Genomic DNA, 70,139 nt, shown 5'->3' with positions numbered 1-70,139 from the left:
CTGGCTACATCTTGATCTGAATGCAACCAGAAGTGGGCTGTGACACTGCACAAAACTTAAGCAAGAGACCTCAAAGCCTGCACAGTGACACACTTCTTCAACAAGATCACATCTACTTCAACAAGGCCACACCTCCCAATAGTGCCATTCCCTATGAGTTTATGGGGGCCAAGTACATTCAAACTATCACAATACTCTTTATTGTAGGCTAAATCATGCTCTCTCAAAACTCATAGGATGAAACCTTAACTCACAGAACCTCAAAATATGACTAAAAAGTGATTAGGTTAAAAACAGGTAATGACAGCCGGGCAATGGTAGCCCATACCTCTAGTCCCAACATTCAGGAGGCAGAGGCAGGCAGATCTCTGTGAGTTCGAGGCCAGCCTGGTCTACAGAGCTAGCTCCAGGACAGGTTCCAAATCAATACAGAGAAACCCTATCTCAAAAAACAAACAAAAAATAGGTGATGACGATATGACACAACCTGACAGTTGGACACACAGACACCTGTCACATGCACACACAGAGGAAAGATAGAAGTTGACCATTTGAAAGCCAAAGAGAGACCTCAGAAGAAATTAAAACCCTGCTAGCACCGTGATCTTGGACTTCTAGGTTCTAGAGTTGTGAAGGAATAACTTTATGTCATGCTGTCTTGTCTGTGTTTTACATCCTGAAAGCCCAATCTAACCTCTAAGCAAACTCCAGCTTCATTGTATTGAAGTTGTTTGTTGCTTGGACCAGTGCTATACGCTATCCCCTTACACCCTAGTTTCCCAAATGACTCCCTTCCATATCAATATCACATCTCTGGTATGAGTATGTTGAAGTTTGGTGTTGGTAAGAATGGGAAGAAAATCTCCATTCTTTACTTCTTCATCCCAAGAATATTCATTATTTTTTCTTTTATGTCATTAAGAATAGAATTGTAGGGCTGGAGAGATGGCTCAGTGGGTGCTCTTCCAGAGGTCCTGAGTTCAATTCCCAGCACCTACATGGTAGCTCACAGCCATCTGTTATAGGATCTGATGCCCTCTTCTGGAGTGCAGTTAGAACACTCATATACATAAAATACATGCATAAAATTTAAAAAGAATTATAGGAAGCTCCCAAGAAAGTAGGTTGCTGGGCTCGGTAAATACAGGCGCTCAGAACTCCAGGGACTTTCTGAGTATCATTAATCTGAGTGTGCCATGTTTTTTCTGCAATAAAGGTGTCAACCTTGTCAGTCAAAGGGATTTAATGCTGCCTGGTTTCCATCTGCCCTTGCCATTCCGCTGTGTCTAGACCAGTGTTTCTTTCTGAGACTTCTAAAAAACCAAAGAAGCCTGTGACCTCCAGAGGTTCCACATAGTGGTGCTGACCTTCCTTCACCTCAGAACATTAGCTCACAAGACAGGATCTGATAACTCCCACCTCAGCTGGATAAACAGAAGGTAAATCAGGGAATCCTTAAATGTCCATGGCAAAAGGAAGGATGGGGGAGGGGGCTCTGTTTCACCTAACAGACTAATTTTTTTCTCTAGTTTTTTAAAAATGGAAAATAGCCCCCCCATATGTTCTGATCATGATTTTCTTTCCCCTATATATTCTCTGGGGGAGGGGGAGAAATGAAAACAAAAGCTAAACCAAACTACCTCATGTATCTATTATCTAAGCTGGATAGATCACTGTTATCAAAATAGAGAAACAACAACAAAAAACAAAATCCAAGACACCAAAGAAGATAGTAACAGTCATTATTCATTGTCAACCTGGCAGGATCCAGACTCATCGGAGAAGCCCGGGTGTGTTTCTAGTTTGTGTTAAGTGAGGTGGGAAGAGCCCCACTGAATGTCAGCGGCATACTCTGCGGTCTGAGCAGAGAGGGGAGGCCGATGGAACACTAGCGTACTTCACCTTGCTTTCTGACCGCATACTCAGTGTGGCCTCACCCACTTGCTGCAACGCCTTCCTTGAACCGAAGACTGTGCCTTCGGGAACCTTTCCTCCACACATTAACTCTTATTGGGTAGTTAGTCACAGCCGAGAGAAAAGTAAGGAATACAGTAGGCATACCTGTTGGTCACACTTGTAATCTCAGTGCACTCAAGTGCTCCTGCCAAGTCCTAGCTGTTTTCCCAGATCTAGGGAAAAAGAAAAGGAAGGGTAAGGAAGCAAGTGAGGTACCTGTACTCCCAGCACTTGCCAAGTGCAGCCAAGGATCAGGAATTCGAGCCCAGCTTCATCTCCATAGTGCATTCTGGGCCACCCTGAGGTACATGGGACCCTAGATAAAGAGAGTGGGCCTGGAGGAGTGAGATCAAACAGAAGAAATTAATAAAAACAAGCATCAAAATCAAGGAAAGAAAGCAAAACCATATTTTTTAAAATGTATTTTATGTGCATAGGTGTTTTGCCTGCATGTATGTCTTATGTGTGTATACCATGGACATGTCTGGCACTCTTGGAGGCCAGGAAAGGGTGACAGATCCCTAGGAGCTGAAGTTGCAGATGATTGTGAACTCATGTGGGTGCTGGGAATTAAACCCAGGTCCTCTTGAAGAGCAACCAGGGCTCTTAACCACTGAGCCGGCTCTCCAGCACCAAACAACAAATTTAACAAGACTAATGGCTCAGGGTTAGGAAGGAAGCGTAGTTAGGGGGCATCTCTACCCATCGAGGCCCGTTGTTTCCAGCATGAGAGGCCCTACTTCCCATGTGCACTTAGAGAGGAATTGTTACACCTCAGGAATCTGGAAGTTTTTACCACAGGATGACCTGTATTTGGTCCCCTAGGACAGTCATTTCCCAGAACCAGCCCATACCAGATGTGTTCCCGCTACCACACATCAGTGCTGGGGCTGTCCAAGGTCATGAGAGATGGATCAGAGAAACAGATTTCTCACACCAAGACCTGTGGTGTGAGACATGTTTGGATAACATGAAGCTGATATGGATATCTGGAATAAGGCAGCTAAAACAAGCAGACAATGGATATCTGGGGGGCTATAAAGCAATACAAAACAGGGTGTCTGGGGAACCTCAAGTACTCAGAGTAAGCAATGATGCACTGAGTTATATAACTATTATAATGGTGTGCCCCCTTAGCATGGTTGCTATGATAAAACACTATGACCAAAAGCAACTTGGGAAGGAGAGGGTTTATTTTATTTGTAGCTTGTAATCAGTTATCCAGGGAAGTCAGGGCAGGAACTCAGGGCCGGGACCTGTGGGCAGAAAATAGAGCTCATGAAGGGTGTTGCTTACTGGCTTTCTCCTCATGGCTTCCTCAGCCTGCCTTCTGATAGCATCCAGGCTATCCAGCCAGGGGTAGCCTTTCCCACAGTGATTTTCATCAATGATGAAAATGCTTCAAGTCAGTATAGTGTCACACATCTTTGATCCCAGCACTCAGGAGGCAGAGGCAGGCAGATCTCTGTGAGTTTGAGGCCAGCCTATTCAACATAGAGAATTCTAGGATTACAAGACTACATAGAGACCCTGCCTCCAAAATAAATACATAAATAAATAAATAAAAAATAAAATAAAAATCTCCACAGGCACAGGCCGTACAGGCCTCCCACAGACCAATCTTGTGGGAGCATTTTCTCAACTGAAGCTGCTCTTCCTAAGTAACTTTAGTGTGGTGGTTTGAGTAAGAATGGTCCCATAGGCTCATGTATGCAAATGCTTAGTCATCAGGGAGTGACATTATTTGAAAAGGATCAGGAGGTGTGGCCTTGTTGGAGGAAGTGTGTCACTGGGTTTGAACTCTGAGGTTTCATTCAAAAGGTCATGCCAAGCCCTGAGTCTTTTCCTGCTGCATGGAGATCTGGATGTAGAATTCTCAGCTCCTTTTCCAGAACCATGTGGGCCTTTGTGTCATCATGCTCCCTACTGTGATGATAATAGACTAAACCTCTGAAACCATAAGCAAGCTCTTATTAAATGCTTTCTCTTATAAGGATGTCTGGGGGAGGCTCAGAGATTAAGAGCACTGGCTGCTCTTTCAGAGGCCCTGAGTTCAAGTCCTAGGAACTACAAATTGGCTCACAACTGTCTGTAATGAGATCTGGTGCCCTCTCCTGGCCCACAGGCAGAATACTGTATACATAATAAATAATCTTGAAGAAGAGGAGGAGAAGGAAGAGGAGGAGAACCCGGGTATTGGTAGCACATGCTTTTAGTCCCAGCACTCAGGAGGCAGAGGCAGGTGCATCTCTGTGAGTTTGAGGCCAGCCTGGTTTACAGAGTTAGTTCCAGGACAGTCTCAGAGCAATCCTGCCTCAAAAAAAAAAAAAAAAAAAAAAAAAAAAAAGAGTTGAAGAGTTGATAGGCATTCTTGACTACATAGTGGTGTAGTGGTGTTGAATCCAGCCTGACCAAATCAGACCCTGTCAAACAAACAAACCCCAAGCCACCACCAACAAAACAAACCAGTAAAATTCATACTCAGTATACTGAAAAAGTAAATGATTTTATTTCTATGAGCAGAATACAATAAAACTTGACCCCCAAAATTGCAGAAAAATCCTTCAGCTGCTTGGACCCTCGTTATCTGTTGCCTACATTTCTCGCTCAGCAGAGGTAACCCCAGAGCAGAGAATAACCCTGTTCTTTTTTTGGGGGGGGTGCTGGTGATGGAAGCCAGGCACCTTTGTGTGCAGGTACTCAGTTACTGAGCTACATCACAGCCCGTGCACCGTTTCTTTTTGTCTTAACTCTGTTCTGATAGCTTAGGCTTTCTAATTTTTCCAGTGCCTTCCTTTCTCTGTAAGAACTGACAACGTGAGATCATTGGTAACAAGAGCCCTAAAGCCTTAGACAATCTCATCTAAGTGCACAGGAACCAGCTGGTAGGGGGGGTCGTCCTTCTTTGGGCGTTCACAGGCCACAATGAAGAGTCTGTGCCTCACGATGCTACTGTAGCGACAGTTGGGATAGGTTTCTCTGGTGTGCGCGCAGTCAGTCATGCCCACAGGCCTGGCGCTCTCGTGGCAGTTCTTTCGGCCATTCTTGCAGGTGATGTTGGGAAAGCCACAGGTAGCGGCCACATTCTGAAAGGATTCATGCAGAAAGGTGTTTTTCTGTTTACAGTGCTGGGTGTAATTGTTGACACCACGCATTGCTGCGTTGCACTGCTGAGGACTTATCTGTATGTGCTGAATTTCAAACCAGCGAGCCTTAGTGAGACCCTTTGGCTGAGTGCCAAGTAGACACACTGGCGCCCACAACCCCAGCAGCAAGAGGAGAGGAAGGCATCTGCGAAGTCCTACCGCCATTTTTTTTTTTTTTTTTTTTCTGTATAGGAATAGAAGAAGCAAAAAGAACAAATATTTATCATGATCAGTTTGTTGGGTTTTTTTTTTTTTTCCTTCCTTTTAAGATTTCATAGGTCTTAAAAAAGAAAGCCAGCCTCACTAGGGAAATGTCCAGAGACCTACAAGGATGACCCCAACTAACAATCTAAGCAACAGTGGAGAGGCTACCTTAAATTCCCTTCCCTGATAATGAGATTGATGACTAACTTATATGCCATCCTAGAGCCTTCATCTAGTAACTGATGGAAGCAGAAGCATACACCCACAGCTAAACACTGAGCCAAACTCCTGGATTCCAGTTGTAGAGAGGGAAGAGTGATGAGCAAAGGGGCCAAGACCAGGCTGGATAAACCCACAGAGACAGCTAACCTGAGCAAGGGGAAGCTCATGGAACCCAGTCTGATAGTTGGGAAACCAGCATAGGACTGACCAAACTCCCTGAACTTGGATGTTAGATACAAGAACTGGGCAGTCTATGGGGCCTCTAGTAGTGGATCAGTATTATCCCTAGTATAGGAATGGATTTTGGGAGCCCATTCCACATAGAGGGATATTCTCTCAGCCTAGACACATGGAGGAGGACCTAGGCCCTGCTCCAAATGATATGACAGACTTTGAAGATCCCCCGTGGAAGACCTCACCTTCCATGGTGAGCAGAAAGGGGATAGGATGGGAGTTGGGAGGAGGATAGGGAAGGAGGGCAGGGTGAGGGAACTGGGATTGACATGTAAAAGAAGCTTGTTGCAAATTTAAATAATAATAATAATAATAAACAGAAAGCCAGGCTCATATTTCTGTGAAAATGCTGAAACCCAGTGAGGAAGACAGGACGTGAGCACACTGCCCTGACTGGAACATCTCATTCTCTTTGACCTGTGTCAAAGCATTGTGCATACTAACACAATGCTCCCCCTCCCCACCCATCCCTTCTAACATGTTTACCTTCCCTCTCCAGCCAGCACTTCCCAGCCAGCTCCACCAACCAGCAGGGCCTGGAAGCCCCTCTCTTACCAGGTGTGTTTGCTGGGGTCCTATTGAGAGCTCCTGCAGTCAATCAACCCCAGGTTCTGAATGTTTTGTAAGCTTTTGTCATGCAAGCCACAGCTGCTTGGGTGGGGCAGGGCAAGAAGTATTCTTAAACCTGTGAAAGAGAAACCTTAGATTTTACAGAAGTACCTCCAAGTAAGCACTTTCAAAGTCTCAATGTTAGTGAAGAGGAAGCCTAACTTCAACTTAAGAAGCAAGGCTCAAAGCTCAGTTTTAAGGACCTGATCTAAGAAGTTAGAACTTCCTTTTCAACTGGAGCTTCAGGGTTTTTGAAGCTCTTTGATTTCAGTTTCTTGACAAAAACTATACATATAAATATACAAAAATATACATATACAAATATATGCATATTTGTATAATAGCACATACTTGGCAATGTGAGTTCCTGCAAGCACACGTGAATAAATCACTTGTTAGTATGTATGTCTATGGGACCAGACACTAGGCTACTCATATTTAAGAGTTTACAGTGTTACAGTTTAATGAAAGAATGAAATAAATAAGCATGTTACGCATTAATAACTCTTATATATATGGTTGTGAGCCTAGCCTTTAACATCTGAGCTATCCCTCCAGCTAGCACTCACAGTGTGATTCACACTAAAGGGGACAAGTGTTACTGAAAGACACTGATCTAAGTTGAGCTGTGTTTTGAGGCATAATTAGATGGACAGACCTTTAACAGGAGAACTGTATGTTAAAAGACCTGAGAACATAAAGAAGAGAAAATGTAGGGTACCTGCTTTTGAATCTCTTTTCTGCTCACCACCAGTGTGAAAGACAGGATGGCTGCACTGTATCATCTCATGGAAGGTTTCCACTGGGCCTCCCTGCCTCTGGCCTTATTTCTTTCTGAGCAATCCTGCATGTTTTCCCAGTTTTGTACAGTTCCAATAGTACACTTTTATTCAAAGAGGTGCTTTTGTTTGTTTGTTTTTCAGATAATATCTTGATGTGTGCCCAGGCTTGCCTAGAACTCAGTATCAGCCTGCACCCTCCTTTTAAGTGCTGGGAGGCAGGCGTGTACCACCATGCTCACTTTGACTCACCACCACCGATCGGGGTGTTTCGATGTGATTTAACTACCGTGGTTTGAGTGTTTCCCCCATAGACATGAGTGTGAACACTTCAGCCCCAGCTGGTGGGACTATTTAGAGTTGTGGAGATTTGCTAGAGGAAGTGGGTCGCTGCCAGTGGGTCTTGAGGCTTCACACACAGTCCCACTTCTTGTTTGCTCTATGCCTCCTGACTGAGATAATTGTAACTAGCCTACTCCTGCCATTATATCTGATGTAAGTTGTGACAGACTTAAGCTTTGAGCTAAAGTAAACACTTCCTCTATTAAACTGATTCTTCCTGGGTTTTTAGTTCCAGAAACAAGGCAAGTAACTAATGATATCTGCAGTCGTGATTGCTCAAAGAAAACTTTTTTTTTTTTAAAAGTGCTTTAAAGAGACTGGGAAAATGCCTCAGTGGTCAGGAACGTGTATTGCTTTGCAAGGACCTGAGTTTGGTTCCTAATACCTGTATCAGATAGCTCACAACCTCCTGCAACTCCATCTCCAGGGAGAACCTGATGTTTTTGGCCTCTTTGGGCAATAACATTCATGTATCTCTCTGACCACACACACACATTTTAAAAAATCTTTAAAAATAGCTTTCAAAATTAGTTTCTTCTTTGACAATGACACACACACACACACACTCACACACACACACACACACACACACACACACACGTTAGGATAAAGCTTGAGGGGGACCTTGGTGTATTCCATGGTGGGTAAGGGTGACGGAGGTGAAGGGACAAACACACCAGGCAGACAGAGTTTAAGTGAGAAGTTTTATTAGAAAGGGAAGGGGAGAGAATGTGTCCCTCCTATCTCCTTTCCTATTGGCCAACAGTTCTTTATTCATTAACCAGTATGAGAAACATATACAGAATGACCTCTCCCATCACTTAGATGGGATGGACAGAGACTCTGGCACTCTGGAGCCATAATACTGAGTGTTATAGCTCAGATGGACAGGTATTCTGGCACTTGGGAGTCAATGAATACCACAGGTCACAGTGAGCATAGCAGCTTATAGCCCTGCTTCAGGGAAAGGCTTCTCCAGTGTTATCAGCTCTGCTCTGGCAGGAGAGTTCACAACCAGAGAGCCTCAAGCTGAACAGATGGGGTTTATATAGAAATTCTTAGGGGATGGAGTTTTCTTAGGAAGATTTCCTTAGGTGGGGATTGGTCAGATTTCAATCCTTGAGCTCAGACTGGCTAGACCTTGTGCTCAGGCACTGGGTGGTTTTCTGCACAGGTTTAGGGTCAGATTTCAGGGCCAAAGTGTGTTTCTTTCACTGGTCCTTTTTAGTCTTTGGGCTCTAATTTTAGGGCCAGGGTGTATTTCTTTCACTGGCTCTGATTCCAGGGACAAAGTGTGTGTTTTGGCACTGGTTTCAGGGTCAAGGTGCATTTCTTTGTTTCTGGTTGCAGGGTCAAATTGTGTTCCTTTGGCTCTATTCAGGGTGTGTTTCTTTGGTTGGCTCTTTTCCCTTACAGAAGGAATGAGAAAAGAGGTAAAGAGACACAGACAGAGATAGAGAGAAGACAGAAGAGAAGAGGGAGACAGGAAAAGTCCTTTCTGCCCCAGGGGAACAGTGAGAAATGGGCAGGAAGAGAACTGGAAAGGAGCAGAAAGGAGAGCAGAGAGAGACAAAAGCCAGAAAGAGCATAAATGGGCAGGGATCTGTCTTTTAAAAGGGTCCTTTGCACCTATGTGCAGACTAGTAGTCTTGGAACCCTGGGCTGACCAGAGTACTGCCTGAGTGCATTCTGCCAGGTGACAGGGGCAGGCCAGCATAATGCCTGAATCCTTACAACATGACATTCTGATCATGCTCATGCCTCTACCTTCTTTTTTTTTTTTAACTTATAATTTATTTATTTAGTGTGTGTTTTTACACACATGTGCGCTCTCTCTCTCTCTCTCTCTCTCTCTCTCTCTCACACACACACACACACACACACACACACACCAACTTGTGCCATGGTGCATTTGTGGAGATCAGAGGCCAATTTGCAAGAGTTGGTTTTCCTCTTCAGTTTTGTAGCACCCCGGGATGGATTCACTTAGATAGTCCAGCTTGATGGTAAGCGCCTTTATCTATGGAGTCATCTTTCTGGTCCCTCATCACTTGATCTTATTCTCCTCACCCTCCCACCAGTTTCCTCTTCCCACCAACAGGCATTTTCATGTGTTCAGTTTAAATTTGTTTTTGTTTGTACTTTGTAACCCACTGGGTTTTAACAGGCCTGCTCATGTGGGAGTGGGTATAAAATTATCTCCTGGAGTGTGAGTAACTCACAATGGCTACATCACTGAAGACAACGACTTCTCCAGCAAGCCATCAATTATGATTAGCTCCCTTGGAGGGGTCTTATGAGCCTCTCCCCTATCTATGCCTGAATGTTTATGGACTCAGTCTTGCACAGCCCCTAGCCAGCAGCCATGGATGTTGTGAGTTCAGGCATGCCATGGTCTACGTGTGTCTGTAAGACAGCAAGCATTACAAGGCTATCATCATCATCACCACCACCATCATCCAATTGTTAGAGTCTTCTCTCCCCACTTTTTCTTAATAGTTCCTGAGCCTCAGAGAGGATGATATGGGTGGCCCAGAACTTGATAACACCTAGACCAACCTTGAGCCTCCATTAATTGCCATTAAATGTGATTTTGTCTTTATAGCTACAGCTTCCAATATACTTTCTTTGTTGTATATATTCTGTGGTATAACCATGATACACTGACTCAGCCCTTCTTCATCCTGGTACCCTCTGTTTGATTGTCCTGCCTAACTTTATCCTGCCTTGCTATAGGCTAATTACCTTCTTGATTAACCACTGAGAGCAAGACATATTCACAGCATACAGAAGCATTGCTCTGCAGTGGCCCCCTTCAGGATGGAAGAGGACTAGAGCTGAGAGTCCTCTAATACTGGACTCTGAGTTGGATGTTCTATAGGCTGTTTCCCCAACTGGTCCTGTTTAGATACCCACCCCACCACTTTGAATCATCTTTCCTCACCATATCTTCTGGGAACAGGAAGCCATCGTGGCTGCGAGCCCGCTCTCACTTCCCCTGTCTACTTGAGGGACTATGAGTTAGATTCCCTGCTAGGCAGACAGAGAAGGAGAGGGGCCATGGCCAGATAATAAAGATGGTGAACTTCAAAGATGGCCGATTTCTTCCTCACCCTGCTGATGTGAGACAAAAGTCTGACAAGCCTAAAACAAAGGCCTGGAAGGCTTTCTCCCACCAGCAGGGCCCCCCATGGAGGGACTTGCCCTGAGAAGGGCCAACCAGGACATGTTGCCCCCAAAGTTGCATGCCTATCAGCTACCCTGTCTTTATTCAAACTGACCAAGTCCTAAGTTAGGGAAGGAAGGGCTCTCCAGACCCTTAAAGGCCCTAGTCTCTCAGGAGAGACTGAATCTTGAGATTCCTAAATCCTCTCTCTTCTTTGCAGTGGGTCTTTCCTCTCTGTGCCTGTTGTGTGTGCTCATCTGTGTTTCCTCGCCCCTAATAAAAGCCTTTCTTTACCCTGTGACTCTGTCTTCTCTATCTGATTCACTGCTCTCACCTGTTGCATGGCAATTTCCACCCCTGCTTTTTAATTCAGAGAAAATGAACCCAATCAAGACAGCAACATGCCTATGTTCCCCTAACTGTCTTTCATCCCCTTTGTTACAAAAAGATTTCCTGCCAGCCTGGTCCCAGAGACATGTCAGCCCCAAATAACACACAGAGACACTATATTAGATATAAAGCTGTTGGCCGGTTACTAGTGTTTCTTATTGGTTAGCCGTGTCTTAAATATTAACCTATTTCTATCAATCTAAGTGTTTCCATGTGGTATTATCTTACTGGAGAGAGGGTCCGGACCTCTTCCTCTCAAGTCTCTACATCTTGAATCTCCTCTACTACATCTCCTAGAATCCTCCTTGTCTCCTAGTCCCACCTATCTTGCTTTCCTATTGGCCAACAGGGATTTATTCTTTAACCAATAAAAGAAACATATTTACAGAATGACATCTCCCATCACTCCTTGAAGCTTTCTTTGACTTACTTAGTATTTTCTTTTCATAATCATTTCAGTTTGGGTTCTGTTCAGTATTTTTGTCTTCTTACTGAATTATAGTTTTATATCCCAAATTTGACTTCTTTATGTCATTCAGATTATCTGTGTTCCCTTAGAATTCACTCAGGAAGAAGGAGCATGTCCTTGCTGAGTAGAGCCAGTCCTCAGGTAGCCAGGAGGCTTGGACTTGCCTCCTCCTGTTGCTACCTGCTAGCACAATGTCACTGCTTGGCCAGCAGGCTGACCTGCAGCATGGCACTGTTGCTACTACTGCCACAGGGTTACTGTGTGGTCAGGGTGGCAAGTGCCAAGGGCAGGGTGGTGTACAGCAGCCTGAAGCTTTCTCAGTTCCTGCCCCTGGATGCACTGTTCAACCACAGGATCCTGATTCTGAGCAGCAACAAGGTATCCTAGATGCAGAATGGCTCGTTTTCTGGATAGTTTCCTCAGAAGACTGCCACAACCAGAGACCATGCTGATGTTCATGATCTGTGCTGCCACCAGAAACCACACTGATGTCCTTAATTTGTATTGCTGTTAGAAACCATGTTGATGTTTATGACCCATGCTGCCGCTGGCATCTATGGATAGAGAGGCATGGTTTGCATTGGTCTTGATGACTGCACACTCATAACTGAGAATGAGTGATATTGAAGGCTGCTGTGACAACCTACCACTCCCACCAAAGAGAAACAATCCAGACATGAAGCTGTTGAAGAGAGTCCTTAAAAACTGTGATAAAGAAACTGAAGAGTAGCTCTTCATAGTTAATGGATTCTGCACACATGCATATGTGCACACACACACACATGCACACACATACATACATATACACTTGCATACACACACCACACATGCACACACACACATACATACACACTTGCATACATACACCACACATGCACGCACAAACACACACACTAGCATACATATACCATACATGCACGCACACACACACATGCACACACACACATACATACACACTTGCATACATATACCACACATACACACACACACATACACACACACACTAGCATACACACACCATACATGCACACACACTGGAGGTGGGGGGTGCAACACTAAACTCTTTTTACGGGGCTGACTTTATGGAGTTTGATCATTTTCCAATGAATCAATGGACAACACAGATTGGACTTGGTTTTTCTTTTGGGGAGGAGCACAATTGTGGGAGGGTGAGCCTGGAAGGAATGGGAGTGTGAACATGGTGAATTGCATGAAATTCCAGAATAATTAATAAAAACATTGTGTTTGGAAAGAAAATAATTCAGTCAGGAGTTTGTGTCTTCTTTGAGCATATTTTGTTCTTTTGATTTGGTGGGGGGGGGCTGGGTTTTCATTTAAGTTCTTAGAGGTTCCTGACTGTTAGAAGATTTTAGAGGATGCCAGGCAGTGGTGGCACACATTTTTAATCCCAGCACTTAGGAGGCAGAGGCAGGCGGATCTCTGTGAGTTTGAGACCAGCCTGGTCTACAAAGCAAGTTCCAGGACAACCAGATCTGTTACACAGAAAAAGAAAAAAGAAAAAGAAAAAACAGAAAATTTTGGAGGAGACCCTGTTGTCATGGATTCTCATGTTAACTTGTCTTTCTCTCTGAACTCTTCCCATCTGGGGTAAATCGTTGGTTATATTTTTGTTGTTTTAGCTCAGTAAACTTCTTCCTTTCAGAGAAGGTGCTTCCAAGTCCAGCAGAGTCCAGGTTGTAGGAGTGTTGAGGTGACTGCTTCCTTTTAAGCTGGCGGTTAAGGCTCTTTCCCCAGGCCTTCCCAAGACTTGAGAGCTATTGCCAACAAAAATCACTACGCTGCAGGAAACCCACCTTAAAACCAGGGTAAGTGTTTATACAGTCTCTCCTTCAGTACCAAGTGTCCTCGGCAGGTAAGGAACATTAAATATTAGCCTTTTTGTCAAACATCGCAAAGCTTTTGTTTATGACAAGGAATTTAAATCTTTTGCTATCCCCTACCTGGTAAAACTACTGTTTATACAAAGGCTCTGCTGTATTCTCCAATCTTGAGATGCTTGCCCATGCTTGCTTTCCTTCGTTTCTTTTGTCCCAGCTCTTTTCAAACTAAGCAACCATGGAATACTGAGGTTGGAGTTCAGCCAGCAGGGAAGGACAAGGTTCTCTTGCAGTAAGATAAAAGCATGTGTGTTTCTTACTCTGCTTGTTTATTCTTCCACTTCTGTGAGCAGCTCACCTTGTGTAGGCTTTCATTGCATTGGTGGCGCTTTCTTTTGGACCCTAAGCTGACTTCAGTGTGGGCTAGTCTCTTTGTTACTGTGGATCTGTCCGGGGAAAATAAAGAACAGGCAGCCAGAAATCACTGTGGCATCAATGATTAGTATTAGGTTGTTAGATAGGATGTAGAAAAGGGGTATGTTCCTAAAGGAGGGGAAATGTTCCCGGCAAAAAGAAAAAAAAAAATAGTGAGGAAGATGTAGTTGAAGATAGGCCTTCAGATACTGTAGATCAGTGTCATCCCTCAGGAAGTTGAATCATAAAGGCCCCACGTGCCAGGAAAGGAAAGAGTTTGGGGTAAAGAGAAGGAAAAATGAGAACAACCAAAAAGAAAAGAAAACTAGAAAAGACACAAACCATATGACTGACTAGGGGCTGGACGGATCCTGTCAGACAGATAAGGAAAAGGGACAGACCACTGCTAGATAGCAGAGATGACAAGTGTCCAACTTCTTCCTCATTTCTCTGATCTGAGGCAAAGTCCCCGACAGCCTTTTCTCCCACAAGCTGGGACTTCTTGCAGATAGATGACTGGTTCAGGTTGGGTCAGAACCATTCAAGTGGGCCCTCAACATGTTCCTGAGGTTGTGGGCTGCAAAACTCTCCTTTCTTTGTTTAAACTGACTAATGAAAAAATTAGGAGAAAGTGTGGGACACACACACACCAGTAACAAAAGTAACAAAAGCCAAATCACACCTGAGAACTGAGAACGCAGTAGTTAGTCAGTCCTCAACATTCAGTGTCTCTCTGAGGATGGGAAAGGGCTAGGCACAGTCCACAGGCCGCGCAAGTCCCAGTCTGGTGCTGGAAGTTCAGAAGGTTCTGGGAGAGCAGCTGGTCCCTAGCCCTCTAGGCAAGCTTGGAAGTTCTGGTTCCTGCAGCAGTGAAGTAGTGAGAGGGTGAATTAACTCAGCCGGGCCAGCAGAGCCAGCAAGCATGAGCCAGCAAGCCAGGGGGAGGTGAGAGCTGCTTTCCCGTTTACCTGAGCTGCTATCAAAAGATGCCACCCACAATCCCGAAGAGATTCTAATTTGTGGCAACCATGATGGAGGACGATCCATCCAATGTCACCAAAACCACTTAAAAACCCCAGTCCTCCAGAGGGAAATGGGCCTGCCCCTCTCTGTTCTTCAGTGAGGTTTTCTTTCTGTGCCCTCCCTACCTTTTAATGAAGTTTGTTGTTGCCTATGGCTGCCCACTGTGTCTGAGATTTTTATGACAGCATGACACAAGCTAGAGTTATCCAAAAGGATGAAACCTTAATTGGAAAAAAAAAGCCTGCATAAGATCTGACTGTATGGTATTTTTTTTAATTAGTTATTGATGCAGGTGGTCCCATCCCTGGGCTATGGTCCTGGGTTCTATATGAAAGCAGGCTGAGCCAGCCATTGGGAGCAAGCCAGTAAGCAGCACCCCTCCATGGCCTCTGCATCAGCTCCTGCCTCCTCCAGGTTCCAGCCCTGCTTGAGTTCCTGTCCTGACTTCCTTCAGTGATGGACAGTGATGTGGAGGTGTAAGTCAAATGAACCCTTTCCTCCCCAACTTGCTTTTAATCATGGTGTTCACCACAACAATAGAAACCCTAACTAGGACAGAAAGTACCAGTATAATAGGTACAACTCAACCAGATGGGTTCCTTCTCCTCCCATCCCTCACACCCGTTTATTCCTGTCCATGCAAGACTGCTGGCCTGTACCCTGCCATTTATCAGGAAATCAGAGACACCCTGACCACAGGATACCTTCTCCTTTCCCTGAGCCCCTAAGAAAGCATCCCCACTTTGCCACATGAGCTTGAACTTTTCCCAGTGCTCCAGCCATACTGCTGTCTATCTGTGTGTCTGCCCATGGCATTAATAACTAACTCTTCTAATGGATCTCTTAGCAAATGTGCCCTAGGATCCCCTTTGAATTCCAAACCACAAGGTCCCAGGGATGCTTGGGCATCAGGAACTTCACCAAGTAACCCATCTCCCCAGGTCCTAAAGACAAATGTTCTAATGAGTGGATCAGTAAGTAAATGCTATCTGTTCATCTGTGGTTGATGGAAGAAAAAGTTTGTTTGTTTGTTTTATTTTTTAATGGGACTGGAGAGATGAGTCAGTGGTTAAGAGAACCTGCTGTTTTGGGGCAAGACCTGAGTGTGGTTCCCATCACCCACACTGAGTGGCTCACAACCACCAGTGACTCCGGCTTCTGGCAATTCAACACCTTCTGGCAGCCACAGGTACCCTCACACACATACAATAAAAATGTTAAGAATCATTAAAATTTATTATTATTATTGTGTGTGTCCGTGTGTGCATGGTGTGACAAGATGCATACAGAAGCCAGAGGACGATTTTTGTGTCGTCACTTCTCTCCTCCCACCTTTGGGGCAGTTTCCAGGGCCCAGTCAGGTCACTAGGCCTGTGGGCACTACCCCTTCCCTGTTGGATTAGTTACTCTTCTGTGGCTGCAATAAAAGACCATGTCAGAAGCAATTTAAAGAGGAAGGAGTTTATTATGGCTGTGATTCTAGAGAGAGAGCCCATAAAAGTGGAGAAGCGTGGCTGCAGGTAGCTGGAACAGGAAGCTGAGAGACCACAACTTCAACCACATTGGGAAAGCAGAGAGATCGAGCTAGAATTTGGATGAGGTTATAAGCTCCAGAAGACTGCTCCAATTGTGTGCTTCCTCCTACAAAGCTCCACAGTCTAAAGGTTCCACAGCCTCCCCAAGTAGTACCACCAACTGGGGACTAAATGTTCAAATACATGATCGTGTGGGGACATGGTCATCCAAACCCCCACATCCGCTGCTAAACCACGTTGACTTCTGTCCTAGTCAGGGTTACTATGGCTGTGTTGAAGCACCGCGTCCAAAAGCAACTTGGGGAGGGAAGGCTTTATTTGGCTTATACTTCCACATCATTTTTCATCATTATTGAAAGAAATCAGGACGGGTCCTCAAACGGGGCAGGAACCTGGAGGCAGGAGTTGATGCAGAGGTCAAAGGGCGGTGCTGCTTACTGGCTTGCTCAACTCGTTCTCTTACAGAACCCAAGACCATCAGCACCGGAGTGCCCTGACCCACAATGCACTAGGCTCTCCCACATCAATCCAATCACTAATTAAGAAAATTACCTAAAAGCTTGCGTGTGGCCTGATTTTATGTAGGCTTTTTCTCACTTGAGGTTCCCTCTTCTCTGACAACTCTAGCTTGTGTCAAGTGAACATAAAACTAGCCAGCACAACATCCCACGAAAGATTATTTTTGATCAGTCAGTGTCTATGGATTGCATGCAAGGCTCCACCTAATATCCGTCTTTTTTTTAAAGATTTATTTTTATTATTTTTTGACTATGTGTAGGTATGTGTCTGCATGTGTTACCTGCACACACGTGCATATGCCCTTGGAGTCCAAAGGTATTAGATGCCCCAGAATTAGAGTCATGGATGGTTGTAAACCCCCTTTTGTGGGTGCTGAGAACTGAGCTTTGGTGCTCTGGAAGAGCATCGAGTGCCTTTCTCTACTGAGCCATTTCCCTAGCACCCTAATGTTTGTTTTATGTTACAAATCTGCTACAACTAGGGAGAACAAATGATTGGAACATGTTTCATGTGTGCTTTATCAAAGTCAAAATTAAAATCCTAAGCCAAAGGATAAGAAAGGGAAAAAAACCAACAACAAATAAACAAACCCAAAACAAAACAAAATCCCTACAAACTTCTTGGGTCACCCGTTATGAACCAGAGACCTACCATATTATTTGACCCAATTTGTTATTTATCTATTTCCTTCTTTCTTCCCTGATATCCCATTTGGGAAGAGCTAAAGATGCCACTACTGTGTGTGTGTGTGTGTGTGTGTGTGTGTGTGGCGGGGGGGGGGGGTCGCATTCAAAGAGCAGCTTACAGCAGGCTGATTAGGGGCTTTGCTAAAAGTTCTCATCTGAGGGCCAAAAGAAAATAAACCAGGGGCTGGAGAGATGGCCCAGAGATTAAGAGCACTGACTGCTCTTCCAGAGGTCCTGGGCTCAATTCCCACCAACCACATGGTGGCTTACAACCATCTGCAAGGAGATCTGGTGCCTTCTTCTGGCCTGCACAGGCAGAGCACTGTATACATGATAAATACATCTTATAGAGGCTTCCCAAAACAGTTCTCTCTCAACTCTCCTCTAAAAGCTCTCTGCTCTTAAAGTTCTCCAAAGTTCTTTCCTTCTAAAAAACCTAAACCTAAGTCATGGCAAACCTAAGTCTTGCAAGTCAAAGGAAAAAAACTAAGGTTATGTAGTGTGAGATCCAGAGGCTGCAGCTCTTACTGCTGACCCAGTGAGAAGGAATTCCTTTCTCTGGGACCTATTTGAGAATACAAAGCACCCAGTATATATTCTACATACAGCCAAATTGGTAATAACAAATTTTCTGGAGTTGATACCTAGAATATTATAGAATATTACTTCTGTAATAAATGATAGTCTTGCACCACACTACAATCACTGTCCAAGTCAAGACTTGTCTTTACCTTATTAGCACATAGGTATATCCACATGCATGTAGGTGCATACGTAAAATGCCAAAGTGTAAGATACTCACATCTAGTCATACTTTAAATAACAAGTAACTACACTGCTCACACCAATACACAACACATGTATATGTATGACACACAGTGGAATAACAATTTATTTGTAGAAAGGAAGGTCATTCAGTTTGGATAGGCATAAAATGATGACATCAGAAAAAGAAAGAAGAGAGAGAGAGAGAGAGAGAGAGAGAGAGAGAGAGAGAGAGAGAGAGAGAGACAGACAGAGAGAGAACCCTGGATGAGTCAAGAGAAGATGCCGTGTGGTTTGGTTGTCCAATGACCTCCCACAGGCTCCCGTGTTGAAGGCTTACTCCACGACTGGGTCATGAAAGCTGTAACTTACTTTGGCAGTGGATTAATCCATTGATGAGTTCATAGCTGAGTGGGTCTGAGGGTCCAGTTGGAGGAGGTAGGCCACTGGAGCCACAATTGTCATATCTTGTCCCCATTCCCTTCGCCCTCTTTCTCTTTCTACTTCTCAGCCTCCAAGGAGAACAGAACCAGCAGATTGCAGACTGAAAGCCCAGAGACTAGGACCAATAAATCTCCTGAACGGTTTCTCTCAGATACTTTGCCCCAACAACAGAAGGTATGTGAGCCAAGTCATAAAAAATGTGAATGAAGGCAGGTAGACCAGGGAGGAGTGTTATTTTAGGCAGGGAACAACATAAACATCATCATAATGCCGAGAATCAACATGGTTGGGAAACACTGACGTGTAATTGCAAAGTGAAGTGGCAGCAGCTATTGTAAGCAGAGGCTGACATTTGAGAACTAATGGTTCTCCCAGAGCTTGCCAGCCAGTGAGACTTTCTAGGCGAAGATGGGCTCCAGAGGCTTCATGTCCTCTATGCTGTCGACATAGCCATCTGCGTTACAGTGAAACTGAACATAGTTGTAGCTCCTTCTCTCTGCATATTTACTTTTGAAATTCTCCCACTGGCACGTGAGCACTTTAATGGGAGTCTGGGCCCAAACATACGAATTTTTGTATCGATATTTCCAGTTGCCACTGATGCACATATGCTCAACTTTGTACCATGCTATATAAACAAATGAGTGTGAGATCTTGGGTTTCAGACCTTTGTCTGTCATGAGGGCATCACAGCTGTATGCACTGAATTCTTTGTGTGAACTCAGGTGATGTTGTTCCATGAACTCTCGCCTAGAAGTACTCTGTGCAAGCAAGCTGCACTGCAGGTACAGCAGGGACACAAGCAGATGCCAGGCCTTTAGAGAGGACGCCATAGAGCCGCCACATCCACCTAAGTGGGCACAGGAAAGAAAGGAGAACATGTTGACATACTAATCTGTAGGCTGAGCCCTACGCACTTTAAATGTCTTTTTTCTTTTCTTTTCTTTCTTTCTTTTTTTGTTTTTTTTCAAGACAGGGTTTTTCTGTGGAGCTCTGTAGACCAGGCTGGCCTCAAACTCACAGAGATTCTCCTTCCCCTGCCTCCCAAGTGCTGGGATTAAAGGCATGCACCACCACTGATGGCTTATAATTTAAATTCTTATTCCTGTATAATTTTATTTCCCAGAGATATCCTTCATTAGACAGTAAGATTAATAGCAAATTAAAAAATATATTGCAGACTGCATGAAGCAAGATTAAATTGCAAAAAGAAGACAGAATATATTTTGAAAACTCCAAGTTCCTCTTACATGCCCTCACTTCTGTGCAATGGAAGGATGCATTGCTCTCTCACCAGCTCTGGCCAATTCTTCAAGGCTCATCAGCTCATCTGTCCAAAAGACTTGTCTTGTCTTCAGGATCTAAAGACTCCCCCATTGAGGGGAACAGAGTAACTGCTCGGGAGATTTTGCCAAGCAGGAAGGCTTCGGTTCCCTGCAGTTGTAGCCCAGGTTGAATGTCATGCTGATTGCACCATGATGTGTCTCCTATCTTGACTCCCTTATAGCATTTCCCCAAAACTTAGTGGAAAGGCAACACCATTTATTTCTAAACTCTCACATCTTTTCTCAGAAACCATATCCCTGTGTTCATTCCAAACCACTATGATTTGCCAGAGCTACTTGTTGAATACGTCTAAGGGAACAGAAGTTTTGAAATCGTGTTTCAATTCACCGAATACCAATGCTAAAATCAGCTTTGCAGGGGTGACTGGATGGAAGCCAGAGACCAGTGTATGGGAAGACTTACACTTAAAGAGAGTCCACCCTCATTTACACGAGTGTTACCGGGCCTATTGCACCTTTCATCTTATTCACAGCCCTGACCTCATAAGGGCCTGATAGACCTTTGAGAGCCAACAAAAAACACTTTTGTAGATTGTATGAGGGTGGAGTAGGGTGGGAGCCACAGCTATGAGGGCAATGCTGAGCTGAATTTAAGATCTTATTTTCATCCTTAACCCTAAAATGTCAGCCAGTCTCTGCCCTATGATTCCTGGCCTTTCAACCCTATTAACTCACCTAGTCAGTGCCCGGGTTGCTGGGTGTTGTGGGTACAGAGATATGGGGATCTGGAGAGCAAGCAGTCTTGTCTTTTCTGGACTGCCCAAGCAATACACAGCAGAAGAAAAGAGAATGGCAATAGGAAGAATAGCACTCTAGGTTTGTGGGGGAGGTGGCTTGGAGGGCAGGGACAAGAACATCTTTTTTTGTGAGCCCGTTCCTGTATCTTCTCAAGTGGAACATGTAGGTTCACCCTGAGAATAGCCTTAAGCAAGGTCTGAAAACATCAAAGAAGGGCGCCCAGGCACACAGGAATTTCAAAGCGTAGGCTGGATAGAGGTGACCCCAGGGAGGGGCTATGGGTAGACTACCAGAAATGTGGCCCTGAAACTTGTTTCCCAACAAGCTTTCTGGGGAGAGTCCATGAATGGCTAGGCCATATTCTAAAGGGAATTTGGCAAGAATGTGAACTATGGCAATGCCACCAAGAAGTGAGAGAACATAGTCAAAAGTGAGACGTGTAGATAAGTGGTGTGGAGATAACGGGGTGTGCTTTCATCAGTGACGCAAGGGCTGCTGGTGGCTCAGATGCCCTGGTGGAGTTTCTTCCCAGTTTGCTTTGGCATGAGAATGTCTGCATGCATCTATTTATATTCAGAACTTATTTCCAAAGCCAGGTGTGGTAGTGTGTGTTGGTAACCTTACCAGGTAGGAAGCTGAAGCAGGAGGCCCAGTTGTTTCAGGCCAGCTTGTGCAAAAACCAAACTCTGTCATAAGAAAAAGAAAATCCACCAACGCCTATCTGCAGATGCCAGCTCATGTCAAACATCGCTGTAATAACTGGGAATCCTGCTCTGATAGGCTGGGGTGGGGGGTTGGCTGGAACTGTATTCTTCACACCCTCTTATACTCTAGCTATCCGAGAGACAGGGCAAGAATACTCAGGGAGAAACTGGGAGCACCCTGAGTTTGGATAACTTAGAGATAAATCTGAGGAAAAATAAAATGGCAATCATATGCACGATGTCCGGAGCCCTTTCTAACAAATTTACACAAACTTTTGAAGACATAAATGCAAGTAGTGACTTGATGGATATAGAGAAGAGGGAAGAACCTGCTGAGAGGTGACAAAAGGAAGGGAGGGAGGGAGGGAAGGAGGGAGGGAGGGGGAGAGAGGGAAGGAGGGGGCAATAATTCTTTCTCTTGGTTCTGGGAATTGCACTTAGGACCTCCAGCACACTGGGAGAATGTTCTGTTACAGACCTACTTCCCCAACCCAAGCCATAGTCTTTCAAAGCATCTCTCTTAGCACATATTACAGAGCTTCAGCAAGCTGCTCTAAGAATTCTCAGAATGTGTGTGAGAGTAAAGTGCTGTACCGATGCCTGTCATCGATACCAGGATCACGCGCATTTCTGTAACCTAGTCAATCAGTGCTCATCAAATAAGTGACCTTAGGGTCCTTATTTGGCCATGCCCACAGCAATAATACACATTTACTTGGGACTACATTTGGCCCTCACAAGTGTATATCTCTGTTGTTTGGCAAACAACAGGCAAAAGCTGGAGAGATGGCAGAATGGTTAAAGGCTCTTGTTGATCCTGTAGAGCAATAATTTCAACTTTCTTAATGCTGTGGCCCTTTAATACTCATGTTGTGGTAACCCCCCCATCATAAAATTATTTTTACTGCTGCTTCATAACTATTTTTTGCCACTGTTATGAATCATAATATAATATCTGCGATTTCTGATGGGCTGCAGTGACCCCTGTGAAAGAGCCATTCGACCCCCAAGGCTGTAAAGACCCACAGGGTGAGAACTGTTGTAGAGGAATGGGATTCAATTCCTAGCATCCAAATGATGGCGCACCATTGTCTGTAATTCTAGTCCCAGGAAAACTAACACCCTCTTCTAACCTCTGTGGGCACTAGGTACACACATGATACACATAAATACATGCAGACAAAACACTCATGAGAACAGAATAATAAAATCATTTTCAAAATGGAAAAAAACCAGACAATAAAACTTACTATATTTTGTATCATTCTTGAGACAGGACCTCATGCTATAGCACAGGCCATCCTGGAACTCACTCATGTAGCCCAGGCTGGCCTTGCGTCAATCTTCCTGGCCTTACCTTCTGAGACCTGGGATTATAGGTAGGAGCTGTCATGCCCATACCCTCCCCTCACCCCAGCGGCTCACCCAAAAAGAACATAAAAAGAAAAAATCAAACCCAAACAAACAAACAAAGGCCAGCAAGCAAACAAAAACAAAACAAAATAAGAAAACCTCTTCACTCCTCCATTTTCCCACCTCTCCAACACCTCTTTATCTGTTTTGGTAACCAGCCAACATCTTTAATTAATGTGCAAAGTGGGAAGGAACATGTGTTATTGGAGTGGTAAGCTCAAGGCTTTACTCTTGTGGTCCCAATACATGAGGTCTGGCCACCGAAACACCAAACCAAACAGAAAGGTAATGGTGGAATGCATAGAAGAGCTTTAACCAGTGTAAGTGTGCTGGTAAGGCAAAGACCCTGACATCTTTAACCTGTCTCGGGGGCGGGGGGGCTAGCAAAAGCACTAATATTAACCCAGGCGGTGGTGGCGCTCACCTTTAATCCCAGCACTCGAGAGGCAGAGGCAGGTGGATAAATGTCTGTGAGTTGGAGGCCAGCCTGGTCTACAGAGCTAGTTCCAGGACAGGCTCCAAAGCAATACAGAGAAACCCTGTCTCGAAAAACAAAAACAAAGCAAGCAAACAAGAAGCACTAATATTATATAGGGAATGGAGGCAAGAATTATTAAGCAGTTTCTGCCCAGAATGCCCAACTGTGTTTTGGCCAGCTATTCTCTCTGGTTGACCAGTCACATTGTCTGAACCTCAGAGATGACTCAGTGGGTAGAAAGGCTTGCCCCGAAAGCCTGACAACCTGAGTTCATTCCATGGAATCCATGGTGAAGAGATAACCAACTCCCAAAGTTGTCCTCTGAGCTCTTCCTGAGCACCTGCACACACACACACACACACACACACACACACACACACACACACACACACACACACACACACGATCCGAAAGAGGAAAGCCCATTACACTCTGTTTGTTCATCATCAGACCTGTTGACCTTGGATTCCATTTGACTACAGAAAACTCAGGAATGACAAACCACACATAGCCAGAAACTTCAACCTTGTTACCCTCCTTCCAGTCACCCATTGGGCACCTGTAGTCATCAATAATGCCCAAGAAGGGGTGGGAATGTAGCTCAGTGGCACAGTGTTTGTCTATCATACACAAGGCTCTAGGTTAGAATCCTGGCACCACATTAAAGAAAAAGAAGAAAGAAAAAATTGGAATGATACAGAGAAGATTAGCATGGCCCCTGTGCAATGATGGCACACAAATTCATGAAGCGCTCCATATTTAAAGCCGGGTGGTGGTGGCACACACCTTTAGTCCTAGCACGTGGGAAGCAGAGGCAGGTGGAGCTCTAAGTTCGAGACCAGCCTGGTCTACAGAGTGAATTCCAGGACAGCCAGAGCTACACAGAGAAATCTTGTCTTGAAAAACCAAACCAAACAAAAAAGCCAAATACTGCAGCACTCTCACGCGCCATGTGAAGAGATGGAGCTTTTAGCAAAGACTCTTCTTGTTCTAGGTCTTGTCTGTGTGGGGTCACTTCCCATGGAATAAAGCAGACCAAGTTTCTGTGTTGTGGTGGGTCTGATGAGTGTCTGTCTCTGACCAGATGTGCAGGGAACACTCAGGGGAACACAAATCCATGTCACTGTAGGTTCAACAGACAGCTCTTTATTATAATGAGAATGTGGAATATCTTTTAGTTAAGGGGGGGGTAAAAGAATCTCGGTAATCTAATATATTTTTTATATAGCTTTTTAAAAAGCTTGGGAGCAACAAACCATAATAATGCCAAGTAACTCAAAGTTCTCGCTTTACCAGCAAGTTATTTCCAAATTCTCTTTTCCCCCAAATTCTTAGTGGTTTCATTAAGGATGACATTTAGAAATATCAGAAAACACACATAATGGAGTAGGTAAAGCCCTATGTGAGTTCCCGTTCAGTTGGATTTAGTCTGAGATCTTCCACTGTTTTCAGGGTCTTCAAATCCTTTAACTCTAGGCTTCCGAACAAAGTAGCAGAATTGGTATCAGGGGGTAGCTAGGGCATTGGAATGAGACACCTTGGACAAAAAGGTACTTTGTAATAGTTGAAATACTGTGTAAATACATGTAATGCACACATTCAGAGGCTAGAATCTGGGAGAGCCAGGCTACCAGGAGAGGTTTCCTTCTCTGGTCATGATGTACTTAACACAATGGGTTATATTGGGTATATATGGGTGTAAGGCATAAGCAATGGAAACAAAGTCTGAGGCTTTCCAATACATCACTGCTATTCTCACTGACTCTGAGGCCAATCACCAGTCACTACTGTAGCAGCTGTGGGATGGTTATCTATCTGTCAAAGTGCACAGGGACCTCTGGGTTACCCTCACAGGCAATGACAACTCTCCTAGTGCTGGTACTTGCCCTGTATCTACAGTTGGGAAACCTAGAGCCCCCTGTCTCTCTGCAGTCTGTGACCTTCACTACACCCTCATGACAGTTCATCCTGCCGTTCTTGCACTGGATATTGGTGGTACTGCAGATGCCACGAATGTTCCAGATGTCTTCGTGGATGAAGGTGTTGAAGTGTTTGCACTGACGAGAAGTCATCTTCCGTCTCTGCATCATCAAGTTGCAGTAGTTGTCATTGCCACCTGTGTCCTGAGGGTCAACATGCTGTCGAAGGAACCGCTGGTACATTTGATTCTGGCCGTAGGAGGGCTGCACAAGACCTAACCCCAGCAGGGTCAGCACCAGGAGCAGAAGCAAGCACTGGGTCCTGTGCAGAGCCATCACTGCCTGAGAAGAAAGCAAGAACAGGAGGAAAGAGGGTCAGGACTGGGCGCTGGAGAGGCACTAAGAACAGCAAAGTGAAATCTCTGGAGAATCTTCCCTCCCCCTCCCTTCCACTCAAGATCTACCCGATTCTTCCTGCTCCCACCTTTCCCAGCCCTTTTCTCTAAGAGCAAATAGTCTGGCAACACCGACTTCCTCTCCTAAATGACGGTGGTAGGTATAGCCACCAGAGCACATCAGGGCAGAACTGAACCGGTGGGCAGTGGTCTGGGCCCGTGTGACTAGAGTGTAATATAAGAACAGGTAAATCGGCATAAGGTTAGGGTGTGAGGTTTGTAAGAGAATTAGCTAGTGTGATCATTAGGGAGTGTTTGGTATTCTGGAAATTTCAGTTCCCAAAGGTTCAGATAGACTTGGGTCAAAGTAAGTTTACCGATTGATTTAAATGCCCTGTATCTAGCAAATGATGGAGATAAAGGAGAACAACCTTCAGTCTAGCCTTCCCCCTCTTCTGACTATTTTGCTAGGGAGTAAATCATGCATTTGGGAAGGGTGGGGGAACTCTGCGTGATTGTTAAAAACAAATTCCCTTTTCCTCCCAAGGCTCAGGGACCGTTTGGAGAAGGGAGTGGGAAGACTGAAGGCCAGGTATGACTACAGCGAAGCAGTGTTTCCGGGCACAACAGGGAACTTACACATATGAAGTCATAGCTGTTTACACAAGACCTGTGCAGACTCAAGCCAGCCTAGACAGGAGAGGGGGGCATGAAGCCTAACTGAGGAGAACATTTTCTTTAAGGCTGTGTGACTCTTGGTAGGTTGACCATGTTCCGGAGGATAGTCCCACACCCAAGAGTACCTGGGCAGATCAAACTAGACTCAATGGGTTTAAAAAATCAAAAAGGAGCCTATGTAGTTGGGTGGGTAGGATGATGGGGCAGATCTAGAAGAGCTGGCAGAGGATGGCGAATATGAATAAAGTACATTGTATGAAGTTCTCAAAGAATAAAAATATTTAAACAGGGTAATAAACAGTACTTTTCTGCAGGAATGACTATCAGATGGTGCCACCTGGTGGTTAGTCTTCAGATTGACTTGTAAGGTGATTGACAATAGCCTACCCTTTGTTAAGTGGTAATTACCAGCACCAAATGCAAGTGTTACTCTTTAACACTCCCCCCATATTCACAGCCCTGCCCCCAGCTGTAGATTTGAGATAGCATTGCTACAGGGGGTCACTGAGGGTGGCCCCCTCCCTCATGTTTGGCTTGGGGCCCTACTTCCTGTTTCCCTGGTAACACTAGAAAGGTGAGCATCAGCTTGGCACTCCTTGGGCCTCCCAGTCAAAAGAATGGAATATCTGCCCCTGGGTAGTTACTTGATATTCTACTGTGCTATCATAACATACGATTATCTCCTCCCTTAAGGGTTAGTCTAGCTTGGCTTGTCAATCACCTGGCCAGGAGACCACCCTTCAGAAAGGCTGACTCACCTGAAACCACACTGGGGAGATGGGAAGGCTAACCTTTCTGGCTACCTCCATTCTATCACCTTTCTTCCAGATGCTGAGCTACTTTCCTAGAACTCTGGCTTCCTCACTTTCCCTAAGCCCCTACCTCTGCTTCTGTCGCATGCTGCTGGCTGGACTCTACTGCTGGACTTGGCTGCTTCCCTAGACCCGAACTCAAAAGGCTTGCTTTTTCCTCTTCCTCTTCTTCATCTCTTTCCTCCTGCTAGCTCCCAAGGTTTGCAGCTTGCCCTCCATTATTTTTCTTTTAAACCCCAATAAAATTATTCTCAAGCTTCCCCTTGAGTCTAAGTTATATTTATCAAGGAGACCCAAAAGAAGAAACCGAGCATTCTGCTAACACCATGTCAAGAAGAGGGGAATTAAGTAGTTTTTAGAGGAATAGAGACAGAAAGCTGGTGTTTGATTTACTTCTGGCCCTGTTAGTTCTGTCAGCTTGTCTTAGCCTAGAGCAGTGGTTCTCAGCTTGTGGGTCACGACCCCTACGAGTGTCTCACATCAGATATCCTATGTGTTATATATTTACATTATGATTCATAACAGTAACAAAAGTACAATTATGAAGTACATTATGATTCATAGCAGTAGCAAAAGTACAGTTAGGAAATTATGTTGTGGGGTGTGTGTGGGGGGGTCACCACAACCGGAGGAACTGTATTAAGGGGCCGCAGCATTAGGAAGGTTGAGAACCACTGATCTAGAATCAAGTGCAAAGGGAGTTTCAATTAAGAGATTTCCCAGATCAGACTGGCCTGAGGGTATGTCTGGGGTCAGGCTCTTGACTGTTAATTACTGTAGAGGAGCCCACCCACTGTGAGCATCTCTGTTCCCTGGACTGTAGGAGAAAAACTGCTAGACATGAGTCCACAGGCCAGCCAGCAAGCAGCATTCTGTCTGCCTTGGTTTCTGCTTCCGCCTGCCTAAGTCCCTGCTCTTACTCCTTCAGTGACGGAGCATGACCTAGAGACATAAGCCAGGTAGACCCTCCTCCCCCATTGCGTTATGACTGCCAAGTATTCAGGAGTCAAAACAACACTCTCTCTGTCCAAGACCTCAGACACAGATTCTGCAGGGACACATAATACTTACGTTTTAGCTTCAGCAGAACGGGCCTTTATTTGCCACCACCTCTCATTTTACATGGCTCTTATTTACTTTCTCTAATCATGGGTTTTTTTTTTTTTTTAATCTAAAATATGGATTAGCAAGAAAATTGGCCTACATAGAAAACCCAAAGTATTTGTGTAACAACAAACACACACTTCAGATACACTAACTAAACAAATAAGTAAGACATAGCAACAAACAGCCTAGGGAAGCAATCCAAAGTAGACATGCATAGGTGGATCCCAAGGCTCTCACCACAAGAGAAATGAGGCAGCCACAGATAAAGCTGTGATGGTTGGTAGAGTGATGCTTGCCTAGCATGCATGAAGCCCTGAGTTCTATTCCCAGCATCTCTGGAAACCAGGCACAGTGGGGCACACCAGAAATCCCAACACATAGGAGGCAGAGGTAGGAATAACAGAAACAGGGCAACCTCTGACTTCAAGAGAGGGGCTTTCCAATTCAGTACACTTTTAACCAGCAATCTCCCCACGGCTCTCCACGGATTCTCAGTCAGAAACTGTTTTGACACCATGATCCCCCTGGGCTAGCTGCTATAGTTCAGACTTTCAAAGTTCCTCCACATAAGTTGAAGGCTTGGTCCCCAAGGTGGTGCTATTATGAAGAAGTTAGGTCACTGAGGGCATGCCTTGAAGAGACCTTAAAACAACCTCAGCTTCTTCCTGCTTGCTTTCCTGATGCGGTGAGGTGAGAAGTTGTGCTGTTGCTATATAATTCACTGCCTCTCCACAGGTATGAAGGGAATGGGCCAAAAGAATCTTTCCTCTTTTGTAGTTGATTGGCTGGAATATGTTGTCATAGCAATAGGAAGAAGAGTAACACAGTGCATGGCTTTGGCAGGTCTCTCAATCTCTCAGCATATTGCCTTACAAGTTCCAGAGCCATACTAGCACCTTTCTGTTGCAACATTGTGAGAAATAAATTTTCAACAGTTTAATGCCTAGCACACAATAAGTGGTCGTTAAAAGCTGGCAATTCTTTCCCATGTGTCTAGCTTTATCCTTGAGCATGCAAGGAGTTGAAAGCAGGGTCACCTTGGGGTGAAGGGGAGCAGGCCTACTTCTTTCAGAAGGCAGAATTACTGCACAGTGCATAGGAAAAAGGGGGAAGAAGAAGGCTGTGCTTGAAGCGGGCCAGGGATCAGCTCTTACAGAGCAGAAAAGGGAATTCCAGCTTGGTCTTCAGAGCCAAGTGCCTTCACTTCCGGTTTTCTTGTTTTCATCTGCTTTCTTCAGTTAGGAGAAAATAACGAATTACTACAATGTGCTACACTCAGTATTATTGACTCCCTTTATTTTTAAAGAGGTAATCACACTCTCAAAAAATTGGAGGTCTACACTGGGTGGTGGTGGTGCACGCCTTTAATCCTTTAATCCAGCACTTGGGAGGCAGGGGCAGGAGGATCTCTGTGAGTTCGAGGCCAGCCTGGTCTGCAAGAGCTAGTTCCAGGACAGGCTCCAAAGCCACACACAGAAACCCTGTCTGGAAAAGCAACAACAACAAACTGGAGGTCTATTTGTTGGTGCTGTGTCCTTGGTGAGAGTTTCCTTTCCAAATGCATGGAATTTTCTTCCTCACATGGTCACCATTCTGTGAAATTTGGGAGTGTTTCTTGTATTTTCCTTGAACAGCCTGCAATCACCTATGATTTTGTCTTCTCTTTCTCAAATGGTTTATTGAAACACAATGCCTTACCTATAATTTGTATTACCTATAGCTTTGTATTATGATAGAGCAGGAGACTCGGTACAAAATTATCAGGACTGTTAACTGCTTCTCCATCAATGGGTGAGAAAGCACCCATCCATCCGGTCATGTGATTTTTGTTGTTGTTGTTTGTTTGCAGGAATAGATTATCTCTTTCTATCACGTGAGTCCCCAAATCAAACTTGGGTCATCAGTCTTGGTGGCTAGCATCTTCACTCACTGAATGATCTCATTGGCCTTTTTATATTTTTTAAGACAACTTGTCTAATGAGAGACATTTGAACTTCTTCCTGTTTTCTGAAGAGATAGTGGTGATTCCTGTGCCAAGAATCAGCAGCTGACTTCCCAAACCCTTCCCAAACTTGAACACTGTCAGGAAGGCTGGGCTCACCCAAGTACTGGCCCACAGCTTGAGGACTGGGAAAATAGGGCTATGGGCCCAATTTAGAGCAATCAGAGCAATAGATAAAACTAACCCTGATTTCAGATAGTCACAAGACAGCACAGCTGGTGGTTTTCATTTATTAGCAACTGTTTTCTAAATAAAGCATCTTGGCATGTGCTCATGAGTCTTGCCTAGCAGGACACCACCTACAGAGCCTGTAGGCTTGTCAGTGCATCAGACAGTGTCAACAAGCTATGTGTTAAACTTGAAAACAAATCTGGCTGAAGAGTTAAAATAAGCTGGACATCTTTCTATGACTTCCTTAAAACCCCACAGTTGTCAAGCATCACTCAATAAAGTAAAAGACTAATGATAAAAAGTAGCCAAGTTTTTAAAGTTTAAATAAATTAGCTATGACAAATAAATGTCTTGGGGGTATTCCCTTAAAATCAACAATGAAACAATTCCTCAAAGACACTGAATAGATAGTGAGACACTGAATAGATAAAAAGAACTGGCAGGGCTGTGAGAAGGGTAGGAAGCCCCTGCTTGGCAGTGTGGGAGGCAAGTATTTCATCACAACTAACAACTGCAGAGAAGACCTTCCTCCCTTGCCAGCTGTAAACCTGCCCTTTCTAAGAACCCAAGAAGAAACCTTATTTCCAAGGAGAAGATGTGTACTAAACCCCTTGTTCGACCCTGTTGGCTCCTGATTCTACATTTGCAGACTGCAATTCCATCCAAGGCATCTCCTGAGCAACCCTATGCTCCCACTCATCAAAACAAAGAGAAAAGAGGGCTTGAGGAGGCTCAGTGGTTAAGAACTTGCTGTTTTCATAGAGGACCTGAGTTTGGATTCCAGCATTTGCCATAACCATCTATAACTCCAGCTCCAGGGGGCCCAGCAACCCTTCTGACCTCCATGGGCACCAGGCACACATGTGATTCCTATACACACATTTAGGCAAAACACATATAATAAAATATACAGCAAATAAAATAAGTGATTTTTTAAAGAGAGGGAGAAGGAGGGATGTTCTAGCAGCCTTTTAAGACATGACTTGAGAGGTACCCAAATTATACATATGTCTAATACATGACCGTCTGTTGGGAAGCCCATACCCACATTTGGGTATGTCCCTTTCTCAGTCCCTCTCTCGCCACCTTTATGTTGACAGCATATGTTAAAATTATCACTTATAGGGGCTCGGAGGTTGGGAGCACTGAATGCTCTTCCAGAGGTCCTGAGTTCAATTCTCAACAAGTTGCCTCACAACCATCTACAATGAGATCTGGTGCCCTCTTCTGGCCTGTAGCCATGCATAAATAAATAAATAAATCTTTTAAAAAATGATCATTGATAAAAATCTCAACTCTGCTTCATATAGGCTAAACTTGAAATGGTTGTCTGTGTGAAACCGTGAATCTGGTTTGGTTAGAGTTGAGGTCCCTAAAAAAATTAAGGGAACTCATTACGTTTCTGAGGATGACAGCATGAAGTGTGCCTCCCCACTCAGTGCTGACAGTCCCATGCTGGTTTGTGGGGGGGGGGTATGTAAGAGAAGGGAGGAGTGGGTGGGGAGGATGTCTATGGTGTGTTGGCTCTCAGTCCTAATGCGCTTTCCCTAAGGGCTCCTTTAGTGATCTATTACTTAACAGACAACTTGACTCTTTTGAAAATCCCTGTCCAGCCTGTCTGTAAATCTATCATCCTCACCACCACAGAAAGATGAAGTCCACCCTCCCATTGATTGGCAGATAAGGAAAAACACCTCTGTTCCTGTCCCTTCCCCCAGGAAGCAGCTGAGGAGAAAAAAACAGGAAAAGCGAAATTTACTAGGAACTAGTGACTCTTCCAGATGGATTCTTAAGGGCATTAGAGACACCTTTATTTATGTGCATTGTAAATCAGGAGACATAAGTTTCAGATAGTTTATTTTCTGGCCACTGCCAGTGAATGTTGCCATCAGTGTTCTGGGGTAAGAGGGATAAAAAGCCAACTCTGTGCCAGGGGCCTGCTTGCTATGAACTGAAAAAAGATTCATCTAAGTGGACAGGCAAGCCATTTTGACAGGCAATAACAATGTGTCTGAACCCTTTGGACGCTCGGTATCGGCATGGAGGACGGGGAGACCCTCCTCTATGCTTGCAAATGGTGATCTGGAATTGAGAGGTGCTTATTCTTAAGTTATCTCTGTAAGGGTTTCCTTTTGCTCCACAGATGGCCTTGATGTTGTCCTTGGTACCATGAACAAATGTGTTGAGTTCTTTGCAGGGAGAGGTCAGTTTTCGGTTACTCATTATGCTGTTACAGTATCTGTCGTCCCGGCCCTTTGGATTGGCATCATAGTGCTGGTTCAGGAATTTGATATACCTGGGGTCATTCTGTGCCAGAGTTGGTGGGATCAAAACCAGACCCAGCATGAAGACCAACAACAAGGGGCCCAGACTCATTGTCATCTCTTCCAACAGAGATTCCTGCCAAAAACAAAAAAGTAGGAATAGTAGGGCCATGGAAGCACACTCTCACTTAGGCTAAAAGGGAGGGGACTTTTCTCTGTGATAGAACAAAACAAATTACTTTGTCCTCAGTCATCTAATTCCATCTTTGCTTTGGCCTCCCTAATTGACTCCATGACCCAGCCGTCTTTCTCTATCTTTTAGGGTCCCATCAGTCATAGCATAATTACAAACTATTTATATTCTTAGTCATGCATCACTTAACTTGATAACAAACATTACTCAACTCCCTATTGGGCCCAGGAACTGTGCTAGATCCTGGGCCACAAAGGTCTTTAAGATAGACTAAGGACAGGTATGTCCTTAGTGGTATGTCTGTAAGTTCCAGCTACCTGGGAACCTGAGGCAGGAGGATTCTCAAGCTCTGGAGTTCCACACTAGCTTGGGCAACACAGAAGACTCTGTTTGGAGGGTAGAGGGAAAGAGAGGAATAGAAATGTGGCATCCAGGGGAAGCAACGGGGCCTCCTGAGGTGAGAGAAATGGTAACACAGGAGCTGAGAGCCATGAAGGATGACCTCTGGGTCAGCCAATCTCCCAAGGTTACTGAGATGGGATTCCAAGAACTCAGATAACTCAGTTCCACACCAGTGAGGAAAACTGTTGAGAGCAAATCACCTTGGTGTGAGGTGGGGCGGGGTGTGCCTCCCAGGGGTCAGAGTACTAGTCAGCACACAGGAGGAATGGAACAAATGTGTAGTACTTGAAGTGGGCTTGGAAGCTATGCTTACAGAGCGAAAAGGGGAATGCAAGCTTGCCCTTCAGAAACCCTTTGGATGATTTGAGAGAATAGTTTCTAGTCTCCTCTGTGTTTGTAATATGGTTAACACAGGCACATGATCTTACAGTATGATAAAACAAAACTGAGATCTCTTCATGAAGCCAAAGGACTCAAGACATGTGGTAAGTTTTCACCCAAAAGGACAGAGAGATGAGCTCTGCCATCATCTCTCAAGAGCTCTTAGCTCACCCTGAACCACAGGCATCCATCACAAACCGCACATCTTAGGACCAAAGGGGCCCTCCTGCTGGAGCTTGACCCTCTTCCGGACTTTTGAAAGATGTTACAAAATTTGGAATTCTGAGAATCAAGAGGCACTAGGTGTTTGTAGCAAGCAGTTTCTGATACTGTCCTTCAGTCTTTGGAGAAAAATGTAAAGACCATTCCGAAACCTAACAACCCTCCTCATAGGGGGCTGCAGGGATGGTTCGGCACTTAAAAGGCATACTGCTCTTGCAGGTGACCTGAGTTCGGATCCAAATCTCAAACTGAACATCAGCTCACATGCAACTCCAGCTCTAGGAGGTCTAATGTTCCTGGCCTTTGGGGGGTACATACACTCTCTTACACATACCTTCCCACAGACATGCATGTATACACTTAAAATAATATAAGTTAATCTTTTTTATAAAAGCACTATAAGGAGAACGTAGTTCAGTAAGTAAAAAGCTGGGCTTAAGGACATGCTGTCAAGGGGGAAACATAAGGATCCTCTACTATCCAGCCCAGTAACTGGTGAGTTTCAGGTCCCAGAAAACATGGTACATGGCTTCTGAGGAATATATACACTAATGTTCACTTCCCCACAAAACCCACTATATATATATATATATATATATATATATATATATATATATGTCTACACCAAATATATTAGAGAGCTACGAATGCCCCCACATTAACCAACAACAAAAAATTTTTTTTTGATCCAGGGTCTTGCTATGTAGCCCAGGCTAACCTGAAACTCTTGATTAAGAACTACCATGTGCATGGATCATAGCTTAACTGGTCCATGGCTTAATAATAAGAGACTTCCATTCATAATAAGCTGTATCCATTTCCCATCCTTTTTTTATTAACTAGGATGTTCCAAGATGCCCTCCAGTGATGGAGTGAGATAATTTATAGCCAAAACGGACCAGCTCATTGATGCTTATCTTTCAGACTCTACTGTAATATGTATTAGTGATGATTCCTATCATTGCCCAAATATCTACAGAATACCAGGAAGAAGCTGAAATTACAAGAAGAATATACTTCTGGTAATTATTAGTAATATATTACTTCATAAAAATTATTAGTAGTAATATATTACTTCATAAAAAAATAAAACCCGGGACAAGCAGATCATCAGACAAAACATGGAGCTGACACATGGTCTTCTCATTCAAGTTTGGTCTGTCATAATATGCACTACTGGGTCTGCAGAAGTCTACTCATGCATTCTACAAATGTCATTTCTCCACTTCATGGAGCGAGAGCCTCTTGTCTGTGAAGGTAGTGCTGGGACAAGATATCCCACCATGACGGTCAAACACTCTTCTCTGAAATGTAATAAACGTGTTGGAACTGTGTGGTGTGGAGAAGTGAGTGAAGGCAGTAGCAGGGCTCAATTATGCAAATATTATTTAGCATCAGTTTTCCCCTAGCAATGCTTACAAGTGTGTAACCAAGAAGGGATTTTCTGAAACGTTTTTGTAGAAACAAATATACTCCTGCTTGAAAATTATCATCCAGCAAGTAAAAATTATGTATGTTACTAAACCATAGACATTTATAATAAAAGACACAATGCTAAAAAAAGCAAAAACAAAAACAAACAAACAAACAAAACTACTATGCTCAGTTCTGGGGAGATGGAGGTAGGAGCATTGGAAGTTCAAGGTCATCTTTGGCTTTATAGCCAGTTCAAGGACTGCCTGGAATACAGGAGACCTTGTCTGTAAATAAATAAATACAAAGAATGTAGTATCTTTAAGCCCCAAGAAAAGTGTTATTGAAAGAAGATCAGCCCCAGGTGAAAGGCTTTTTCTTTTCCCTAAAGTTCGGTACATTTTCAGCTGCATTAAGTTAATCATTAATTTTATTTTGTGTTTCTCTCATGTGTAAGTCTGAATGCTTTTACTTTTACTGTGTGTGTGTGTGTGTGTGTGTGTGTGTGTGTACTCAATCTGTATGTAGTTTGTTCCCCAATGCAGAAAGCCAGGGAGAATAGCAGGAGCCCAGGAGGTAAGGGGTTTGAGGCCTTACTGAGCCTGTGGGAGACAGGTGATGGGCAGGGGAATGAACTGTCTTTCTAATTAGCACCTGAAGCTAACCCACTCGCTCTGTTTCATGATAACCATAGACAAATTCGGTATATGGCTAAAGAACACCAAATCCTTGTCATTTCACAGTCCTGAAATAACAAACTTCCATTAAGTATGCAGATTATAATTTGTAACAGAATCAAACTCGAGTTTGTTTGGTTTTTATTGAGAAAAGGACACCTAACCCTGAGAACAACCAGCCTTCACACGCTGCGGCTGCTCCAGCAGAGCTGCCAGACTGCATGACACCCACTTGCTGAGCTCTTCGCGTTTGCCTTGGGGTCATCTTTCCTGGATGTGATTTCTCTTCGGAAATTAGATAGAGCGGTGTGTGATGCGGCATGCATGCCTGCAATCATAGAACAGACAAGCCGGACCGCTGCATGTTTGGGGTTAGCCCGGTTGCCTAGTGAGAGATCCATGCCAACCTAAACACACACAAGAGCTGGTAATACTTGAAAGAATCAACAGATGGCAGTAGTGGATAGTAATGCTGCCGTTTGGTAGCGACACTTGGCTCTTGTGAAGGGGCCAACCTGTGCTTAAGACCCTGTAGGAGTGCAGGTTGTGGGGAATGTGAACTGGCAAGCAACCTTGGTAGTCTTTAGGTGTTACAGGTCATCACAGCAAACGCCATTAATGTGGAGGATCCAAATGCTAAGGGTATCACAAAGCAGATATTTGCCAGCTCTCAGGTTTCATGGCTGCCATTTCCAAGCACACACTTACCATATTTCCTCATGCTGTATAATCTACAACTGAGTGGGATCCGCATTTTTTACCTTGAACCATAGTGCTTGCTTCACAGCAGACTCTCAAAATCCCCTTGGTGATTAACTTCTATTTCTCCTCTAGGCCTATGCTTTTCTGTCCATAAATGAGAGAGGTTCTAGCTTTGAAAGTCTGAGAGTCTATGGTTCTCACTAAGCTAACATCAGTTTCATTAGCAAGATTCCACAACATAGGAATCACATGACAGATTTATATAAAGTTGTTGATGGTACAAGGTACCACCTGGAAGAAAGGGGATGGGACAACCTTGGTCCAATCTCGCTGAAACACATCTTCCATGACGGTTGCCTGTGTAAGCCAAGGCCATGTGTCATCAATAGACCAACACTACACGGGATTTGCCTCCTAAAAGACATTTGCTTTTCAGACTTTGAAAGAACTCAGGTCTCTGTGGCCAGGTAAAGGGCGAACTTGTTTCTAACTTGCAGAAGCTGCACATTAATTTTTACCAACTCACCTAATGCAGCTCTCAGGCTTATTATAACTTCATTTCTCTAAAACACCCAGAAAACCGAACCCCAGCAGCACACCATGGCCAACAACGTCTACCCTGGCAACTGTCTCAATCGCATATTTAACTCTAAATTTCCCCCAACACCAGGTGAAGTATAATTGTGAGACTACAAGTGACAGCTGGATTATTCTGGGTGCAGATGTAAATCCACCAAGGCCAAAGGTGCTTAGGGAACGTTCCTCACTTACACGACACATGACTGTCATTTGGATTTCTGTCAGAAGAATGTGTTCCAACTCTCCTGTAGACTAGTTCTCACAAGAACTGGCGTTTTCTTCCCACTCCACTGGCAGTGCTTTGAGCCCAAGAGAGGTAGCAGGGTTGACAATGTGCTGAGAACCCTTTCACAGCCATGCCCTCACTCATTTGTGTATCGCCAGCAACACTTCCAGAGGAAAGCCTGTCAGGTGCCTAGTCTTCCTTCAAACCGTCCCTCCTTTCTTCCCCCAACCCACCATCCTTTGATGGTGGACACATTCCATTTTGTTCTTAAAGAGCATGTACGTTTTTAAAGGAGAGAAATGTGTAGAGAACAGCGCTGAAAGCATACTTCCTGGTTTGGGGTTTTTCTTTTTCTTCCTGCCCAGTCACATGTTTATCATGGAACATGACAATTCAGATGCCCTTCAGAAAATAGTTTCCCAAGCCTTTGGGAGACTATCACAATGGAGAAATCCCTCCTATACCTCCATCTCCTTGTTCTCAGTTCCACTAATTTATCTTCATCCAGATACAAACTATCCCAAGAGAAACCTGCTCTCATTTGAAATTTAGGCTTCGACTCATTTTCTTTTTAATGTATGAGCTTGGGTCCAGAGTCCAAAGAAGAGATAATTGGTTTCATTAAAATAGATGAATGGCTAAAAGGAGTACAGAGAAAAAGACATAGAGCAGTAGAGAATCCAGGAGGAAGAAACTTACAAAAGTTGACCACCTCTCCTCCAACTGGAGATGAGTCCTGCTGCTTGCTTCTAGAGACCCAGTCCAGCAGTGTGAATGAAGCTAGTGGCTCCTCTCAGTCTGGTTATGTAGACTGCTCATGTGAGGGGGTGGAGAGAGCATATCCAAGGACCTCTATTTTGGCAGAGACATGTAAATCAAGGACACTAATAGTGGACAAACAAGGAGTCACTCACCTTTTCCCTGGACATGCCTGGGTCATATATTAACTACCTGGTAGACCAGAAGTTTGCTCAGAGACCAGATGTTTGCTCAGGCCTTTTGTTCCAAAGCCACCTCTTACCCTGTGTGCATGGCCCTTCCCCTGGCTCACAGCAGGACTGAGGTTTCACTCTTCATATGCCATGGGTTAGATGCAAACACATATTATCTCTGATCTTAAGCTCAGCTCCAAGAACCACTTTGGAAGAAGTCTAGAGGAAGGAGTAAAGCAGCAAGCTGTGCTCTCACCTCTTCAAGGTTCAGAAATACCTTCACAGTATTTCCTGGGCTTGTCTTCCCTTCACCCATCCACAGGAAACAGAACCTGACTACCACCCTTCTGGTCTTTAAAGTGCAATTGCGAAACCAATTGCCTACATCTAACCATCACCGAAACTATGTAAAGAAGGTATTGTGTTCTGCTTATGAGAGAACACCAAGACTAAACAGTAGATAAACCGTGAGGTCAGACTTCTAACACCCAGAAAGCACACAGGGAGGTAGTAAAGAGGTTCACTAGAATTGTTACATATTCATCTTCGGGGCTGGACAGATGGCTCAGGTGTTATGGACACAGGCAGCTCTTCAGAGGACCCAGGCTCAGTTCTTGGCCCCTACATGGCAGCTCACAACCATCTATAATGACATCTCCTGGCCTCCCCAAGCATTGCATGTGCCTGGTACACAGACATACATGCAGACAAAATACCCACATACAGAAAACAGATAAATATAAAAATTAAAGAGCTTGGTGGTGGTGGCACACACCTTTAGTCCCAGTGCGTGGGAGGCAAATGCAGGCGGATCTCTGTGAGTTCCAGTCTGGTCTACAGAGGGAGTTCTAGGACATGCTTCAAAGCTACAGAGAAACCCTGTCTCAAATCCTCTCACAACAACAACAACAACAACAACAACAACAACAAAGAATTGTTATACATTTATTGTCTACATAGGGCAAGATTGAAATAGTTTAGCTCTTTATCAATTTCTGGATTTTGCACCATCATTCTGTGTATATATTTGCGTATAATTTAAGCTGTACTAATTTCTAAAAAACAAAAGTAGAAAACACACACACACTATAGGCTGACAATGAGGGAGGAGAGGTGGAGGCAGGGAGGATGCACCTTTCTCCAAATGAGAACCCTGTCTGGGGTGTTTTGAGTCTGGGCACAAGAACAAGATTTGTGCCAGGAGGAAGGAGGAGCATCAGATGACTAACTTGCTCTAGCAGGAGGAAGACTCCTGCATCTTCAGACTCCCTCACAGGAACAGAACTTCTTCTGGAAGCCCAGGCAGGAAAGATGCAATCAGGCAGCCTCAGGGCGCTGACTCAGGTGCACTCACACCTGGACTTGGGAACACTGGGAAGACTGCGCTCATCTATAGTTCCCACAGAATGGATGGGATGGATCTGGCTTCACTTCAGGTTGATGTAACTAAGGAAAGAGGCTATCAACTTTCCTTTGAGAGTTAGTTAATCTTGTTGTCTCTCCATTAGGTGGAACCTTTCTAGAGAAGAATATTTGCTTACTCATTTCTGCATTCTTAGTGACTGACACCTAAGTCCCTATCAGCTGACCTAGAGCCTATAACTATACATACTCTCTGGGCTTCTCTTTAAAGGTTCAGAGATGTGAGATTTGGTAGCAGTTACTAAATAAAACTTGATTGCAAGTAGAGCAATCTGAGCTAGGGGAGCTGGCTGATACTTATCCTGGGAACTGATGAGGCCATCTGGGTGTTGCAATATTTTGGGGCGTACTCTGCTCTTGCCTGCAAAAAGTTGCTGAAAGTGGCTAATTTGCCTTTGCCAATCAGGTGTTGTTCCTAACCAGTGTAAAATCTCTAGGCGTATAACCTCTTTAAAAAAAAAAAAAAAAAAAGTGCACGCCTTTAATCCCAGGGGAGGCAGAGGCAGGAAGATCTCGTAGAGTTTGAGGCCAGCATGGTCTACAGATCAAGTTCTAGGACAGCCAGGGTTACACAGAGAAACCCTGTCTCAAACAAACAAACAAAAAGAAGCTGCCCAAAATGTGCACACCCTGAGGGACACACATCCTACGAACAGGGCCTGACAGCTTGAGGAGGATGAGTGGCATGGGGACCTGGAAAGGACAACCTCCACACTTTCAGCTTTGTTGAGGCACAGCCCTGCTTGAAGTTCCCCTTTGTCCTTGTTCCTTTTCCTTCTAACCCAGCTGTGACTGAAAGGAAATGAGGCTGGGGTTGTGATTAGATAACTCAGCAAGCTGTTGTAGCCTGGCTTCTCTTTGCATTGGTGACTTGAGGGACTAGAGTCTCTGGAAGGAAGGCAAGCACACTTCTGACCAGCATTTCCATGTGACAAGTGCCAAATGCCAAAATATAAAGTGTTTCAGAAGGACAAAGAGGTAGTAGCACAGGGGATCTTCTGGGTGAGAGCTCTACTGGTATCCAACTGGGCACTGAAATGCTCAGTGTGCAAACATACCTACTTTAAATTAATCACACATCACTTTTTAAACAGATGTGGAAGAACTGAGTTCTAGAGTCATCAACCTCTCATTTGTTAGAATAGAGCAGCCAAGTGTATTGCGACACCCCAATGGCCTCATCAGGCCCCAGGGTACACATCAGCCAGCTCCCCTAGCCAGAGATGACCCTTTTCTGGTAAACAGCTGCAAAGCATACACTTCACCCTAACCCACAGCACTCATGCTACCTTATCCAAACAGAGCAGCCTCTTTTCTTTAGAACCGAGTAAGAATGCCACGGAGCAGCCAAAGAGTGGCAGCAGTCAGATCCCTTTCCACTGCCAGCTCAGGGGATTTAGAACCTGTTCACTTCCCTGACAAAAGGTCAGGACTTATTTATTTTTCCAACTTGGTACATATTGAAACAGAAATGGGTATTATTTTAAAGTTTTGTATTTTATTAAGATGCAAGCAATCATAGTCTATGAATGATGAACTCTCTCTCTGTGTGTGTGTGTGTGTGTGTGTGTGTGTGTGTGTGTTGCTAAGGCTCAGTCCCAGGGTCTCAAACATGCTACTTAGACTACCACTGAGCCACACCCCTGAGCCTGAATATTATATTTTTGTCAGTAATTTTAACTCATATGAAAATTTTAAAAAAATATTCATTAAAAAAGTTTAATCAGCTGGGCAGTGGTGGTGAATGCCTTTAATCCCAGCACTCAGGAGGCAGAGGCAGATGGATCTCTGTGAGTTCGAGGCCAGATTTTTTCTATAGAGCTAGTTCCAGGACAGGCGCCAAAGTTTTTGAAAGCTATTCCCCTTTTTTGGAATTTTTGTCTGTCTCTTCTCCAAGTCAGTAGTATGCATGGGCACATGAGGCATGACATTCTCCTTCAAGAATTCTAGTGTTGGGACATTTCCCCCCTTTATATGGAGTGTACATTTGATTCTGTCCTTAGGACTCATTGGAGAATCAAGTACGGAAGGTATGAGTGAACTGTGTAAATTCCTTTATAGTGTTTACATAACACTTAATCAGTAACAGAAGCAACAACTAAAAGAGAAGGGCTCACTGGACTATGGTTTGAGGAAGTGGGGACATCTGTGGTTGAGGAACAAATTCCTGATGACTTCCTTGAATCTCCAAACAAGATACAAATTAAACATTCACTTCCCAGCACACCAGGCTTTGGCCTGTTCCTGGCTTCCAATTATTCTCAGAATACCTGTTTACGGAGATTTCTCTCTGCTCAAATATAGATACAAGGGAAAATCTCAAGAGATGTTTCCCCAGTACACTTTCTAATCCATGATTGGAGGCACACCAATAATGCCTCCAGCGAACAGCTCCACAAATGGTCCATGGGATGCAGAAAGAACAAGGCTGAAACAGAAGCTCATGGGAGCTCTGCATCCCACAAAACTGAGACACTGATGACACTAACTCATGACCCTTTCAGGCCTGTTTCTGACCCTGGCCATAGCTTTTTCTAAACAGCTCCAGTTAAACTACAGTTCAACCCCATAGTATCCAAATCCTGTTAAAGATGAGAACGGGAGGAGGGAAGGAGAGAGGGAGGCCTATGATGTTCTCTCCAATCTTCACTTTACAGGTGAGGAAGGAAATTGAAAAACAAAGAAAAGGACATTAACTGACCAAGATTTGACATTCCTGTGATTAGACGCTTTCTAATGCTCAATACAACTTTTATATCCTACTGCAATGATTTCTAGAAAAATCAAACTAATTTTTAAAGTAACACTTAAAAATTATTTAAAGAAAACCAACAGTGATTATTTCCATACATCTCCCTAACATTCGACTTCCGCTTTTATTAGCGAAGAGTTTTGAATAAAAGCCGGTGTGACTGGCAAGCCAGCACATGCTGAGGGGTGCAAGGCTCTTTGAATAGCTGCAGGTCTTTTGGGAGTTGGCCAGGGGCTGTCCAGACAAGACTACCGAGGTTTCTAGGGATTGCACGTATGAACGAGCTGTGAAGATTGCTGCGGTCCCAGAGGGAAGATCCTGGCCCACTGGAGATGTCCCAGGGTAAGGGCATGGCTCCTATTTGCGCTGCCACTTTAGATCAAGAGAATCCCAACCGCCCAGTGAAAAGACATGGAAGCTGTTGACGCTTGTCTCCAAAAGTTACACAACACACTTAAGGGTGAGCTGAGGGCAGGAGACAGGAAATAGAAAACGAAAAACACCAGTCCTCAAATGTTAAGTCATGTCTGCACGACCTTGACAGGCCTTTTCCACAAATCTGATACCAACCCAGGAACCCTCAGGTCTTCCTTATCTGAGCAAATGCGGGCGGGGTTCCTTCGCAGATTCTGTGGTCCCCTCTGAGCCTGGGTTCTAGACAAAGGCCATTCACGCCGGATTCTGCCAAGCTGAGGAGAGAGAACTGTGGCAAGGGTATTGCCAACTCTGGCAAGAGTTGATACCTGCCACACCTCAGCTCTGCAATCAGACCCGAAAAGTGGTCTCCCAGGACCCCCACAGCCGCCCTTGGTTGGAAAGGACTCACATAGACAAACCGCTCCTGGCCAGACTATGGAGGGGCAGGAGTAGAAACCCACCTGTCGCGCAACTGGAGGCGGCGGCTCTGTTTCTCACCCTTTTTTCCTAGTGGGATGCCGAATAGTAGAAATGCAGTTTCCTTAGGAATCTCGTCGCGGATATGGGTGAGGTCGGCGTTGCCTGGCCACGCAAACAGATTGGGGCCGGGTGCAGAGGAATGGAGGGTGGGCGTTCCAGTCTCGGTGGCTGGGACCGCACCCCATTTCTCCAAGAATGCCCCACCCCGCTGGGCCCGCTTGCAGAACCCAAAGAAATAACCCAGCCTGCAAGGAGAGACCCAGTGTGGGTTGTGCGCAGGGACCAGACTGGCAGATGTCCGGAGGACCTCCACGATGAGTACAGGCCACAGATGCTCAATGACACGGCGGGGGAGGGGGAGGGAATGCTGGAAGGTGGCCCGGGGGAAGCTCAAGGAACCCGGAAACGTAGTTTTGTCCTGTGATATCTTCTGCAGGAGAGTTACAACGGGAGAAAGTTTGTAGAGAAGTCAATTATTTCCAGTTACTAAAGAAATGGAAGTGCAAAACCCTAGGGCTCGTCCGGGATTTGAACCCGGGACCTCTCGCACCCAAAGCGAGAATCATACCCCTAGACCAACGAGCCGCGATACAACCCTCGCCGTTTACAGTTCCTCTGTCTATCCTAGGCATTTTGGCGGCTGTCACGGTGCTCGAGCGGTTTCTTCTTTTTCTCCCTTTTTCTTACAAGGACATTTTCTTTCGGATTATTTAATTTTCACCCTATCTTTGTCACTTCTCACCCACGAATTCTGGGTTTACCCCCACTTTCTCTCTATCCACGTCCCGGACAACTCCAGGCTCGGAATAGGCTCAGAGGAGGCAGCTTTTTAGATTTCAAGTAATGGGCCTGTTTATTCCAAGAGCCCGAAGCGAGCGGGATGGCGCTCACGCTCCGAGCGGAGCTCAGACGCATGACACGTTCCCCTGCTTGCAGCCACCCCTGGGGGCGGGAGGCGGCTGAGCGAGACCGGCTGGGCTGGAGGAGGATCGGGCTGGTTTTCTGTAGACCCTCGCAGCTTTCCTGAACAGGAATTGCGTTTCCAAATCCCGTCCTTTGTTCAAAGTGTTTTGCCTATCTGCACTTTACGCTCCTCCAACCTCATCTCCAACTCACGTCAAACGCTGTACAAATACCTGAATAAATAAAGCGCCTCTTTGCCGCTTAACGTGGGGCAACCAGCGGGGCCAGTCAGAGGTTTTGTTCTGCAAATCAGAGTCCTGAGGGTCGACAGAGCACTGCAAACATGCACACAAGCGTGTCCACGAAGGGTCTGCACCTTATAGTCTTTGGTGTCTGAACACAGGGCAGCAAAATAGGCTCAATTAGAAACTAAAAGTGAACAACAAGAAGCGCCGGGAACCAAACGGCAAGTGGTTGTGTTTTGCCCCTTTTTGAAGGGTGCGATCATCACTACAAAGTTTGTGATTGTGCATTTGTTAGAAGGACCGTCTGTATTCGGACTTCGAACGAGGGCCAGAGGTAAGCCCAAAACATAGGCTACTCCTTCGAGCCGGAATCGAACCAGCGACCTAAGGATGGCTGTCATAGACACTACAGTCCTCCGCTCTACCAGCTGAGCTATCGAAGGGGAGCACATCGTAATATCCGCAGAGAGCGCAGTTCAGTCTGCAGGTAGGCACCCAGCAGCCGTGCAGGAAGCTGCATACACCCGCCATGTCCGCGTTCTGCCTGCTCACCCTCACCGGGCGCCCCGGAGGCTCCAGCGCCGTGCGGGGTCCGCCTGCGGTGCGGTGCGGTGCACGAACGCACGCACGAGGTCACGCGCATCCGGAGACCCGAGAGCGTGCGCCCCGGGCGCACCCGGACCACTGTGCGGGCGGGCGGGCGGGCGGGTAGGCGTGGGATGCTACGAAGGCTGGGAAACTCAGGGCTGGAGGCGTGGCTGCTGGTGGCGCCGTGGCCCAGCGTGAGATTCTAAATTCGACCTCAGCTCCTAAAGAAGAAAGGCTGTGCGTGGAGAGAAAGCGTTCTTTTAAGAGGACGCCACAAGCGCAGCCTCTTTGAGTTCATGCCGTGGTGTAGTGACCAAGGCCTCACGCCCAACTGCGGAACTGTATTTCATGAGCTAGACGGTGAAGTCTCGTCATCCCGCAGCCTCGGCTCCCCGCGCAGTCCTCCCCGCGGGGTCAGCCCTACCCCTCCCTCCCTCCATCGCTGCGCTCCTGCGCAGGCCACGGGGAGGGGGGCGGTGCTACACGCTAGTAGCAAGGTGTAGGCGGAGGCCACACTCTCCCAGTGTGCAGAAAACTCCGGGATGAAGGACAACACTCGAGAGCCGCAGCAAGAATCAAAAGCTAACGACTGAGATGCCATGCCAGCCTCCACACTCATCTTTCCCCTCAAAAACATACATCCCCTAGGCCCCAGCGAGATTTGAACTCGCGACCCCTGGTTTACAAGACCAGTGCTCTAACCCCTGAGCTATAGGGCCACACGAAACGTGCTCTTTTGTCTTTCTTAGAAAAGCATACTTTTGCTTTGGCCGCTGAACTATACGAAAGAGGGCAAAACTGGATCGTGTTTTAGTCTGTTGCCAAATACGGTATATCCATGTGTTTACTCCATTCCCATATACAGTATGGAAATTCAGTCTACAGTCTGGGCTTGTTGGGGATTAGAACAGCGGCGGATTGCGACGGGGATCACTACTATCTTAAATTTGAAGAATGAGTCCACCCCGACACCACCACCACTCCCTTCCCCCTTCCCACTCTGCCACCCTCATTCCTATCACCAACACCAACTGAGCCAGCCTCTCCTGCTTCCTTCAGACGGTGAAATCCAGAACAAAAATTCAGCGCAAGGAAATAAGCCGACCACAAGTCTGGGTGGAAACTGGTGCCCCCACATCTGGGTTTTTCTCCTGGACTCCATACATACTTCCGCCACAGGCCTCTTAAAAGATCTCCTCAGCGTCAGAACAAGCAATCCCCAGTTCGCCATTTAACTCATTCCTTATTCAAGAAGCTCCAAATTCTCCGAATTTCAATTCTGTGCTAGGCTCTATGTCAGGGACCAGATAGGGATTCAGATTTTATTATTATTAATTTGCTTCACTGATAATTATTTTATCTTTTCCCTCACACTTATTTATGCACCACGTGGAATTTTTTTCAGTTTTTATGAACTCAAAATGAAAAGCAAGTGTACCAGTGTAATTTGCAAGTAAACCATTTGGGCCCTTCAAAGGGGTGGGCTAAGTCTGAAGATAGCAGGAGGCTGAGATTTGCACAATGGGGGTGAGGGTAGACGATTTCTGGCAGAAGAAAATTATGAGTAACCAAATATTTAAAGGTACACTGTTAGAACATGGTTGGTTCACCCTCTTCGAAGTGGTAGAAGCTGAGATGACGTTAGACCCTTTGGAAAAGAGAAAACGAAAATTCACCAACAATGGAACGTAAAGTAAACTGAATGGAGAAGAAACTAGAGAGTCTGGGACACCAGAGCCGGGCAAGCACAGAACTGTAACAGCTGCGGGCTACAAAGGAAAGACTAAAGGACACAGGGAAGCATAGGTCTGCTGCCTTTAAATAAGGTGGACAGAAAGGAGCGGGGACACTCAGTCATACCTCGATACTGGTGAAAAGGACTGAGGTGCAGAAATGTCAGGGTTTGTGTGGGGTACATTGGAGGTGCAGGGAGCTCTTCACAGAACATGCTTGTGTTAGAGTCTGTGAGCTAAGGTCATGCTGACACTAAAGTAAGTCTGGGGGAAGAGCTAAACGGTAGAGCTCTTTCTGAACTGCAACGTCTTGGGTTCAATTTCCAGAATCACAAAAATAAATAAAATAAAATAATAAAAGTTAAACTGGTAGTAGCTTCCACCAGTAAACCTCACTGTAGGGATGTGGCCGGAACTTGAGATCAATGCCAGCCAAGGACACACACAGAGCAAGACACTGTCTCTATTAATCAATAAGTAAAAATGAACTTTTCAAAAGGTTACTTTCTGCTTTAATATTTTTTTTTGATTATTTTATATGTGTGTGTTTTGCCTTCATGTGGGATTGTGCACCAATTGCTTGCTTGGTGCCAGTGGAGGCCAGAAGAGAACCCCATCCCCAGGAACTGAACTTGCAGACAATTGTGATACACATAAGTCCTGGTTTGCTGACAAAGTGCCATCTCTCCAGCAGGCAATTGTTTTTGTAGCTGGCAAATGTAGTCGTGGCTGGCCTGGAACTCACAGAATCTGCCTGCCTTTGCCTCTGCCACCATTACACCTGGTTCAACAACGATTTTTTTTTTTGTTGTTGTTTTAAAAATATTTATTTGCTTTTATGATTGTGTGGGGGCCTTTGAATGCCACAGCTGGAGAGTGGAGTCAGAAACCAACCCTTCATCTACCGAGGTTCCAGGTATAAAAATCTTAGTCCACCAAACCATCTTGTCACCCCCACTGGAATTTGTACCATTATTTGTTGTTGTTGTGTTTGTGTCTGTATGATTGTGAAAGTCAGAACAACTTTGTGGAATCAGTTTTCCTTCTGTTGTTATTTACATGACTTCTGGGGTACCAAAACTCAGATTGCTGGGTAAACAAGCCAAGTAAAACTCAACAAGCTATCACAAATGTCCAAAATTTAAAATAAAAAAAATTAATTCCATAAGTCATCCCTAAGTCAGCACTTAATGGGTCTAAGGGGTCTATCCTGTGGGGCTGGAGAGCCAGCTCAGCAGTTAAAAGCACTGGCTGTTGTAATGGATGCTCCAGGTCCAGCTCTGGCACTCATATGGTGATCAGCAACTGATCACTGATCGAAACTGCAATGTCAGGGAAACCAGTGACCTCTTTTGGCCTCTGAGGGCTCCCACACACACTTAATACACATGTTCTTGCAGGCTCACACATGTATCCATAAATAAAAAGATACATTTTTTAAAGTTACATACTCTTGAAGGAAGATAGTAAAACTACCACACCAAGAAAATAGCTAAACTGGGTATTTCCAGGTTCCTGTGTATTTCCAAGAACAAGACACCACCTGTGCACAGAGGAGAACAAAAGTTCAGAAACAATAACAGTTTTCTAGTCTTAAGGAAGTGAGGGACTGGGAGCTTAGACAGAGCTCTGAAAGATGGTAAAGGTGGCAAACTTCTGGCTTCTTCCTCATCCTTCTGACCAGAGACAAAAGCCACCAGCATAACTCCCCTTCTGTTTGACTGATTCCAGCTGGTCAGATATGCTCAAGGCCAGTCTGATTACCTGAAGTTCTGGTTCTATCAGCAACCAGAACCCAATCCCCAAAACAAACAAACAAAACACAAAACAAAAACAAACAAACAAAAAAGGAGAGGAAGGGTCTCATCCCATGTCACTAAAAGAACTTAAAATCCCTAGCCCTCCAGGTGAAAACAGATTTCAGTTTCTGCATCCCCTTCCCATTTTGTGGGGAGTCTGTCTCCTGTGTGCGTCTAGAGCCCTCCCCGATCCGTGTGTGTGTGTGTGTGTGTGTGTGTGTGTGTGTGTGTGTACATGTGCTCGCTCACTTCTTCAGGTCTAATAAAGTTTGCTACCTGTTGCTGCTGCCTGCTGCGTCTCAGATTTTTCCTACCTTTTCTTAGTAGGTGGAGAAAAAGAACAGGGTCATGACTCCTAGAAAAAGAACAGAGTTACACTAGGTCTGGGTGCCTTTTCTTCAACCGTGATTGCACTGTTCGCAAAAGAGGTAAGCAAGGATCAAGGACACACACAGCTTACTAACTCTTTGTGGAAATCTGCCTCCACGTATACTGAATTTAGTCAAATGAAGGATGTAATTTGAATATCATCAGGGAACCACAATACCACAATTTCCTTTTAAAGATAGAAAAGTCGTTCAAACATTACCTAATCCCAACTGCACCCTATCGCTAGGACAGTCACCTGTTTTTCTAGATAATGCATTCAGTTCTCAGCTATACACAGACAAGCGTTGTTCTGTGATTTGCACCAGCTGCGGGGACTTCTTCCCAGAAGCTAATGGGTGACAGCTGCGATGGGGTCACTCTTCCAAAGTTGGAGGACTCATTTTGGTCCTGTCCCACATCTCCTGACTGAGACCTGTGAGCTTGGGGAGGAGGAGGAATGATGGAAGGGTGTGTGTGACGAGAGCACGCTGACATCTCAGAATCCTGGTTCACTCAGTCTAGGCTGGGTCCGTAGGGAAGGGAGCTTTTGTCATCTCCAGCAGCCACCAGCCAGCACAGCTTCCACTTCGCGTCCGCAGCCGCTGGCGACACACTGGACAAACGCCAAGATACAGATTCCCTAGAAAGGGAACAGGGCTCTCAGGCTGCAGACAGCCGGCTCAGGGGGACGCCTTGTGGGGACGCAGGCAGCAGCCAGGGGTTCTGGCTGCTTCTGCGTGCGCGTTTTCCTGAGCACCAAAAACCTCAAATTTCCAAGACCAGAAAGTCGACTTGGGGAGCCGCGGGGCGGAGGAGGGCTGCGGCGGCACCCCGCGGAGGTCTGCGTGCATCGGGAAGCCGCCGCGGTCCCCTCTAGGTGTGGCCAGCAGGGTTGCGGGTTTGCACTCCGGAGGATAGTGTGTTTAACAGGCTCACTCCAGAGCCAAGCCAGCGGCGTGGAGGGCAACGCGATGGGAAAACCCTCCAATTCTGAGTTTCGGAACAAGGGTTAAAGAGACTGAAATAATGTAAATAGCAAGGATACACCGAGGATGGTGGGCAGGTTGGTAGTGTGGCCGAGCGGTCTAAGGCGCTGGATTTAGGCTCCAGTCTCTTCGGAGGCGTGGGTTCGAATCCCACCGCTGCCAGTGTTTTCTTTATACCAAGACGTTGGCAATTTCGTTTATCTGCATTCTATGAAAACTTTGGTGATTCATGTGTCTTCATTCTATCTCTGCATTCTGTGAAGATACAATACATTTTCCTGCACGCCTGCCACTAGACTAGAAAAGAAAAAGGACTCAACCTAATGGCAGGAAGCTCACAATGTAAACAAATACCTAGTCCTCCATGAGGCACACTACTCCCTACTGCCAAGCTCAAGATCTCAGTAAGGTCAGACCAGACAGGAAGGTGTCAGGCATTGCAGAGCTGAAAGTGTGCGGGCTCATGACTGTCTCTGGATTAAATAACAGTGTTGTATTTCTCACCCGCACCTCACAGCTTGTCTCCCTCATCTGTCCTCCCTTTCCTACACAAACCACTGGGAAGTAATGTCAAAGAATTGAGCCAAAGAAGAAAGAACCAAAAAGTCCTAGGATAAGTTTGAAGTCAGGGACAGAGCTATTTGGATGCTGTTTTGGTTTGTTTTCAGGCAGAATCTCAAGTAGCCTGTTCTGGAACTTGATATGTAACTGAACATGCATGACCTTTGAACTCCTGAAGCCGCTGCCTGCATCTTCCAAGCGCTGAGACAAGAGGCCTTTGCCAGAATTTGAGGTCTTCTAAAGAGACCTTCTCTCATGGTGCCTTTCCTAACCAAATGTAACAAAACTGTGTCCAAATATCGTCAAATGGCCTTTATCCTTCTATTTTGTTGTTGGTTTATGAGTTTTAGGGTATGGATCTAGAGCCAAACCTGACATGGCCATCACTGAATAGCTCAGGCTGGCCTCAGACTTACAGTAGCCAGATCGACACAGACTGGCTCAGACTACTATGTGCTTGGGGTCAGGCTGTGGTCATTTGAAGGTTACCAGTTGGTGACACAGTGTGGAGAGATGGTAAAACCTCACTGGTTGCTCTTTCTGTATCCTATTTATACTCGAGGGTGTGTTCAGCCACTTTTGTGGTGATATATTGTTTATGATTTATTAAAGCTTGCCTGAGGATTCAGAAAAGCAAAGTCAGCCATAAGCCATAGAAGCCAAGCACACACTTTTAATCCCAATAGCCAGAGATGGTGGTACACCTAGGAGGTGGTAGTATACACCTCTAATCCTAGGACTCAGGATTAAGAGGTAGACAGCTCTCCATTAGTTCAAGACCACACTGAGCCACACTGAGATACATGAAATTGATCCATGTATCATCATACAAAGAGAAACAGCATCATACAAAGATGATCTCAACACTTGGGAATCATGAGAAGTATTTAAGACAGGAATAGGGTCTCAGAGCTGCATTCATTCTCCAGCCACACGGAGGATAGGAAGGCATTGAGTCTCAAGATTCTCTTCAGCCAGGCTAAGGAGAAGAAGCTGTAATGAGATATTCACTTTGTCTGCACCTGTGGCACAAACCAAGCTCATTGGGGGGACAGGGGCAGATGTTACCTGAGGGAACTAAGTCTGAGGAGGGGTATCTGAGAGCTCTCTTGCTTGCAGCACAGGGACAGGAGAACATCCAGAGGCATCCTTGGGACCAGGAACCTGCTGGTGTTCATCCGTCTATGTTACGAGTTATTTCTCCCTAAATAAACATCTATTCAGCCTACCTGTTTCTCTTGATCCTTATTAAACCTCAATAAGAAGCCATGTGATTTGGTGAAGAGCTCTTGGGTCAGTCTGAGGTAGAGGTAAGAGCTAGTGGTTGGTTGCTGGTTGCTAAGGGACCTAAAATAGGAGCCTGGATTAGAGACAGTCTGGGAGCTTGACTCCAGCTCTAGTCTCTGTCGTGCTATATTATTTATGGTTTATTAAAGCTTGACTGAGGATTCAGAAAAGCAAAGTCAGCCTCAAGCTATAGAGATCGGGCAGTGGTTAGCACACTTTAATCCTAGCAGCCAGAAGCTAGAAGATAGTGGTACATACCTTTAATTCTAGAACTCAGGATTAAGAGATAGATAGATTTCTGTGAGTCTAAGGCCACCCAGATCTACACAAGATTGAATCAGTCTTAAAGAGAATTATATAGCTCATACCTTTAATCCCAACGTTAGGAAAATATATAAGACAGAAACAAGATCTCAGAGAAGCATTCATTCTCCAGCCACACTGAGGAGAGGCTACAGTCTGAGACTTGATAAGAGCTCATGGAGACAGGATTGGCCCATTCAGCCTGAGATAGAGGTAAGAAGCTAGTGGCCAGCTGCTTTGCTTTTCTGATATTCAGCTAGTCTCTGGGTCTCTTATTAATTTGTGTTACAAGTGACAGTCAGCATTTGGGTTGGTGGGAGCAAACTACTGGTGTGTTAAGAGTACATGTTAGGTCTGGAGAGATGTTCACTGGGCAAAGCATTTGTTATGCAAGTGTGAGAACTGGCCTTCAGATCTCTAGCACCCACGTAAAGCTAGAAATGATATCCTGTGTCTGTAATCCCAGTACTTCTAGAGCAAAGGGGAGGTAGAAACAGGAAAGACCTTGGAGAACTATGAGAAATCCTGTCTCCAACTAGATGGAGCCTAGGTCTGACACCAAGGTTGTCCTCTGATCCCCACATGTGTGTCATGGCATGTCCATGCATGTACACACACACACACACACACACACACACACACACACACACACTATAAAATCACAAAGTCAGAAATCATAATACACAAGCAAAAGACCAGTGGGGGGGGGGTGAAGCCCAAACAAAGCAGTATGAGACACAAAAATCTACAAAAACACCATCAGGTTAATTTTGTGTTGGTCATCTACCGCTGTACTTGGGGCCTCCCTAAAATGTGATAAATATACCCAGTGAGAGTCCAGTGGGGAAAATGGATTTTTCCAATGGAATTGGCTGTCCCCTGGAGATAGTTTCTTTGTTCGGACTGGGGGTCATGGACAGTCAGTTCTCCCTCTTCGTGCTGGGACCGACATGGTTTAATCTGTGTAGGCCGTGTGCATCAACATCTGAAAGGCACTGTTTTCCCATCCTCCCATCCCCCACCCCCAGCTCTTACAATCTATCTCCTCTTCTGCACAGTTCCTGAGTCCTGAGAGGAGTGGTTTGATAAAGACATTCCACTTACCGCTGAGTTTTCCATGGTCTCTTACTCTCTCCACATTGTCCAGTTGTGGGTCCCTGTGTTAATTCCCATCTACACAGGAGGAAGCGTCTCTGATGGTGGCTGAGTGAGACACTGAGCTCTCAGTATAATAGAATGTTTTCTTGGACTCAATCTGCAAGGGTTTTTGTTGTTGTTGTTGTTTATTTTTGTTTTGTTTTTTGAAACAGGGTTTCTATGTGTAACAGTCCTGGCCATCCTAGAACTCACTGTGTAGACCAGGTTGGCCTTGAACTAACAGTAATCCTCCTGCCTCTGAGTTCACAAATATTTTATTGAGAAATTTTGCATCTATGTTCATCAGGGCAATTGGTCTGTAATTCTCTTTCTTTGTTGGGTCTTTGTGTTCAGGATATTGTGGCCTCACCAAGGGAATTAGATAATATTTCTTCTGTTTCTGTTCTGCAGAATAATTTGAAGAGTGTTGGTATTAATTCTTCCTTGGAGGTCTAGTAGAGTTCTTCTTTCTGACCCTGAGCTTTTTTTTAATTGGGGGATTTTTAAATTCTGCTTTTATTACATTAGAGGTCTTGGGTCTGTTTAAGTTACTCGTACGGTCTTGATTTAACTTTGGTAGTTTGTGTATATCAAGGCTCTATCCATTTCTTTCAGGGTTTCCAGTTTGATAAGGTAACAGTTTTAAAGCATGCCCTATGATTCTCTGGCTTTCTTTGGTGCCTGTTGTGATGCCTCTCTTTTCATCTCTAATCTTATGAATTTGAGTCTTCATTTAATTTATCAATTTTATGATTTTTCTCAGAGAATCAACTCTTCATTTCACTCATCTGTTTTTTGTTGCTTGTTTTTTTGTATTCTGGTGTTTGTTATGTTTCTATTTTATTGATTTCATTCCTGAATTTGATAATTTCTGCCATTGACTCCTTTGGGGTGTTAGTTCTTTTTCTTCTAGATCTTTCAGATCTGAAAAGTGTGTTGTTAATATGAGTTCTCTCCAGTTTTGTTTTGTTTTAATGTAAGTGTTTAGTGCTATGAACTTGCCTCTTAGATCCACCTTCATTGTGTCCCATAAGTTTGGGTGTGTTGTGGTTTCTTTTTCACTAAATTCTAAAACGTTTTAAAATTTCCTTCCTAACTTCTGACTTGACCTAGTTTTCATTCAGTAGTGAGTTGTTCAGTTTCCCAGAGTTTGTAAAATTCCTATTGTTGATATCCAGCTTTAATCCATGGTGAGCAGATAGGATGCTAGGTGTTATTTTAGCCTTCTTGTATATGTTGAGCCTTGCTCTGCGTCCAAGAATGTGGTCGGTTTTGAAGAAAATTCCATGACCTGCTGAGAAGAAGGAATGTTCTTTTGTGTTTGGGTAACATGTTCTGTAGATATATTCTAACTTTATTTGATTTGTAACAGTACTTAACTCCAGCATCTATCTGTTTGGTTTGTGTCTGAATGACCTGTCTGTCTATTAGGGAGAGTCACCCACTATTACTATAGCTGTAGTAGTGTTTCTTTTATGAACTCAGGTGCCCTGTGTTTAGTGCATATTGTTTATAATTGTGATATCCTCTTGGTGAATTTTTCCTTTTATGAGTATAGTGCTCTTCCCTACCTTTTCTGACTTCTTGAAGTTCATTTTGTCAGCTATTAAAAGTGCTACATCCGGTTACTTCTCTGGTCCATTTGCTTCTCCCATCCTTTTCCCCACAGATCATGTCTACCCTTGCTGATAAGGTGTGTTTCTTGGATGCAGCAGAAAGGTGGAACCTGTTTTCTAATCTAATCCTTTACTTTGAGTCTTTTTATATTGTGGGAATAGAGGCCATTAATATTAAGAATTATAAGTAAACAGTGTTTATTGATTCTTGTTATTTTGTTGTTATAATGTGCCCCCCACCCTGATTTTCTGGCCTGGGATTATTTATTCTTCTTTTTTGTGTTGTTACTCTCTTCAGATTGATGTTTCCCTTCCAGTGCCTTCTGCAGAGCTGGACTGGTAGACAGATTTTGCTTAGTTTTGGTTTTATCATGGAATACCCCCCTCTTGTGATTGGAAGTTTTGCTGGGTGTAGTAGTCTGGACTGGCATCTGTGGTCTCTTAGTGCTTGTGGAACAATTGTTCAGGCCCTGCATATTTTTTAGAGTCTTCATTGTGAATCTGGGTGCTACTCTAATGAATCTGCCTTTGGATGCCACTTGGTGCTTTTCCTTTGCAGCCTTTAACACTCTTTCTTTGTTCTGTATATTTAGTGTTTTGGTTATTGTGTGTTGTGAAGAATTTTTTTGGTGGTCCTGTCTAGCATCTTTGCTAGGCATCTCCTTTAAATTAGGGAAATTTTCTTCTATGTTGTTGAAACTGTTTTCTGTACCTTTAACCTGTGTTGTTTCTTCTTCTCCTCCTCCTCCTCCTCTCCTTCCTCCTCCTCCTCTTCCTCTTCCTCCTCCTCCTTTTCCTCCTCTTCCTGCATTCATTCCTATTATTCATTGATTTTGTCTTTTCATAGTGGATGTTTTGTGTTTGAAGTTTTATAGACTTAACATTTTCTTTGCTCGAGGTCTCCATTTTTTCTATCTTGTCATTGGCATCTAAGGCTATTCTATCTCCTGTATTCTGTTGATGAGACTTACCACTGAGGTTTTTGTTTGACTTCTTAAACTTTTCATTTCCAATTTTACCTCAGTTTGGGTTTTCTTTAGTGAGTGTATTTCTACTTTCACATCTTGAACTGTTTCCATTATTTTGTTCCAATGTTTGTGTTCTCACAGACTTGATTAATGGATTTATTCATATTCTCTTCAAGATCCTTGAACGTACTCATAATTGCTATTAGAAGTCTTGTGCTTCAGTTATATTGCATTTCTCAGTGCCTACTGGAGGAGGATTTCTGGGTTCTGGTGGTGTCTAGGCATCTGGGGTTGGGATGAGTCAGGTGACTGGATGCTTATCCAGTCTTATTTCTGTTGGGTAGGATGCTGGTATCTGGTCTGTTGGGTGCTCCAACCCTTTCCTTTTGCTCTTTCTCTCTCTCTCTCTCTCTCTCTCTCTCTGGACCTCTGGATCTTAGGAAAGCCTGTGGGTTTCCTGGTGGGTGGCAGAGTAGAGCTGGGCCAGGAGGAGAGACCGAGAGAGGCCATGGGAAGGAACTAAGGGTATCCTATCTGCACCAAGAGGCAGGGTCCCTAGGTAGTTGGAGGTTTGGTGGGAGGGGATCCCTCAGATAGGCTGCAGTAGGACAAAGAATAATCTAGAGAGACAGGGATGAAAAAAAAATCTTTGGGGACGCTGGCTCTGTGCCAAGAATTGGAATCTCCAGTGAATGGAAGTTGAGATGGGAGGAGCAACCACTTCAAGCAGCATCAGAGTGAAAATCACTTTTGTGAGTGCCAACCCTGTGTGGCCACTGGGGCTCCAGGGATCCTAGGAAGGGGCTCAGGCAGAAGATGGTGGGTGGACTCAGCAGATTGTATTTATATGTTGATTCTTTATATGTGTATATAACAACAATGGTGAAGGAGGAGGAGGCTGAAAATTTTGGAGGGAACAATAGGAGAGGCAGAGATGGGAGGGGGTAGGAGGAGAGAGGAAGGAGAAAATGGTGTAATTATATTTTAATTAAATTTTAAAAAAACAACAGAGTTATTTGACTATCAACTGGAAGCCTCTGAATCCATGAACCAAAATAAACAGTTTTTAAAAAAAGTTGTTTGTTTCAGTTATTTTGCTATAGCAATTGAAAGCTTATTAACACAATAATCAACTTAAAAATTGGAATGGTTTGTTTGGGATTATAATTGGAGGCTCTATCTATCCATCCGCAGTTGGTTTGCTGTTTTGGGGCTTGCTGTGAGATCACACATCACTTCGAGAATTTGAGAGTAAGGTCAGAATAGCAGTTGTATCATGCTTGCTTTCCATACACAAGGTCCTGCCTACTACGTCCCTGGCTCCCAGCTTCTTCCTTCAATCGAGAAAATAAGTGTCTTGTTTGTTTTTGCAGTGCTGTGGGCCAAAACTAGAGACTGGTCCATGCTAGATAAGTGTTTTGTCACCAGCCTGCCTGGTTCATGGCAACTTGTTACAGCAGCCTGTACCAAGTTGAACTTCTGTCTAACATTTTTTGTGACGACATTTTTTCTTGCTTTCCTATGTTGTTAAAAATGCTAATGGGACAAAAGAAAAAATTAATTTTAAGGAAACTGTCATAATGAAAAAGAGACTTCTGTATTTCAACCATTATTCTAGACTGCGATGCTGTCTTTTTTCCATTTATTTATTTATTTATTTATTTATTTATTTATATTCTTTTCTTAAGCTTCTCTGTCTTCTCGAATGTCTACCTTGCCTCCATAGTGGCTGGACTCAGAAGCAGGTTGCTTCTGATGAAACTGAATTCCTTTAGGAGTTCATTATCAGTTTTCATTGCTTGGGATCTGTGTAACCCACACGGTATTTGACATTCCCCAGAGACTGGCTGGTTAATTCTACAGAATTAGTTTCTATCTTTGGGGAGGAATTTCTGGCATTAATTTTTAACCAAGGAAATACTTTATTTCTAAAAATTCAGTCCCCTCTCAGATTGCCACCATTGTATGTTTACTCATTCTTCCTCTTTGCATTTGGAGCATGAGATGGTCTCAGTGAGAAACTCCTCCATGAGCTTGGGTATTTGGACACTGATTTTCAGTTGGTGGCTCTGTTTGTAGGGGGGTGGGTGGGCTAGGTGCTGTACCTGCTGGAGGAAGTATGTCACTGGGGGGCAGACTTCCAGATTAAAAGCCTCATGCCATTTCCAGTTCCCTGTCTCTGTTTCTTCCTCAGCTTCCTGCTCCTGAAGCTATGCTGGCCACTGGCCATGCTTTCCCACCACAACAGACTCCTATCCCCCGAAACTTTAATTCCAAATAAACTCATCCTGAAGTTGCTTTGGTCATGGTGTTTTATCATAGCCACAGAGGAGTAACTAACACAGAGCAGATGGGAAAGATTTAAACTAAGACTATCAGTAGCATGGAATAAACATTAGTTATTTCCTGCGTCTCTGGAAGGATTTGCTTTTGCTGGCAGTTTGGAGATGCAGTCCTGGTGGGAAGGCATAATGTTAGGTCTGTGAGGCAGTTCACAAATGTATGTAGCAGCCAGAGCTACACAGTGAGACCTTGTCCAAGAAAAGTAGAAATAGAGCTGAGCACTGTTTCCTGCAGGAATTCCTTGCAAATGTAATGTGACCAAGTGCTTCATGCTCCGGCCACTATGCTCTCCTGATCATGATAACCTTACCCTCAAATTGTGAGCCAAAACAATCCCTTTCCTCCTTCAGTTGCTTTGGTTAGATATTTTGTTCCAGAAAGGCATAAAGTAACTAATAGATTTTTCACATTAATAACCTGAGTTAAAACATTTTCCACCTGTTCTCAGTCTACAGAGAGGGGAGATTTTACAGGATATCTTAAAAGCAAGAAAGCCATGAGTAAACATAGGAACATTTTTGCCTTCTGCTGTCATATAACGAAAAAACATGGGATGAACAACACAAAAATAATGAAGAGGGTTAATGAGATGGTGGAGAATGAGTGGGTATGGACACAGGAGGGAATAGAAATGAATTTCTCCTTGTGTTTCTGGAGATACAGTGAGTTTGTTCATGCAGTTAGTACATTTCCGTTGTGCAATACCTAGCACTGTTAACCAATATGCCGTTATAGCTTTACTTTTGAACAATGTGCATTTACCTTATAGGTAAAATCTAAAACATCATAAACATGTAGAATCAAAAATATAAGCAAAAAAATTCTGATATGCTCTACTATCTTATAATCAGCTAGGTTTGACTGCATTCTTAGCTGTATGTCAAGGCCATTTTCATGCAAGGAACCCTGTAATGTTAATACTTAATCTTTAACAAAGGTGTCAAAAACATCTTCTGGCATAAAGAGTGTCATCAACAAATAGTTCTGGAAAAACTGAATCTCTGCATGTAGAAGAAAGAAAGATCACATCTGTTACCCTGCAGGAAAACTCATTCAAAATGGACCAAATACCTTAAGGTAAGACCTGAAACGTTGCGATTGCTAGAAGACACAGGGGAAATACTTCAAGAATAGGAAAGGATTTCCTGGAAAAGAGCCTAATTGTACAGGAAGTGAATTTAAGAGTTGACAGACAAGATTGCATAAGATTAAACTGCTTCAGTGCCCAGAGGAAGCAGCCACTGCAATGAGAACCCAGCCTGCTGAACTGGTAGGTAGGAGACCAATGTTTGAAAACTACAGAACCCAAAAGTTAAATTCCAAATATCACATAACCAATGCATGAGCTAATGAACTGAATAGATAGCTCTCCAAGAAAATAAAACATAAATGGCCAATAAAGATTTTAGGATGTGTTTAATATACTTGGCCATCAGGAAAAAAATTAAAATTACTTTGAGATTTCATGTCACCCCAGTTGGATCACCAAGCAGACAAATGACCATGAGTGGTGGCCAGGATGGAGGGAAAGAGGAATCTTTATTTATCTTAAAAATATAAATTGGTACAGCCAATATGGAAATCAACATGGAGACTCTTCAAAATACTGTAAACTCCCCATACAATCCAGCCATACCTCAAGGAGTCTTAAGTCAGCCATGGAGAGCCTTGGACATCTGTGTTCACTGCTTCTGATTCATAATGGGGCAATGAACAAACAGAAAGGGAAAATATGGGTGAATCCACACTACGGAATCACCTTCAGTTATAAAATAGAATTGAATCATGACATTCATAGGAAAATGGATGGAAAGAAGCCAAACTCAGAAGACAAATATCATGTTTTCTTTCATATGTAGAGTCTAGATTAAAATTTATGCACTTACTGTACACACGTACACACGTGCGCATGTGTGTGTGTGTGTGTGTGTGTGTGTGTGTGTGTGTTTAGGATATGGAAGTAGTAACTTACTATGAAAGAGAGAAATATCCAAAGGGAGGGGAACAAGAGAGGGAAATAGGAACTGTGTGTCATGAAATCAGAAGGTGGAAGGGATTCATTGACAAGACACTGAGCAGGGACATTGGGGAAAGGCACCAAGGCAAATAAAAATAAACAAATAAATAATATGTGTTATGAAAATATCTCAAGGAAACCAATTTCTCTGTACACTAGCCAAAATTTTAAATTTTGAAAGACTATTGTAATTTAAAATTATCTCACTTCATATTTTTTCTTTTTCAGTAGCTTTAAGTATTTATAGTTCTATCAAGAAGTTTTATTTTGAGACAGGATCTTATTATATTCCGCAAGCTGGCCTCAGATTCATGGCGATCCTTCCAGTGCTGGAATTACAGGCATGAACTGCTAGGTCCCCTTCAGTTAAGGTTTAAGGTTTTGTATAGAGTTCTCTAGACAGCTCCCATCCTTCCTACGTCTTCTCCTTAGATGCATCCTTCCCTTAGCTTAGCAAGTCAGGGCTCTAGCTTAGTCTGATTTGATGTGACAGTTCTGCCAGTCCTTCAGTCCCCTTGTTCCTTCCTTTACAGTCTAGTGATGGCTGTCTCACTTTGCCCAAGCTTGTTTATGGCTAACTTTTATGCTCTCAGAAGCATTAGGTCCAGCAAGGATGGAAACCAGTCAAGCTGAGTCTAGAAAGCCTCTGGTGCTCTTCTACTTAGCTTAAAACCCAGTTCACGTCTGCCCTTCTAGTCTGGGCAGAACAGCTTAGCACACATGGCATTTTGAAGCATCTTGTATGTTCCAAGCATTGAGACTCATTCCAGAAATGCAGAGGTAAATACTTAGTGTACTAATGATTAAAAGAGTAGAAGATGAGCCGAGAAAAAAAAAAGTCATAATGCAGCAGGTTAAATATCAAGTTGGAGGAAAGTCAGCTGAACTGGTCATAGTTCTGCTTGGAAAATGGTCACAAAGATGGGATGGAGAGGAGTAGGTAGAACAGAGTGAACTGAGGTTTGGACCTGAACAAGAAGTCACCAAGTCTTTAGTAACAAGCATATGGGGCATTGCAATGGAAATGTGTGAGCAGCTGTCCAGAATATTTGGCATCCTTTGGGTATATGGAATCACATACTATTGGTAGGATATAAAGTATATGGCAAGGAGAAGCAACAGAAGAGAGACAGTTCAGCCTTTACTATCTCATCACACCCTTGGGTCTCCCATTATTTTTTACTGCAGAACCCAAGGGAAAGTTCCACACTACCATTTTAAGTCCTCAGGGTGAAGAGATGATGTCTATGTTACTGGGGTTACAGGTATCTCCCCCTGAGTGTCATGAGAAGAGAGGCAGTTGATGCTGGTCAGATGCTACAATTTCCCTCATTTCCACAGTCAATGCACCTTTTACAGCTGCCTAACAGGATGGTTGATGGCACATGAAGAGAACATCCTTGTCTCCTTTTCAGATTTACCAGGCACAGTATCTAGAAAGTTGCCTTAGAATTACAAATTTTTCCTGGTTCCCCTTGGGTTGTGTTTGCACCTCCACCCTCTCTCCTTTCCTTTATCTCCTTGTTGTCTGGGTATTTCTCTCTACATGACACCACTGCTTGGTAAGCTCCTCATGTGTGGATCAAGTCTTTCTTCCCCACCAGCAACTGAAGCAGCACATAGAAGATCCTACCTTTCAGTGCAGAGATCTGTCAGAAAGTTCAGCTCTCCCCTGCACTCTATCTAAAACCAGGAGCCATGGAGAACCAGGTCTAGTAGCAGAAAACCCGGTCTAAAAGCAGGAAACAGATGCTCTATACCTGAAATCCATCAACAAGACAAGGGGAAAAATAGTGTTTTTCAAGCACTAGAGATGACAAGAGCTATTGGTAAGTGTGTTGCATTCTCAAGGTAGAAGTAAAACTCTATGTTCTTGCCTTCCAGCTACTGTCATGGTTGTGACATTTTAGAGAGTGAAGACAGTGTCTTTCACATGCATTGTGCCCAATACAACCTAGAGTACTGATCATATTGTACGAGCCATTCTTTCCACACAGAGAAGACTGGGTCCTGATGTTTAACTTGCTCTTGCAAAAAAAGAAACAGTGTATCCAGGAAGGGTGGCACATGCCTTTAACTCTGATACTCAGGAAGCAGAGGCAGATCCTTCTCTGTGAATTCAAGGCTAGCCCCATCTAGTAAGTTCCAGAGCTACTTAGTTAAGACTATCTCAAAACAAGCAATCAAAAAAAAAAAAAAAAAAAAAAAAAAAAAGCCTGTGAAGGAACAGTGTAACACCCTCCTCAGGGTCAGAAAACCCCTGTGCTCACGAGGTAGTTCAGCACCACCAGAGGGTATATCAGGGCGGAAAGCCCAAGGGAGGAGGAGGCATTACCCAACCCTTCTTGTCTTCCCAAGCGTAGTATCCATCCCTTGGAACTCCAAGGATACCAGGCTACTGTCAGCTTCATAGTACAGGGTGATGGAAGGACCATAGGTTGGAGAGGACACTGACTCATAAACTGAGACAGGTAAATATTCAGGATCCTAAACTTATGAAGGTGTCAGTGGCATTTGGGAGCAGGCAAGTCACCCTCCTGTCACTTCAGATAAAGGTAGGCTCAGACCAGAGAAGTAGTTTCGTAAGGGAGTGGCAGAGGGTCAGAAAATAGTTCTGCTTTTAGATGGTCCAGTGTCACTTCCTGACCCTTCATCCTCACTTTCTGTTCTTAGGTCAGATGCACTGCTTCTATGGAAACATCCCTCTCCCCTCAAGAGCTCATTTGAGACCGCCTACTTACTTTAGGCACCTCTTTCTTGAGGATGCTACTTACCCCTCTAAGGCTTATTTTTGACATCCTTCTTAGCATTCTGTACACACCAGTAGCCTTTCCTCCTGTCCCAGATCCTAATTTTCCTGTTTCATCATTAGGCATTGAACAGTGATCCAGCAATGTGGCCTGTCTCTGAATCACCCAATACAGACTGGGGCAGAGCTACCGTGGCAGTCCCAACCTACACAATGTGATTTCTGTAGAAGCTGTGTTTCCGTGGAAGCTGGAAGGAGGAACGACACCCTGAGCTCCTAAGGTGAAAGATGGTAAAACTGCTGTACCCCAAACAGAAGGCACAAACGTTTCCCTACCACACATCTAAGATCCAGAGGCGAGGAAGGAAAACAGGAAGGAGTAAGGAGTCTGGTGTTTGCTGGGAACTGGATGGCTGGTAGGGGTTCAGAGCACTACAGCTGGAAAAGATCAATGTTTTAAAAATAAATTCTGATGTTTTGCCACAGTGAGGTTTTCATTTTTTTTTTTCTTTTGTGTTTTCTTTATCTTTTAATGGAGGCTTTCAAAGACAGCTCTTCAGAATATCTTCTGAATTTGGCTATCTTTATTTATGTTCTTAGTTGGTAGAACTGGAAGAACTTGAATCAACTCCATTTCCAATTTAATTAATTATAGCCAGGAATGTGTAGCTCTGTTTCTGACAATCCAATGGAGCCTGTTTTGGGGAAGGCTTTGGGCTGTGGTTCAGAAGGGAAAGTGTCACAAGTTGACGAAGGCTTCATGAGCTCATATTAATGTTAACAAGAGTACTTCATTGAAAACAACAGACTGGTTGAATGAATCAATATGGCTTTACTGTCATACCCTCCTTTTTATATTTTACAACTTGCTTCAGAAATGTAAGCATTTTGTGGAGATCTGAGTTTGATTCAATTCTTAGTTTATTGTGAAAATTCTCCATTAAAAAGGGAGAACTGGCATGTAAAATGGCCCAGCTTCTACTGCTAATTGTTTAGCTGGGTAATTGAAATGCAAGCAAGGGCTCTCTTCCTTGACTGTCTTCCAAACGAGGCAGTGAGCCAGGCCTAGATTTTGACCCTCATCCTAGGGTTTCCTCTGCCTTTTCACTTGTTAGGTTGGTGTTGGAAACTCTTTTGAGTCCTTTGTCCTAGTATTTCATTTGCTCCTTACAAAAATTTGCAGCCGAGGATGCCATGTACTCAGCCCAGAGAGTAGAGACTCAGACTTGTAGGGCAGGAAGCCAGTGGGAGCTCCATCTCCTCACAGGATCGTTCTCATTTTTCAGCCAGTTCACACATTCAGAGAGGTTGTCCTCCTCATCATCATCAAGAACCATCAGTCAAGATTTGAGAACGGGATGTGTGGAGATGCAGGTGCCTGACACTTTCTTAGGACTGAGCTAGCCTTGAGAGGGAACCTCTCCAGCTCTGCAATCAGATAGTGACCTTGAGTTTCTTTCCCCCATCATGTTCACCTTCATACTGTCTTACAGGTGGGGCAGATAATAATGGCTCCTTGCTGGAACCACAGTGATGAGACTACAGAGTTCATACTGGCAGGCTTCCCAAACCTTAACGGCACAGGGGTGGAACTGTTCTCTATGTTCTTTCTTATTTACCTGTTGACTCTAACAGGCAACGTGTTGATTGTGGGGGTGGTAGGAGCTGACCATCGCCTGCAGACGCCCATGTATTTCTTCCTGGGTAACTTGTCCTGCTTGGAGATTCTGATCACTTCTGTCATCATTCCTAAGATGCTGAGCAACTTCCTCTCGAAACAGCACACCATTTCCTTTGCGGCATGTATCGCTCAGTTTTACTTTTACTTCTTCCTCGGGGCCTCCGAGTTCCTCCTGTTGGCTGTCATGTCTGTGGACCGCTACCTGGCCATCTGCCGTCCTCTGCACTACCCTTTGCTCATGAGTGGAGCTGTGTGCGTTCGTGTGGCCTTGGCCTGCTGGGTGGGGGGACTCCTCCCTGTGCTCGGTCCCACTGTGGCAGTGGCCTTGCTTCCTTTCTGCAAACAGGGTGCTGTGGTACAGCATTTCTTCTGCGACAGTGGCCCATTGCTACACCTGGCATGTACCAACACCAAGAAACTGGAGGAAGCTGACTTTGTCCTCGCCTTTCTTGTCATTGTGTCCTCGCTCGCCATTACTGCTGCATCCTACGGCCAAATAGTCCTGGCTGTCCTGCGCATCCCTTCTGCTTCTGGTCGCCACAAGGCCTTTTCCACCTGTACCTCTCACTTGATGGTGGTCACCCTCTTCTACGGAAGTGCCGTTTTTCTCTATGTGCGGCCATCACAGAGCGGCTCTGTGGATGCTAATTGGTCGGTAACAGTGATAACAACATTTGTGACCCCTCTGCTGAATCCGTTTATCTATGCCTTGCGCAATGACAGAGTCAAAGACGCTTTGAAAGACTTGTTCAGAAAGGCAGTAGCAGAGCTTTCAGCAAATTCTTTCATTTTGGAAAGTTTGAGAAAGAAGACAGTGAGCTGAGAGTAAAGGGACTCAGCCTCAGAGTCATCCTGACTGCCAGCTCTCTCTTCATTGTGAACACCATGAAAGGAGCCGCAGTGAGTTCCAAAGATGCCAACTCTGCATTCCCGTTTCAAGTAAAGTGTATCAACTCTGCCTTATGCCTAGTAATAACAACTCACACTAGTTTTAACATTTTGTTTTTATTTTAATTATCTCTCTATGTGGGGGAAATGAGGTTTACACAGGAGAGATCAGATTCTCTGGTCTGCAGAAAGGAGAGGGGTCATGGCTAGATAATAAAGGCGGCCAACTTCCAAGATGGCTTCTTCCTCACCCTTCTGGTCTGAGGTGAAGGTCTTACAGCTTAAAACAAAGGCCTGGAAGGTTTACTTTCTTCTGACAATGGGCCCTCAGCTGATGAACTATTCTATCTTTCTTCAAACTGATCAACCCTAAATTAGGGGAGGGAAGCTGAGACGGGTTTGTTTGTTTGTTTCTCTCCTTGAGTGACCCCTCTGCTTTGCAGAGGGTTTTTTCTCTGTGTATCGGCAGCGTATCTGTGTTCTTCCCCCTCACACACATCTCTCTGAAGCTGAATCTGTCTGTTCCAGTTCTCATAGTTTGAGATTTTTCTGCTGCTACATCTCCCCCTTGAGAGATTTTTTTCTCCCTGTGGTATAATTCTTTAATTATAGAGGAAAAATAAACCTAAATAAGACCCCTAGATTGTATCACATATGTGAATGCAGGTGCCCACTGAGGCAATCATGGGTGCTGGGAACCAAACTCAGATTCTTTGGAAGAACAGTAAATACTCTTGACCTCTGAGCTCTCTCTCCAGCCCAACTCATACTGTTTGATCTATCAAGACCCAAATGATGGTTTCACCTCCCACCCATCATCGTAACACCTGGACTGTTTGAACTTGTGTGCATTTGTCTGGGAATGGTATCTGTTAAAATATCCCTAAGTGGACCTCTATGAATATCTGTGCACATTCTCTATTCAAAAGTTAAAGACTGATTACACTTTCAATAAAGGTTTCCAAAGAGTTATGCAAAGCAATAATATTAGAAAAATATCCAAAGGAGACCTGAGGGTGTAGCCTAATTGCTAGAGGGCTTGTGTAGCATGCATGAAGTTCTGGGTTTGAGCCTGATTGCTTTGTAAACTAAATGTGATAGTGTGTATCTGTAATCCCAGTACATGGAAGGGATTAGAAGTTCAAGGTTATTTTTGCCTACATTGAGTTTGAGGCCAGCCTGGGATACATGAGACTCCATGGATGATGATGATGATGATGATGATGATGATGATGGCAGCAGGGAAGCTGACTCAGTAGCTTAAAGCACTTGTTCGGCATGCATGAGGATCTGAGTTTAAGCCCCTAGTATCCATGTAAAAAGCCAGCATGCTTGTGAGGTCTGCAGCTCCAGCTTTGGGAGGGAAGAGAGATGGAACCCAAGAGTTCACTGGCCAGTCAGCCTAGTGACTGACAGTGGTGAGTTTCAATTCAGTGAGAGACCATGTCCCAGGGTAATAAGGAGGAGTTTAATGGAAGATACTTAGCATCCTGCTTTGCTTCTGCATGGGGATACATGTACCACACACACCCCAACACATATACCACATGTCAAACACATTACCCTCCTAATCTCCCCATATACACATAAAAAGGTGTAAAAGTAGACTCATGTGAGATAATCCTGTCTTCATCCTCCTTTGTCAGATTTTCTTATTTCCAGTTATTTCCTTTTGTTCTGTTCTTGTTTATATATATATATATATACATATATATATATATATTATATATGTATGTATGATTATGATTTGCATGTATGTGTGTGATATGTGCACAATGTTTCTGAGTGTGATTGCAGGTGTATGCATGTCATGGCACATATATGGAGGTCAGAGGAAAACTTTGGTATTGGTTCTTGCCTTTAAAGTTGTTTGGTTTTGGTCAATGTGTACATCAGTAGGCTAAGCTTCAAGAAAAGCTCCTGCCTCTGTCTCCATCTCCACACAGAAGCAGCAGGATTGTAGACTTGTGCTGCTGTACCCTGATTCTTTGTTTGTTGGTTTCGCTTTTTCCAGACAGGGTTACTTTGTGTAGCCTTGGTTCTCCTAGAGCTAGCTCTGTAGACCAGACTAGCCTCGAACTCACGGAGATCTGCCTGCCTCTGCGTCTCAAGTATTGGGATTAAATACACCACCACCGCCTGGCTCTGTACCCTGCTTTTGTTCAAGTTCTAAGGACAAAATTCATCTTCTCATACCTGCCCGGCTCTGTACCCTGCTTTTGTTCAAGTTCTAAGGACAAAATTCATCTTCTCATACCTGCCCAGCAACTGCTTTATGGGTAAAGCGATATCCCCAACCCGGTTTTTTCTCTCTGTGTGTGTTGTTAACTAATGGTGTCTCAAGGGCATGAACATGTTTCTCCTCCTCCCCACTTTTTCTTGTTGTTGTGGAATGTGTAACTGTGTAAAGATGAGTTACATCTGTTTATGCTGTGGAATATTACTTTAACTGTGTAAAAGTGTGTTGCTTTTGTTTATGCTGCATGTGTTTAATTATGAAAGGATGTGTTGCTTTTTCACCTTGCCTACCTAAGGCACCTGATTGGTATAATAAAAAGCTGAACGGCCAGTGGGTATGCAGGAGAGGGATAGGTGGGGCTGGCAGGCAGGCAGAATAGGTAGGAGAAATCTAGACTAGAGAGGAGAAGAACAAAAGGAGAGAGCAAGAGAGAAAGAGAGAGAGACTGCCTGGGGCCAGCCAGGCAGCTGCCAGCCAGCAGGCACAGAGTAGGACATACAGAAAGAAAGGTAAAAAGCCCCGAAGCAAAACATAGATGGAGAAAAGAGCCTAAGCTAGGTTGAGCATTCATAACTATAATACGAAGTCTTCATGTCATGATTTTGTGAGCTGGTTGGTGGCCCCAAAGAAAAAGCCCAGTACACCTTACAACAACAGATTTATGAAACATTTTGGTATCTGACAAAACAGAAAACAAGATCTACGGGATCGTGGCGGACTTTCTCTGACACTCCTGGCAATTCCTGGTCTGTAAGGATGAGCTTTCTTGGTTTTGGATAACTGTTAATGCTTTTTTCAGCTAGATTCAAAGTAATGGTCATCTGTGGCTTTGGGAAACTTGTTCTGTCTGCTTCCACAATCACTTTTAAAAAACTTTCAGGGGCCAGGCCAGCACGGTGCCTGCCTGTAATCTCAACACCCAGGAGCTATGTGGTAAGACCCTGTCAAACAAAACAAAGCAAAACAACGATGACAACAACAGCAACAAAACCTGTCTTTGGGGCTGGAAAGATGTCTGTGTTAAGAGAAAGAGCTGCCCTTCCAGAGGACCCTGGTTTGTTTTCTAGCACCCACATGGTGGCTTTCCACCATGTGTAAGGACAATTCCAGGAGCTCCAACACACTCCAACACCCTCTTGTATCCATCAAGAGCACTGGATGAATGTGGTATGTACACATGCAGTCAAAACACCTACACACCTAAAATAAAATAAAACGTAGAAAACCAAAGCTAAACAGGCTTCATGGATAGAGACCACGTTTTTACCACCTGATAGTGAGACCTCTTAAGACCATTCTCTGCCCTTGACTGTGGGAGGAGAACTCCAGTAGAACAAGTGGAAACCAATTCCATGCCCTTCTATGTGTAGGTTTCTCTAGTACAAAATGTAGCCCCTTTGAGGACACCCTGGCCCTTTGCACCACACGTGCGGTCTGACAGGCTCTCTTTGCAGTATTTCCAGTCAGCAATTTCTTAAAACCTTTTCATCATAAACTTCCAAAAGTTTGTTTTGGGGAGTTTTAGCATGCTCTTCAAGTCTGGTTTTCATCCAACGTAAAGAACAAAGTAAGCCAAGATATATGTTTGCACCACCAATGCCGACAGAAGTCTTCGGTTGTGTATTTAGTAGGTGTGGTGCTTTTGCCCAAGTGCAAGTTTTCACTGGGGAGGCAGTGAGTTCCTGTCTAGCCAGGGCTACCCAGTGAGACCCAGTCAGACCCAGTCTGAAAAAGGAAAAGAAAAGAAAAGTTTATTTTTTTAAAGACCAAAAGGCTCCTTCAAAAGTTAGCCTCACCAGCTTGGTCCACATAGTGTGTCCCAGGACAGCCAGGACTACACAGAGAGCCCTGTCTCAAAAACCACCAACTAATTAACCAATAAATAAAACTTGGCCTGGAATTCTTGTGCTATGCCAAGGCTGCCTAGAGCTGCCTAGAGCATTCACAGCGGTGCTCTGGAAGATACTGACCACACTGATGGTTGCCTTTGGCCCTTGATATTTATCTTTGGCGGTTTTAATTGTTTTGTTTTCTGTGAGAGGGGAAAAATACGAAAAATCTAGAATCTCTCAACAAAAACAAGTTAAACTGGTTGTGGCATACTTTTATGTTAGCTCGACACAAGCTAGAGTAATTTGGGAAGAGAGAACCTCAGTTGAGA

General features: G+C 44.3%; 5 protein-coding genes and 5 non-coding genes across 10 annotated transcripts; 3 read left to right on the top strand and 7 right to left on the bottom strand.

Moving 5' to 3' along the window:
- Positions 1 to 4,443: 4,443 nt before the first annotated feature.
- Rnase6 (ribonuclease A family member k6) lies at positions 4,444 to 5,280 on the bottom strand. The gene has a single exon (XM_051176876.1). The coding sequence runs from the start codon at positions 5,265 to 5,267 to the stop codon at positions 4,806 to 4,808; it is 462 nt and encodes a 153-aa protein (XP_051032833.1). The 5' UTR covers positions 5,268 to 5,280; the 3' UTR covers positions 4,444 to 4,805.
- Positions 5,281 to 19,071: 13,791 nt separating this feature from the next.
- On the bottom strand, positions 19,072 to 19,574 carry Eddm3b (epididymal protein 3B). Its single transcript, XM_051176875.1, has one exon. It carries the CDS (start codon positions 19,572 to 19,574, stop codon positions 19,140 to 19,142), a length of 435 nt encoding a protein of 144 aa, XP_051032832.1. The 3' UTR covers positions 19,072 to 19,139.
- Positions 19,575 to 24,081: 4,507 nt separating this feature from the next.
- On the top strand, positions 24,082 to 24,183 carry LOC127216267 (U6 spliceosomal RNA). Its single transcript, XR_007834007.1, has one exon. It is a non-coding gene; the product is annotated as a U6 spliceosomal RNA (small nuclear RNA).
- Positions 24,184 to 24,550: 367 nt separating this feature from the next.
- Rnase4 (ribonuclease A family member 4) lies at positions 24,551 to 43,744 on the bottom strand. Its single transcript, XM_051176784.1, has 2 exons — positions 43,548 to 43,744; positions 24,551 to 25,681 (listed from the first exon to the last, which is right to left on the bottom strand). Exon 2 carries the CDS (start codon positions 25,673 to 25,675, stop codon positions 25,232 to 25,234), a length of 444 nt encoding a protein of 147 aa, XP_051032741.1. The 5' UTR covers positions 25,676 to 25,681; positions 43,548 to 43,744; the 3' UTR covers positions 24,551 to 25,231.
- Positions 32,449 to 37,106, bottom strand: Ang (angiogenin). Its single transcript, XM_051176843.1, has 2 exons — positions 37,047 to 37,106; positions 32,449 to 32,904 (listed from the first exon to the last, which is right to left on the bottom strand). The coding sequence occupies exons 1-2, from the start codon at positions 37,104 to 37,106 to the stop codon at positions 32,449 to 32,451; spliced, it is 516 nt and encodes a 171-aa protein (XP_051032800.1).
- Positions 43,745 to 44,079: 335 nt separating the features above from the next.
- Trnap-ugg (transfer RNA proline (anticodon UGG)) lies at positions 44,080 to 44,151 on the bottom strand. The gene has a single exon. It is a non-coding gene; the product is annotated as a tRNA-Pro (tRNA).
- A 919-nt stretch (positions 44,152 to 45,070) lies between these two features.
- On the bottom strand, positions 45,071 to 45,157 carry Trnay-gua (transfer RNA tyrosine (anticodon GUA)). Its single transcript is given in 2 exon segments — positions 45,071 to 45,106; positions 45,121 to 45,157. It is a non-coding gene; the product is annotated as a tRNA-Tyr (tRNA).
- A 791-nt stretch (positions 45,158 to 45,948) lies between these two features.
- Trnat-ugu (transfer RNA threonine (anticodon UGU)) lies at positions 45,949 to 46,021 on the bottom strand. The gene has a single exon. It is a non-coding gene; the product is annotated as a tRNA-Thr (tRNA).
- Positions 46,022 to 50,269: 4,248 nt separating this feature from the next.
- Trnal-uag (transfer RNA leucine (anticodon UAG)) lies at positions 50,270 to 50,351 on the top strand. Its single transcript has one exon. It is a non-coding gene; the product is annotated as a tRNA-Leu (tRNA).
- Positions 50,352 to 64,639: 14,288 nt separating this feature from the next.
- LOC127216250 (olfactory receptor 6S1) lies at positions 64,640 to 65,892 on the top strand. The gene has a single exon (XM_051176874.1). It carries the CDS (start codon positions 64,679 to 64,681, stop codon positions 65,672 to 65,674), a length of 996 nt encoding a protein of 331 aa, XP_051032831.1. The 5' UTR covers positions 64,640 to 64,678; the 3' UTR covers positions 65,675 to 65,892.
- The last annotated feature ends 4,247 nt before the right edge of the window (positions 65,893 to 70,139 follow it).

This window comes from Phodopus roborovskii, unplaced genomic scaffold, assembly GCF_943737965.1.
Source record: "Phodopus roborovskii unplaced genomic scaffold, PHOROB, whole genome shotgun sequence".
Lineage (NCBI taxonomy): Eukaryota > Metazoa > Chordata > Mammalia > Rodentia > Cricetidae > Phodopus > Phodopus roborovskii.
Note: the sequence above shows the minus strand (reverse complement) of the source record. Positions and strands in the feature narration are given on the sequence as shown.

What these genes read in the sequence shown, in the direction of transcription:
- Rnase6 (XM_051176876.1), bottom strand. Translation starts at nt 5,267, where the DNA reads ATGGCGGTAGGACTTCGCAGATGCCTTCCTCTCCTCTTGCTGCTGGGG.
- Ang (XM_051176843.1), bottom strand. Translation starts at nt 37,106, where the DNA reads ATGGAAGATGTGTTTCAGCGAGATTGGACCAAGGTTGTCCCATCCCCT. An exon ending in CATCCCCTTTCTTCCAGGTG is followed by an intron (nt 32,905 to 37,046) that starts GTACCTTGTACC and finishes TGTTTTTGGCAG; the next exon opens with GAATCTCTGTTGGAAGAGAT.
- Rnase4 (XM_051176784.1), bottom strand. Translation starts at nt 25,675, where the DNA reads ATGGCTCTGCACAGGACCCAGTGCTTGCTTCTGCTCCTGGTGCTGACC.
- LOC127216250 (XM_051176874.1), top strand. Translation starts at nt 64,679, where the DNA reads ATGGCTCCTTGCTGGAACCACAGTGATGAGACTACAGAGTTCATACTG.
- Eddm3b (XM_051176875.1), bottom strand. Translation starts at nt 19,574, where the DNA reads ATGGCGTCCTCTCTAAAGGCCTGGCATCTGCTTGTGTCCCTGCTGTAC.